We start from the raw sequence: 58,278 nt of genomic DNA on the forward strand, positions 1-58,278 counted from the left end.
TCTCTGGCCGAGGAATATCAGCAAATTTAGTATGCAAAAATACAATGAGCAGCTTTGGAACAAATCTCAATAGGTTGACTGTAAGGAATGCGACATCCATCAGTTTTCTAGATCTTATCTGTATTCAGCAGCCAAAACTTTGTTTTTGCTGCAATGTAACTGAAATAACTCTGGCTGTTCAAACATTGCCTTTAGAGTTTGACCTTAGCAGTCAAATGTCTGAAAAAGAAATCACTTCTGAATGATGAAAGTGAAACAGTAAATTCTGTAAACTCATGGAAAAACATGCAAAACAGATTGTGCTTTAGATTTTTAGGAGTTATTAAAGTGACATTACTGCCTTTTATAACCTTCAGACCCAGGCCATCATTACCCTTTGCTGTAGAACCTTAAGCAGTAAATCTTATAGAAGCACCGGGTTCCAAGATCTTTCTAAGTAAAATTTATAAACCATGAGGTAAACTACAACATGTTTCAGTCAGGTTTCATATGCTTTTTAATTTTTCAGTAAAATCTACTTTAATACACTTTGAAACAAGAGTAGGACAAAATAGAATATACTTCAAATGTTGAATATACAAACAGTTCAGTCTGAACACATATCTTTATCTTCCCTATTTTTAGATGGAAAAAAAATTTTTTTTAAATGTAAGGGCACGACAATGACCCATTGTTTTATGCATCAAGTAAAGTGACCTAGGGATCCACAGTGGTTTAATATTTTTTGCAGCCGTTGTGCATAAACGTGTGATTTTTTTAATTTCTTAATTGCTATAATGCATTATGACATGCATCATCTTGATCAGATTTTGCATACATCTCTAGCAGCATGTATCGGATCAGAGTCATATTTCTTTGCATTTCCGTGCAGCCTGATTATGTAGGGTTGTGAAGAAAAAAAACTGTTTGGTGGGGGCTTAACAGTCACAACCCTTTAATCGCATAAACGTGAAGTCCAGAGATTTGTCTGGTCAGCGATGTTTCTCTATAAGCATTAAACTGTCTGATGGAGGACCTCACATAATACACATTAGTCCTCCTAGTTTCCGTAATACTGTGCTTGGTACAAGGAATCAAAACAAAATTCAGCTTACTGTTCAGACCATACATGAAAAAGAAAATTAAAATCTAAGGCTGTTTTGTTAACAGTTTACCTCCGTAACTTAGTTTGTTTTTTTTTTTATTATATATATATATATATATATATATATATATATATATATATATATATATATATATATATATATATATATATATATATATATATATATATTTATGTTTATGTTTATGTTTATGTACATACATGACCATTTTCTATCATCATATCATTCCTTACAGCTTCTTTCAGCTCCTCTCTCTATCTCTCATGTAGCACCACTCACACTTGATCTGCACAGTGATATATGGATTTTAAAAAAAAAAAATTACAATAAGTTGGTTTTTACATCTGTAGAGGCAAATGTTGAAACATATGCTTTCCATATAAGCTTCATTACACCCTCACCGTGTCTCTTTATTATAGTTCACATTGGTTGGCTGTAATTATTTGCCTTGTTTTGTAGTGTTTCAGCATTTTCTGCTTTTCAAGGTTTTTCCCAAATTGCGTCAGTGATAGCGATCCATTCAGAAGGCATTAATTGTAGTGATCAAGGTTGGTCCCTTTACCAAACAAGTCCATTCAAAGTCTATGTGTATTCACACGTTGTAGAGCTCTATACACGACACTCAGGTTTGAATGTGAGTTAAGGGAGACTGGCTTAGTAATTGGGAGGATGTGAAGACAGGCTGAGGACTAAAAACAGACCTTTGGGAGTCTAAAGTCTCAGACTGCTGCTGGTTATTACAAGAGTAAAAATAACTTCAAACATGTCCAAAGTAACACTCTCTGGTAGAGAATGAGTAGATGGGTATATATAGATGCACTCAGCACTCGGGCTCTTCTCTCTTTATTGTCACATCAGGTGTGTCTACTTGGGCAGCTACCTCGACGTCCACTGTCTCAGGCTTGATGCTCTGGACAGTTTTGGCGTTCACCTGGTTCTGCTGGACTGCCACTGGTACCTGCATAGCCTGGACCTGGACTCCTGTAGCCTTCAGCTTCTCCACCGTGACTCCTCCAGGTGCGGGCACTCCTAGCACCAACTCGGAGCCGTTAATGACGCCGCTAATGATACGAGGCTGTGCAGTCACTGCCTGATTTGCTGCTGATACCGTTACCACCCCTGTCCCGCTGCCAGCACTTCCTGGCTTGGACACCACCAGAGTCTGTTGCTGTGTCTGCGTTGGCACGGTGAGTCTCATCACTTGCGATCCCGGGGCGACATTGACAGGTGCCAATGCCCGGACTGTTAAGGGGCTCCCGAGGAGGCTGATGCCTGCTGAGTTGGCTCCAACACCAGGCTTGTTTGTGCCTGTTGAGGGCTGGAGCTGACACTGAGTTAACTGATGGGCTGGGATGGTTATGAACTTGGCTAGCTGAACAGTGATCTTGTCTACGTTCTCTGCTTTGGCTGGAACCATGGTGGGGATGGCTTGGATCATAACCTATCCACATTAAAAAAAAAAAAAAAAAAAACAACATTTCAAAATGTATTCAATTTCCTTCTTTGATCTAAAAGCATAACATAAACCAGAACATTAAAAAAAGTGGAATGGGTCTCCACACCTTTTGTTGCGAACCGGTGTTTCCTGGAGCAGCACCGATAGAAGTAGTATTGGTGAGAAGGGTGTGGTTTCCTGCACCTGCCGTTCCTGCCGGCTGCTGCACAGCAACAGTGGAGATCTTCTGCCCCAGAGCTGTTGTCATGACGACAGGCACCTGCATAGCCACCCGCACTGTCCTGTAGAAAAGAGAAGCAACAAAATGCTTACAATAGGGAGGGTACATATTCATATTATCACAAGTATAACTCTGTAAAGGGCCTCATCTCTCAGGAGGAGTCTAACCTTGGCCCAGTAGTGTTAGAAACGATGGCTGTATGAGACTGCTGGGACTGACTCCCATCTGGGGCTGCTGACACCGCCACTATCCGTGGAACCCCTGCAGCCACTGCTGCAGCTCCTCCTGCTACTGTCTTGCCTCCAGGATTGACAGACGCTTGGACCACGTTGACTCTGTTAGCGCCCCGCAGAATGTTGGGCTTCTTGGTGGTTGACACCTCAGTCGAATGGAGCAGCACGTCTGAAGGCATCGGCACACGCTCATAGGACAGGATAGGAGTTTCTGAGCAAATTATATCATCAGGGCAGGGCATGTCTGCCTTGTCATCGTCAATGACAACAATATTTTTGGGCATTTCTTTGAACTGGTAAACCAGCCGCTGTCCCTCTACTTTAGCAAGGATGCCACGCTGGTAGTAATATCTGAGGAGAGACGATAATTGACATGAATGTTGTGTATATACGAATGTAACACAAAAGAATGTATAAATGAACAATGTAACACAGAACCACACACAATCCTCACCTCAGCGCTCGTCCCATGGTCTCATAGTTCATGTCTGGCTTGTTTTTGTGTTTGCCCCACAGCTTGGACACGGCCTTTGAGTCAACCAATTTGAAGATGCCCTTCTCCCTCTGTGTCCACTTTATGTACCTGGGACAGGTGTTCTTGTCCTGCAGGAGATCCAACAGAAACTCCCATAGGTAGGTGGTGCTCCCTGCTGGAAATCAAGATTATTGTGGAACATTGCTAAATGCTAACCACTCTATCTCAGAGCTTGACATGTAAATGGCTACTGATTTATGTATGCATGTGTCTGAATGCTGACCTTTCCCTTCTCTTGCTTTCTTCTTGATGCCAAGATCCAGTGATCCATTAGCAATAGCGGACTGATGCGTTTTTGGCTTCCGTCCAGCTGCAGAAAACATTTTAGGAAAACATTTTTTCAGTCTTGTACACCCTGATAATATGATGCTCAGTTCTCTGACCCAACAGTAAAAATACCACTAGGTGGTGCCCTTGGATCACGTCATTCAGTGTAATTAACAGTGTAACTCAAGGTTTTGGTTTGAGGTTTGTGGTCTGGCTGGTGAGGTAAAGTTAATCACAGAGCTGCCGTGTGTTTCCATTTAAAACTTAGTTTTGAACCGTCCAAAACTCCCTTTCTCCCCACAGTACGGTGCTAAGAGTGGTCTACAAGTGCCTGGAATCAAGGTTTAAACATTTTTGTAGGCTTTTCCACAACATTGTTTTACTTTGTGTTCATTATATTCTGTGTCAGGAAAAGCACAATCGACCAGCTGTTTTTGTGTTTACCTCTCCTCTTCCGAGCAGGCTCATGATCGGGTTCTGACTCTCGCTCCTCCTGCAGGGTGACCATTTCCTCATCTTCCTCCTCGCAGCAGTCCTCTGTCGATATCTCCACCTCTGTCCCTGTGATCATGTCAGGACGCATCGCAGCATGGAGAAAGTCTGGTGTTGCAACACATGGTGGAATAAAAACTTCTGGATGGAGGAAACAAATGTTTTTTTAAGCTTCTCTAAAAAAGTTTTGACGAGACAATGGTTGCATTTCATTCAATATTTCTAAAGATAAATCCTGCATGTGGCAAAGCAAAAATGTTGCAATGCAATAATTTCATTGTGTCGGCCCTTTACACCTAGCTTACAATGTCAAAAGGAATCAGAAAGTAGAGGAAGTAATGCTTTTGAATAAATAAAGAAAAGTAACAAAAAAAAAAAAAAAAAAAAAAAACCCGGCCTATAAATATCCATAAGAATTTACTTCAGGAGTAGTATGTTCTTTAGCTGTATAAAATGTTTAAGCTAAAATTCTTTTTCTGCTTGTTCAAATTAAAGCAAATGTCAGAAGCTTGAAATGTATTTCAATCTATGACCATACTCCCAAATAAAAATAAAAACATTGCAATTATGAAGCATTAATAATATACATTTCAAATGGAAATTTTTTTTAAAAAATTGGTTTTAACATTGATACGTGCGAGTTACCTGGGCTACGATCCTCTCTGAGGCTGGAAGGTGAATCCATGTGTAGCAGAGCCTCTGCAGCTTCAATGGTCTTGTCAGAGCAGTGGATGCTTGTGCCATGAACGGAAGCCTCCACTAAAAGAAACACACAAACATCAATTAGTTTATAGTTTGGAAAAACATAAGTTACTGGTTAAACCAAGTGAAACACCCTCATTCCCCACTTTTAACTGTGTAAAATGGCAAAGTTGCTGGCAAAGTTCATAAATGGCAAAGTTGCTTACATTTCAAAACAAATTCACTAGTTCCCCCACATCATAAACAAAGTGTTGCATATGCTGCACTTTGTTATACGGCACCCCCTAGTGAAATATTGCTTTTGGTTTATCGTCCCAGATTTATCAGTAGTCAACACATCTTATAGTGCAACCACTGCAGTGTCTTTTTTGATTTATTACATTTTTGTTATGATTGTTTTTAAACCGCACATTTGGCTTTTGCTTAAAGAAACGAGGGAAATACTGAAAAATGAGGAGAAACTAGTCAAACATGTTAAGTAAAGTGCTGCCACGACACCTACAGCTACCCTCAAATAGCAGCATGCAAAAGTGTCACCTTTGCAAAGACATGGCATAAAAAAAGAGACTAATGTTTATTTAAAAAATGCAATTCAGCCTGCAGTAAAAGACATATGACATGGTCAACGTGGGACCCGGACAAGGAAGCCAGGCATCCGGCTGTTGTTGTCAATCAAAGGATGGAAACACGAGACTCTGTTTAACCGTGCCCTGGCCATGTTTGGCTATCACACTGATGCAATGGGTACTGCAGGGGTGACAAATGGGCTATATTTAGAGACTGTCCCACTGCTTTAGTCCCTCTCACAAACAAACAGGACATGGTGGTAGCAATCACAGCAGAGACCCTCCTGAGCTGCCCTTGAAACTAAGCAGCCATGCTATAACAAGACCACACAGAGGTGCAGGGTCAGAGAACTGTAGCTGGGCTTTAGCCATTTCAAGTCTGCAAAAATGTTTAAAATTTATTGTTAATTATTCACGGCTACAACTACATAAGCATTAAAATCTGTAACAAAAGTAAATTTTGTTAGAGTAAAAAGTATTAGAATCTGGGCATGATAACTCATTAAAAAAATATCTATTTAATACCTATACCACTATGTGGCGGCGCCAAGAATAGCAGCAAGTCCGACAAAAAGTAGTGCTGCCTCTGATGACTTCCGTGTTTACACTCCTCATCATTTCCCTCCAGTTCTCTTCGAAGAAGCTCACAAATCCTCTTGTCACTCAACACCCGCCTCATCTCCTATTGGGTAATTCTCCCATTGAGAGCCCGCCCATGGTAAAATCTAATTGAACTCATGCGGACGATTTAAACCAGTGGAATCGCTATTGGACTAACGGGACAGTCAATCACGGACACGCTCCTCCCCTTTGCATAAAGAACGCTTCCGGCACCGAAATGGGACAAATATCGCTTAAAAAAATGCACTAACATATCTGTAAACCAGCAGGCGCTTTCAATAGACAACGCTCATAAACAGAAAAATTTAACGCATAAAATAAATCAAGCAAAATTCGTATTTGCATGCCGATATGGTCGAAGGCTGAAGCCGCACTTGTAACAACTACTGGCAAGAAAGCGATTAAGCCAGGCCATCGCACGCTTCAAGTCTAACACGTTAACACAAACCATTTAAATTTAAATGTAACCTTTTTACACCAGAAACATATAAAATGTGTATACCCCACCTAAAAATAACAAAATACCATACAACAGTAATTGATTTTAGAGTTCACGAGCTGTTATATTCAGGGGCTATGTGTGAAGACCGTTACTGCACATAATTCCAAAATTTGTCAAACTAAAGCCTAACATCAGTAAATACGTATACAAACATCAAATCACAATAGTAAGGGGGCGATAAACCACAGTGTGTTATAGATTAGTGCAAGTAAAAATAAATCCACATGTCCTTCCGACTCAGACAGCGTGGCAAAGACGTAGGAAACACAACAGCTTTGCACTTCCTGGTTGTGCAGAGCCGATCTGCACACCGTAATAGTTAATCACACAGCAGTGGGAAAATCAGCTGCAACATGCAAAATACACTTCGTGCAAATAACTGTTAATGCAGACTGGGAAACCACGGGAAAGTTTTTTTTCCTGCTCTTATAACGGGTCTGATTAACCGTGTGGCAACGCCATGCAGGTTGCTACCAAGGTGATCACTTCCTGATTGCCCTCCATTACTTCACCACACTACTCAGCGTACTGAGGCGCAGCGGTCGAGGTTAAAAACGCAAGCTGCGAATTCACCTCAGCTGCCGGATCAAAGTTTTAGGTGGAAAAATATACGTTACCGGCTCTGATGAGTAGATCGAGCTGGTTTTCGTGACCCTCATGCTGTGAAGTCGCCATGTTTCCCCTTGCTGCAGATCCACATTAACGTCTCACTGAATTGTATGGGAAGCTACTAGCTGAAATCAATCCGCCACTAATGGGAAATCTCCTCGAATTCAACGTGACACATTACTGCGTCAGAACAATATCCCTCCGCCGCCGACACAGGAAATCCTTTCTTTGCCCTCCTACTCTTGCGTCGCCAAAACGTCATAAAGTTATGAAGCTGCACTGCTAACTACAACATTACACAACAAAACTACACTTTAGCTTACAAATTGATTAAGAATTATATACAAGACACCTAAACCACTTCAGTTAAATAACAATAAAGGGATGTGCTGTAATCATAACTATTAGATTAGTTCATATCACAGATTCTTAAGTAGTAATTTTATACAAGCAGATGCGCTTGATAAATTAAGTTATAAACTACATAAGTATGTTATCTGCATCTATAGATTTTTTTCATTTAAACATGAGAATCTGTTAGATGTTTGTGTGTTTTCTCTTTGGGATTGGTCAGACACAACAAAGATTTACATGAAAAGACAGTAATCACTATGATGTGTGTATTTAAACAGTGACATTGTTTTCATTATATTAAAATTACATGTCAATTAAATATATACTTGTAACTTTAAAGGTTTGGCTAGACATATTGTATGAACTGTGTAGTAATTACAACTATTTTCACCCAGTTTTAGGGGCTCAAACTATTTAGGCAAATTAACAATATATTGTATGCATTTTTCTTCTAGAAGAGATGCTTTGCTTTGCTGGGCAAACCAGAGGGGACTGAAGTTTTATGCTATCATTAGATTAAGATACACATTGTAGCTTTAAATTGCAATTTTTACTACCAGGCAGCAAATCTTTTACAGGGGATGACTGCCTGAAGCCTCAGAACTCAAAGCCTTCACCAGATGCTGGGTCGTCTTTCTTGGTGATGCTTTGCCAAGTCTTTGTTCCTGCTGTTTTCAGTGCTTATTTTTGCTTCAGCAAGTGAAATATGGCTCAAAAGTAAGGTGACTGACTGTTTTCACCTCTTCTTTCCCATAAAATCATCTGGGGCTACTATTATATCACTATTCAACTCATCATCCATCTGCACTGTGGAACACCAAGGAGAAAAACACACCTGTCCAGCAAATCATGGATATTGGCTGGTTATTTATTTCATACCCACAGTTCTGTAGCCAAATAATAAAAATTGATTCACTGCTCAAATATGTGTAAATTTGACTGTATGCATTTCTCGTCTTCCATTTTGAACACTTTAGTCCTTAGTAGCTAACCAGTACCAATGCACTTTTATCTTTATCCTATCATATAAAAATATAAACTTAACATATTTCCACTTTCGTGTTTCTTTAAGCAGACATAATGTGCAAAATGAGCAAAACTATGCAGTTTAAACATTTATTGATAATAATGACAAACTCCTGATACTGCTTACACATACTTCTAATTCACAAAAAATAAGTGAAAATAGTGCTTGGAGTTGTAAACTGGGTTTACTTTCATAATTTCAAAATGTTAATGCCTCCATCAGTGTGTTTGAGTGGACACTACTGACCAATTATAAAGAATTAATGGATGATTACTCATACATTTACACTAGGTGGCAGTGTGTGGACACAGTAAGAATATACTGTAACTGTGTGATTATGTCTAAACAGTAAGTAAACTTTCTTTTTCCACATAAGAAAGACCTTAGTGACCTGGTGCAAATGGCAATATAGAAAAGAAATGCAAGAATCAATTTCTTTGCACCTCCAGAAAAGGTAAAAAAAAAATTCTTAATGGCCAAACTAAAAGACTAAAAGGCATTCTGGGTAGTGGAGGGACCGTGGCCATTTTGCCTTTCTAAAGTTACAAGATTATGACTAGACATTAAGTCCTATTTCAAATATATGCTGTACATCAGTGTTTGTGTCTTACCTGCCTTCCCTTCCGTCTCCATCTCCTGCTCATCACAGACTTCCTGCATGAGGTACGCCTCATCATCGTACACCAACACCTGGGCCGAGTACCCTTGCCCGTCAACTAAGCTGGCACCAGGTACCTCCTCTACTATGACTGCTGGGTAGTCCTCAGTCTCTTCTCTGTCCTGCACTTCTTCATAGGCCTCTTCTGCTTCACACTCGCCCTCTACTTCTCCCTCTAGCTCCAGCTCCGCCTCACACTCTCCATCCTGCTGGGGAAAGGGAAGTCAGTGCAGTCAGAAATAAGAATGTTTGAAGTCAAATACAATATTGTGCTGTGCAATGGTATTTCTGCTTGTGTTCAACTCACCTGCTGAGGGTCCTCTTCAGCTGTGATATACTCCACCACTCTCCCACCAGTGTCAACCAGCACAACTGAGGTCATGACTCATGCTACTCGAGAATTAGTACTCACAGCCACAGATTTCCCCACAGTGCCTCTGCCTGGTTGCCACCGGTGTGATAAATAATGGCAACTAGAGAAAATAAATTACAATAAGGTCTAGGATACATCAATAGCAGCAAGATTTACTTTATAGTGACTTAAACTGATATCTTGACAAAGTTGACAGAAGTTGGCAATTTCTTGGTGTTCTTAACAAAAACAACTCCTTCAACCTCCTGAGGTTTGCTAGCTGACCATGTGCTTTAAACTACTTCTGTAGAGAATCACTTCGTAGTGATCCTCAAGGAAATAGAACTGAACTAGACAATTATATGGTTGCTTGACAGTGACTAGTTAATTCTAGAGATGATTTCGATTTTCCTTCCTAATACTAAGCTAACTGGATGCTTAAAGAGCTTCACATTCACCATGCAAAGTGTAATATCAGTCTCCTCTTTCAACTTACAGGAAGGAAGTAAATAAACATATTACCATTGTGTATTTCTTCAAAGGATTACAAAGACCAGTTGTTTTTAAAAAGCAAAAAAGATTTAATGAAGAATTGGTCATCCTGACTGCTTATGCTTGACAACCTGACATTTACAAAATCAAAGTAATCTGACTGAAACATATCTACACCTTTCCCAGTCTGTCCCAGCTGTAATCCATAGCCACTTTAAAGGCTGAGATCTCTCAAGTCTCTTTCATCTCCTCATTTCTGGTTTTTGCCTGGAGGAAGGGCCTGTCTGCTATTACAGGAAGAAATGTACTGACAGGAAGCCAAGTTATTCCCTCAAAAACACGCAGTGTCCAGTGGAAGATCGAGGCAGGGTGGACTGGAGCCATGGTAACAGTTGCTAAGAACCACAGGGCCCACAGTTCCTGTTCTGTGCTGCTCGGTGGGGTGACAATAGGATGTAGGACAAAGAAAGGACTATGGAGAGGCATACACACCCACAAAAATAATAAGGCGCCGTTTAAAATAATGCTCCAGCTGCTCAGGGCTGATGTGGCAACTTACTGTAAAGTGTCACTAAAAATATAGGGGGTTCTATGGGATTCAGACTCATTTGACTGGCCATTGCACTCACTGCTGGCCATTGCAGAACTCTCCAGTGCTTTGTTGGGAACCAGTTCTGAGTGCTTTCTGAAGTGTGTCTGGGTCATTGACCTGCTGGAAGACCCATGACCTCTTGGGGAGACGCAGCTTTCTGACACTGGCCACTACTTTGTTCCCCAAAATTCTTTGGGGCATCAGATTTCATGATACCGTTCACACAGTCAGAAGCAGCAAAGCAGCATTTTTTTAAATTTTGACAAGGTGCCAACTATTTTGTCCAGTCAATTTTTGAGTTCTGTGTGAATGTTAATCAAGTTTGACTTTTTGTCTGCTTTTTTGTGTTGTTCCAGTGCAAACAAAACAAAAATAAGCATGTGAATACCAAAATATTTGCAATTGCAACAATTTTCTGAGAGAATTGCAAGGGTGCCGATTTTTTTTTGGCCATGACGAATGTTGGGTTCTAAACCTGCTACTGTAAAATACATACAAGATATGGACTAGGGAAGGGGTTGGTATTGACCACTCAGAATAGTCCTTAAGCATATAGACTTTTAATCAACACGCTATACAAATTATTTTTGTTAACACTGAGCCCAGCATAACAGAGTGAACAACCTCAATTCTCACGACACACAGCAGCACATCACTGCACTTGAACAGCCAAGGGCATCTACACTAAATTATTTTACAATTCTTTGGTGTGCACCAAAACAAGGATTTAGGAGTAACGCTTTGATTCCATTAACTTCTTTCAATGCAATGTGCACAATGTAAAATTCATGCTCGATCCAGAGCACTTTTAATGAAAGAGCATGACCACACAACATCCTCTAACATAGTGTGTATAAGGCTGTACTCAGTTACACTGACAGAGAAAACATGGATCACTCCAACAGTGAGACAACATGCTATCAGCTCAGATGGAAATCCTCTGTTCAATAATTCATCACCAGACACTAATCTACGGAGTTGCACAAACTGTATTTAGAGGGACATCTAAAGCCCACGGATATTAAGACACAATGGGTGGCCACTTTGCCCTACCAAGTTTCTTGTCTGATGGGAAATTATAAAGGCCTCAGAGGAATAAATCCTCCAAACTCTTACTTATTCTCAGTCTTTTACTCCATCTGTTTAAATATTTTACACGTTACCTACTGTTTCATACCTTTTGTTCTCTGGCAAAGCAACGGGCCACCCACAAAAATGTGTGTAAGTGCGGGGCACTCTGAGTGTCATTACTGTTAAACTGTCATTATTATGAAACTTCATGCAAGAAATAATTGTGACACACTGGGTTTTGCTCATGCATATAGTGCCTTACATTAGGAAGTCAATCAGGAGTGTCAAGGTGCAGCAACTGATGCCCATGCTGTATGTGTGGTAACACAATGATTTGACTACATAGAAGTAAAAACATTTTGAGTAAAAACATTCCCATAGTGAGAACACTGATCTAAATGGATAAATATGCAAACCCTCCCACAACTGCGTCAAACGATTTACTGTGTCACATGTGCTGCAGGGAGAGTTCAAAAATGGCTAATAGCATTCACATTAACACACAAAGAATATGCAAACAAGATATGTTTTGTGGGAGTGGAGCTTCTCAAACAGGAATTTAGGCTACATTGACTCAAACGAGTATTACAGGACCTACTGGTCGACTGGCAACACGTGGCTGCCTTCTTAGCTCAAAGATTACTAAGTCAAGTTGCTGCATTACAACCTTTTCAAACAACAAATTTAGTCAGAAACTACTAGCAGACACGTGGGAAAACAAGCAAAGGGAATAACAATTTTAAAGTTATTCCAGAAATCGGAAATATTTCTGCAAGTCATGGATATGAGCTGCAGGGACACAGCTTAGCTATAAGTATATATCAAGAGGAGTTCACAGAAAACACTTTTTTATAACAAGTAGTCTATTACAAATGTTGCTCTAGTTCATGGTGAGGCAGTAGGAGTCTCAAGCCATCACAAGATACAGCACAGTCATCCTGACAGGCTAACGCTTCCACCACAAAATCACAGCTAATATATATCAAAACTAAGAAGCAAAAACAACAAACTTGCCGTGTCAATGAAAAGTCGATGTGACTTATAAAGCAAACTAGCATTTTGTCCGCTGTTTAAAAATCCACAAAGAGATGAGGAGGTGGATGATAGTGATGCCTTCTTTCTGTGGCAAGAAAGCAGAAATGTTTCCGTTTCTCTCTGCCTGACATCCATCCATGTGTCCATCGGTCCGTCCATCTCTTCTCTTCGCCTGTATGCCCACTGTCTGCCTGTTCCCTGGGTGGAAGGAGATTCTCACAGCTACTCAGCACTTCTCAGACCCTGCCCTGAGCTCAGATCACATGACAAGGGTGGAACACATAAGCTGACACACACACGGTCACATGATCCTTCAACAACTGAGCTTTTGTTCCAAGTAACTGGGGCTGGTGGAAAAGATACAACGCCTTGCCTTGTACCCTGCCCTGCCCTGCACCAACACACACACTGATGACACAACAAGCATATACAGCACATGGCAAGTGTGACTGCAGGTTTTTCTTGACATCCATCCAGACCATACACACACACATTTCACGGTAACTCTGTTGCTACAATGTTGTCCTCAAGTTGTGTTATTCCTCTCGTGACAACATTTCCACTGTGTAAAGGAGCTAGAAGCTATTTGGAAAGAAAAACTTATGGATCAAAATCTGGCATCATGGAAACAGTCTATAAAAGCATCAAACTGCAATCATGTAATAGATAAAAAAAATGACATATTAATAATAAAATAAATTCAATACCATTACATTATTTAGTTGGAAATTATTAAACTTGTGATACATACATACTTCTGACAACAATATAAACAATATCCTTACTAAGCATCAGTCATGGTCTCAAATGGCCTCATGCAAAGGTGATGCTTAACAAATATCGAAGTTGTTTAAACTGTAAACATCTTATACTTACTTACTTATACTAACACTACTACCAGTAGGTTTGGTTCAAAACCATGAAATAATATGAATCCTTCGAAGAATGGTTACTTTTGATTATTGGTAATCCTACTTATTTTTATTCAATTATCCAAAGTATGTCATTAAATAGCAATAAAAGGCTCTCACAGCTTCCAAGGACATATCCTGATGCCTTAGCCTTGACTGTTTTGTTTAGTTTGAACAAATATAAAATCCTGAGTCTCTGTGTGTGTCCCTATCAGGCTTCTTATGATTAAGCAGGCTTGTCAATCATTTACCAGCTCAAAGCACAGTAACATCAGCCACTTCAATACAACTTCAGATAACAGTTCCAGACACTTCTGCTCAACATCAGACCGAACCAAAACTACACATTCCTGCAGCTTCTAAAACGTATACTGCAGACCAGGAACTTAAAAAATATTGAACCAAAACTGAAAATCTGGTCAAGTCCTTAATTGTTACAGAATACAACTAGAAAACATAGAAAATATGAACAGAGGTTTAAAAACTACAACAACAATACCACAATAATAATATTAATATTAATAATAATGGAAACACAGCTTCTATAGGCTAAAGGTTACCAGGTATTTAGAGTGACTTCCCCTTACACAAAGTATATCTTGGCAAAAAATGTGTGAAAGACCAAGGAAATTTTCAAAATCTGATAAGACAATTTTTCTGATTTTTTTTATTTGAGAGACCATAAGAAATCCAGCAAGGCCCAGCTTAGCATCTGGCAGCTTCATCTGAATGCCTTCTACAGTCTGAAGAAGCTTGATCAGAATTGGCCTCTGTGAAACGATAGCAAACAAGAATCTACTTTGCTGGAAGGGGAACAGGTTTGGAGTGAAGATCAGCGATAAAGTATAATATAAAGTTATGACTTGAAGTATAAAACTTTTGGGTCCAATTGCCAACAATATGTCAGACGAAATGTTGAAAAGAGGTGTAAGAATAAGTGCGTGCAGCCTACGGTTAAACATGGTGAAGAGTCTGTTTGGGGCAAATAAAGAATTAAAAGACAACCTAGTTCCAAAGAAGACGTTTTAGAAGTTCTGAAGTAGGCCTGGAATTGTATGCAATAAATAATCTTGCCAAAATCATTTAGGATGTGCATAGCATAAAGCGATGTAAAACTAAATGCAGACTTTTGCATGTAGAAGCCATTTTATTCAATTAGATTTTTTTTACACTGTCACAATATATTAATAAAGACACCTAGATTCAAAAAGGTGCTGTAAACATTCCTTTAAGATTGTACCATATTGACAAGATAGCATCACACAGCTGCAGCAGATTTGTTGGCTGCACATCCATGATGCAACTCTCCCATTCCGCCTGACCACAAAGGTGCTGTATTGGATTGAGACCTGGTGACTGGAGGACATTTGAGAACAGCATATTCATTGTCATGTTCAAAGAAACCAACTTGAAATCATTTTAGCTTTGTAACTTGCCACATAATCCTGCTGGAAGAAGCCATAGGAACATGGCTATACTGTGGTCAGAAAGGGGTAGACATGGTCAGCAGCAATGCTCAGGTAGGCGATAGTAGAGACTCATCAAAGCAGGCAAAGTTTTTCCAAACTCCCATTGTCTCATTTTGGTAAAATGTAGTCCCAGTTTCTTGTTTTTAACTGACAGCAGTGTCACTCGGTTACTCGGCTCAGAGATGCTCCTCTGCATACCTCATCTTATTTGAGGTATTGTTGCTTTTTATCAGTTTGAACCAGTCTGGCCATTTCACTTTGACCTCTGACATCAACAAGACATTTTCACCCAGACAGTCACTCACTGGATGTTCTCTGTAAACCCTAGAGATGGTTGTGTGTTAAGTTAAGTCACCTTCTTCACCCTCCTGACGCTTGGTTAGAACTGACGACACGCCACCAGCATCAACGGCCTACTTATCACCACCTGTTACTGCATCATTTTTGCAGACTTACAATGCTATGCACTCTCTTGCTATCCAAACAAAGCCAGCAGTCTTACTGTGTTGACTCTAGACAGGGCTGCATCTGGAAATACGTAGGACAAATCAAAATGATAACAAGGTCAGATCCAAGATCAAAGCCGATTATAAAATTTGAATCCCCTGCCTACAGTCACACAGTTGGCTGCCCGCCTGCTTGCTTCCCAATGAAACGGCAAGAAAGACAACAGAGAGGTTATGTCAGGCAGCAGCTCTGACTACTTACAGTCTCTCATGGTAATTCAATGTTGCAATGATACCTTTGCTCCTCTGTGCAGCTAGTTAACCTTATCAATGAATTATTAGCCAGCGTTTTCCCTATTTACATCCAGCTATTATACATGTGTATGCTCAGCAGGTCGTGTGTTTATTATGTGCTAAAAGACCCATTTCAAGAAACCTCCCACACAAGCAGCAGCCGAGCACAATGATACACTGAATATGAACCTAGCCTTCGTTAGCTAGCCGATTTAGCGCTGTGACAAAAACAAGCTGTCAGAGAAGAAACAACAAACCATGTGGCTAATGCTGGCTAGTGTCAGCTCAGCTCACTCACCGTGAAATTCTTAAGTTTAGCTTCTCACTGGTGACAAACTTAGTTAACAGGAAGCAGCTGGACGTTAGCTGGCTGAGGGGTTTGCTCCGTGTGTGTGTGTGTGTGTGTGTGTCAGAGAGAGAGAGAGAAAGATAAAGAGAGTATGTGTTTGTGTATATGAGTGACTTCCAGTAACCTTTCTCCTTCTTCTGCCCGGACGGCTCCGCTCTGATCCCGCTGCCGCTGTCGACCGTCAGCCTGAGGAGTCTCGCTACTGACGGTAACGTAACGTTAGCTGCTCGGTGTGGAGTGTGGAGCTCTCGGTGCTGCTGGTGTTTCAGAGGGAATGTAGTAATTGACTTAAAACACAGAGCCGTGTGCTGGGGGCAGACCGCCCGCGGAGACTCGGCTGTCAGTTCACTCTCCGCTTGTTCAGGCAAATTACACTCGTGACGTCATGACGCACATTAACCAGACTTCACCAGAACTCCATACACTGTTTTTTTATTTTACTTTATTAAGGATTTATTTTGTACGACTACATTCACTGTCATGTTACATAATGCGTATTGACTAATGTGTTTTTATTCATTTTTTATTTAGTTGCCATAAGGCAACGATAACCATGATTTTACCAGTTATTTCAAAAGATCCTATCCAAACTACTACAAAGTGGTCAGTAAACTAGCATTTACTACAGCCCAAATCTTCTCAATATAGTAATCACAAGAATCATTTTATTTGCAGCAAATTAGACAATTTTCTTATATCCGTATGGACACATAATTATAACAACACGTTATAATGCTACCCTTTGTGCTAATACAATGTTCAAATTAACATCGATGTAAATTATAATACTATTAGATTCGTTTGTGCTATGGCAAATATAACTATAATGTATGATGACATGTGTGGGGAAATATATTATAACTTTGTCAGTTTGAAAGACACATACGTTACAGGTGCAGTCTCACTTAAAAATAATGTTATAAATTGTAGATATTGGTACCTTAACATCCTATAACAATAACAGGACACCACTTCAAATGCCTAACTTAACACATAAAGTATATAGAAATATATCTTTCATTCAACTGGTCATGAAGAGCTTTGCAACAGTATTTCCTATAGAACTATAGACATAATAGCAATTTTGTTAGAAACACTAAAAATTCAGGAAAATGTGCTAATGTTTCAAAAAAGGACATGTTGCAGAGTTCTATCTCTTGCCAGTTCCACTAATATTGATTTCACTGGTTATCTTGATGTGATTGACAGATAGTCGGGTGTTTTGGAAGGCACACTGTCTGTCATGTCAGGACCAGGGTGTCACTCTACATGGCTGCAACAAAAAGCACAGCATCAGTTTTGTACAGTAGAAAGAACCTATACTGTATAGAAAATATATTTATCCTAGATTTGAAATCAGTAGAATGGACATTTGTGACATCTTGGTAGAACTTCTACAACTAGTAAACTCTCCTATAATATGATTAAATACATATCAGGGGCAACCAATATTACAACACCCTGAAGATGTCCATTCTACTATGTCTAGTTCTACTTCAACAGCTGTGTTTGTAGCAGTGTTGCTTTTAACGGTTTACCTTCTCAACTGTACTATTACATGAGTGAGCAGCTTTTTACAGTCCAGACAGACATCTTTGGCCCTGTGGATATAGGCAGAAATACGTCTGATCAGAGCCAAATTTAGATTATGTTGTTTTATCAAGAGCAAAACTGGACAGCTATAAAGTGGTCTTCATTTTATTTACCCTGTGTTGTATTGTGTGTTCATGTGTTGTTTCAAAAGGTTTGAGTCTAGAATTTGTAGCAGTTACTGAAAGTTGCCCTCCATGGTACCATTTCTCCCCAAATTCAAAATATCGGACACCTTATTTGGTTTATTGAGCTGCTAAAAGCTTCCTGTCGTAAACAACTAATGAATAGTCCTTAAAATCTAACAGTGTTCCCGTTGAAAAACAGGTTACAACTACATGATGGTGTATACATTATAAACATTTGATCATTTATAAACTATTCAACGTTTATATACTGCTTATCAGGGGTAACTTGGAGAGTTACAGTGATACAGATATAAGTATCTTATTTCAGCATTAGTATCAAGATATTTGTGCAGTTCTCCACATCAGTATCAAAGCCAGTATTTCAGTAATATTACAATATTATACTGAATCCATTACTTTAGATTTAAGTATTAGTATGCAACAATATTATGTAACATTACAGTTACTGATGAAATGGTTACTGCGTGTTTAAAAAACCTGGCATCCTAAACACTCTTACTTTGTCCTTCCACCAGTAATGCCACCTCCTTGGGTCCAAGTATTATATCCACAGCTCCCTCACTGACCATCTCTCCTTCAGCAGCAGCAGCATGTGGCACCACCTCCTTTGCTGCTGCTGCTGGAGCAGAGTGGCAGGAATGGCAGTGCTTGGGCTCATGTACTGCAGCCTCTGATTCTGGGTCGGCAGCTGAAAGAACCTCCAGGTTGAAAACTGTGGAGGCTGCTGCAAGTTGAGTCGTGTTCACAACCGCCACAGCTTCCCTCTGTGTAGATGCAGCTTCAACAGTGTCCTCTGCTGAAGCTTCGGCTGCCACCTCCTCCGCTGATGTTTGAGTTCCAGGTGTCATCAACATGCCATCCACTGGTGGAGCTTCAGCAGAGGTGGTGGCCTCTTCAGTGGGTGTAGCTTCTTCAGCAGGAGGAGCATCTTCAGGTGAAGCCTTTGTAGAAGAAAGAGCTTCTTTATGAGCAGCTTCAGGCTCCAGAGCTTCTTCCTCAGCCTCAACCTCTCCCACTGTCTGGGTTGCACCTGTAGCTTCCTCAGGAGGAGGCTCAGTTGCCCCTCCTTCCTCCACTGCATCAGCAGGGGCAGAAGTCTTCTCTGCAAAAACCTCCTCTGTATCTTCTGCATCCGCTGCTTCCTCTACAGCACCAGCCTCTGAAGACTTCAGCTCCTCCTCATTTACACCAGCAGCTGCTTCCTTGGTTGTCAGCTCTATTGTTGCTTCCAAGATCTCTGGTTGCGATACATCCACTGTGGAGTCGAGTCCTCTCTCACCTCCCTCTATTTGTTGGATAGCATTCACAAACCTTTTCTCACCAACAGAAGCTGCTGCGATTTCAACTGTGGAACCAGTCAAGATCTTCACAGCTGTGAGCAGATCTGGAATTGACTCTGAAGAGGGAGAGGAAATAATAACTGAGAAGGACATTACATTCAGAGTTCACACATTCCAAATGTCCTTATGTTTAATATCTACAAAGGCACAATTAGGCTTCCTTCCTTCCTTCATCCCAAACTCTGATTTAACCTGGAGCTGTACTGCGACATATATATCCAATGTACACCTGCTGTGCAGTAGAATGATTTTACTTTAATTTACCTCATCTAAACCTTATATTCCTTATTTTCCTTGGTGTGAAGAGGAGGATGGATTTTGGTATTTAGAGGACATTATTTCCTCATTGATATCGCCGTACAGTTTTGTATAAATTCTACTTACCTTAATCATGTATGTACCACTGGATCTGGTCTACAGTCACCACAGGTTGAGGAGACACTCTACAGGAAACTACCTCACCAGTTCATGCTCCTTCCACTGATGAAACCTTTTAGAAAACGTGTAAATCACACCTTTATAGACAAAAGGGATTAAAAAGCTCTGAGTGTCTTAGATAGAGTACATGTGGTGAGAACTTTTCACACAGTTATGGGAGAGAATTAGTTAGACAGCCTTAAATATGGCATTATAGAATTTACATGTACATTATGAAAGAGCAAAAACTACTGATTCACTGATTTTAGTTGCAGTGCATACAGTATGTGTTGCCTGATAGTAAACAATGTAATTGGATAATAATTAGCTTGCCACCCATTGTCTGTCCCCCCATACTGGCGAAGTACCAGGACCTCCTAAAATGAGGATTGTAATCTAGGATTAGTCTCAGCCTGTCTGTGAGGCAGCTTTGAATTGAACTTGTCAGAACTTCAACTGCCCATTAAAGTAAATCAGTGGCTTGTCAAAGCTAAGATAAAATTTTTAGGGTAAAGAAAAAAAATCTGCCAGAATTTGCAGAAGTGAGAGAATCTGCAAGATTGTGTTCAAATGTTCTCAATTTATTGACCAGGACGTGTCCCACCTTTGTCGGCTGCAGCTTTTGCCAGCCTAAAGGATTTATACAGATCAATACTCCGTTTTAAGGACCAGATGAGAGCAGGTAATTTAGTTTTTCTGTCTTTTACCTATGTTGCTTTAAGAAATGGTGGATGAAACTACCATACTGTACTGATTTGCAGTGCAGGTTTAAGTGCAGAGACATTATATTTGTTGTCCATCGAGCTTAAGTGCAGAGGAGCATGGACATGGCACACGAATTCCTGAGGACAGGGAATTTGTACGGGAAGTGGGTGTTACTAATTCTAGTAAAGTAACAAGCACAAGCATCTAAAAGGCATTTAAAAGAGGTAAAAGTAGTCCAGGTTACAAATTAGTCTTTGAGAGATTAGATCCTGACTCTGGACCAGTGATTTTCACAACCCATAATAGAAAATGTATAAAACAAAATGAGAATACAGTTATACATGTCACATAACCATTGAATAATGATCCAATATTGAACCAAAAAAATAAGAACTTTTTATTTATTGAAACACTTCAAACTTCTTTATCATCCAGTGATTTTGGAATCTATTAATCACCGTGGCAACATTAATGCTCAGGTAGAGGTGAATGAATTCACTTCTCTAGAGTTCCCAGACAGTGTCACAGTTAAAGAAAAAGGCTGGAGCTGAGCGGTTTACACACTAAAAACCACAGAAAATGGCTTTCTGAGAAAAGGCTGGAAACGTGAGTGGTTTCAGGCTGGTTTAAATGTTAAGATAAGCAGTAGGAGACAGAGGAAACGAAAAGTACCTCCGCCAAAAATACTAAGCAAAATACAAAAAAATGCCCATTTTAACACCGTCTCACACCAGCAGAAGGTGGACAGAAAGGACTTTAGAGGACTCAGGAAAACTAGAACAGAGTTGCAGGAAAAGAAAAGCGCACAGACTTTTGGTCACGTGGAGGCAGATACAAGACAGATCATGTGCCATCTCACTACTGACTGCATAGTAAATCCTAACCAAAGCCAATATTCACATCTGCTACGCGAAAAACCAAGTGCAGAGAACAACATATAAACCGGGCTGCCTACATTCACCATGCCGAAACTTTTAGATAAGCAAAGGAATAAGCAGGACCGCCCTGTTTTGAAGGACACTTAAAAGATTATTTTACAGAGATTATTATCAGGTCATCATCATTGGGTTTACACATATTAATTTACATATAGGTCAACAGTCCTCTATTAACGGTACACCAAACCAAGCTAACTTAACCTAATTTAGATTTGGTTAGAAACTAACCACACACTCTATGTCAAATGTTTTGGGTCTGAAGGTTGGTGTGAGGTAAGGGAAGAAAGGCACCTAAAAACTGGACTGCTGGACTGAACACCCTGCTTTTAAGTAAATATACTGTTGCCTTCACTTCAATAAAACAGATGTTATGAGTCCTTTTTCCTGGGCCCAGAGAGGTGGGATACAGCACAACATACTCTTAGCCATCCTTCCTGATCAACTGCATTGAGCTACAGCAGCTTTATGCAGCCAACTCTGTAGCAGAGACCACCTCAGCCTCAGGGGCTACAGGCTCAGTCTCTGCCTCAGCAGGGGAAGCAGGAAGGACTTCATCTACGGCTGCCATACCAACACTCTCTCCTGCAGGGGCCTCCACTACAGTCTCCACTGTGGCATCGACTCGCTCGGTGACAGGAGCATCATTAGGAACTTCTTCAACAACCGCAGGTGGAGCAGCTTCTTCTGTGTCTGCTGGTTCCTCCGCAGCCTCAGTAACGACTACCTCAGAGGTCACAGCAGCTGCTTCTTCAGCAACAACTTCAATGATGAGTTCTGCTGCAGTCTCTGCTACAGGTTCTGCAGCAACGGCGACAGGCTCAGTGATGAATTCAGTGGCCGGTTCGGCCTCTTTCACTGGAGTGGTTTCAGCTGCTGGAGCTGCAGCTGAAGAAAACAGGGAGAGAAATGCATTAATAAAACCTCTTTTGACAGACTTCTGTTATTTTACTGTTACATGCAAAAAGCTTGGGTCTTAAGGTCTAAAAGGTAAAACATCTGCTGTTAAAACTGTCAACATATTGTGTAAAGAGGCGAGTAATCCTTAATGCAAACATCTTTTTATCCTAGCTGAGAGAAATATAGATGCTGATCTTTCTGAAGCTGTTAATTACTAACTGGTTGGAGTCAATAACTAATGGAAACTAAACTTTGGTTTATGCAGATTCCTGAAGATTAAAAGAACAAGAATTTAATGAAACATTCAAAGTTTATTTTGGGTTTTTGCTGCATTTATTTAATTCAGAGGGAGTATTAAAATCTACACTACAGTCACTACACCACAGGAAACAACCACTGCATTAAGTTTTTTAAGCCGCAGTGCAATGGCTTAAGCACTGAATGTGATCTAAAACTAGACCTACAGTGCAGCTTTTCCCAAACTTCTAATTCTGTCTTTATCCCAAATACTCCTAACATTGATTTACTGACTCGTGGATTCAGTGTTTACTGTAGGCTTTTGAGATGTCTATTCCCACATAAGGCCATCATTGTGACAGCTCAACACACCCAAACAACCCACCTGATTCTGCAGCTCAAAAACACTAAATTGCACTGATTACTACTCCAATTATCTTGGTCTTAATCTCATTAATCACTGTCACAGTGTGCAATGAGATGTTTCTGTGACTTTCCAGAAAACTTTTGCTTAAATACATAATGCAAACACTGGCTAGTTTAAAATGCATTAGAGGCGATGGCTTTAAATTACATTTCTGATAAAAAACAGCACACACAGCACGAAGCTTCATGTACACAGCAGCTGCTCATCCCCATTACAATTAGCTGCTCTGGGTGCAGAGCCACAATCATTCAAGACTGAACAGAAAAATATTTTGCTGACAAAAATCAAAGTAGACAGGCAAGATAAAGCTATTGAGAGTGTTCATTCTACCATGTTTGATTTTGAGTAGTGTAGTCAAAACCGACTCGGAAATACAGCAAGGTCTTCTGCTCTGCTCTTTGTTTGCTTTCCAGGGCCGAGGAACAATGTCAGAGGCTGGAGCAACAACTCTCAACTATTTGGTCCAGTTATTTAATTCATCTTTACTTTAAATGTATGATTACTGTAAAATGTTTATGCCCTAAATTGAATCGTATACTTATCTAGAAGCTGAGGATAGTTTTCCAATTAAAACACAGTAATCTAAACTTTAATATGGACAGATTTTAAAAAATGGCAACGGCAAAAAAGAGGATCAGTGAGCTTGTGTGTAAATGTTCAAACTGTTTTTTTATGTTTAATTTTATGTCAGATAGTTTAATCTAAATAAGCTGATTTTAGCCGTGCGTGTGTGTGTGTGTGTCAGCATCTTACCTTTTGCTGTGGATCCCATGTTGGCCAGTCTGTCCTCATAGCGCTCGCTATCACCCCTGACTGTCTTGTAAGCCTGAGGAGGGCAGATATACACTTATTACATCCCATCACACATCAAATGATAACATAAAGTGGTTACAGCATTACAAAACGCAACCTAACACTGACATTTTGTCCATCATGAACGAAAAGAGCTGATACAAACTTGTACGTTGCCAAGAGCTGCATGGTAAACAGAAATCTGTCCAGACACTGTGTGTGTAGAAACAAGTGGCAAGTGTTTTTCAGAAAGCACAGAGTCCACTGTGTGACTGCACAGTCTAGTTTCGGCCATGTCTGCTAAGTCCAATAAAGGCACCACACTGTAACTGTTGTACAGAAGAATGTTAACTGTTAAATGCTAACTATTTATTCATAGATATCATACGAAAAGAGTTTTCTCTTGGTTTAAATTTCAATTTCAGACTAATTCAGAAAAATGAAATAATTATATTTATTTATGATATTATTATGGAATGTGAATTGCAAAAGATGTGTTTTACTGTGTAAATTATTCAATATTATCATTTTAGTTTGGTTATTTATTTTAATAATGAAAGTCTTATTCATATGGAATTACGGACCGTTTTATAATATTTACTTGTTTTAATTTACTTGCCTGGAGAAACGGACATATAAGTACCTACACTTGGGTGCTAAAGTTTGTATCCCCTTATTTTGAAATAGCAAAAAGAGTAAAATGCTCATTCAGCTAGTCCCTCATCAGAAATTACTGGTAATTTTTTATTAATTTATCTGGGGGGTTGCAAACTTTACACAATTTCTATTATTATTATTATTATTATTATTATTATTATTACTACTATTATTTTCATCATTTTAAAATAACCTTTTTTATTTCTGTACTAGCTAATTGTGCATTACATTTTATGAATTTCCTTGGTTTGTGTTACTCCTTTTGCCATTTCAAAATACTTTTGCACGCCACTGTTCATTCTGAATATTAAACAACAATCGAATAATAGATTTTAAGTCATAAGTACAACTCTGAATGGAGAATGGAGATATTTTTGATGCTCACATAGACGATTGCAGCAGTGAGGCCTCCTCCACACAGAATAAAGTATGTCATGTTAGTGGAACCTCCAGGAACACCAAAGGACATGTGTCGCACTGGAACTGCTGAGAGACAGTGACACAGAGTTAGTATATGAATTAAAAGCTAAACTGTTATTGTATATTTGCCAGTTACTGAGAGCAGCCCATTTCCATTAGGAAACTTTAAATGGATCAGCTGTGTGAAAGAGACAAGCGATAGCGTCAACATGTCTCCGTCCCTTAATCCAGTTACACAATGCAGTTCGGGTCATTTGTGACAGAGGAGATTTAGCAGCAGCCAATCTAAACACAACATTGTCCCTTAAATTAAATCTTCGGCAGCACACACAAACTAACACAAACTAAAACACTTCCTGCTTGGTGAAATTTTGGAGTTGCATCAAAACAAACAACTCTTAACATTATCTAGTGGACTTGAATTTCTATGTCCCTCATCCCATACTGTGGTGTGTCAGGACTCCAGTCTTCTTTGATAGGGTGTTGTTTGGGTAGAAATGTGAGTGTGTTTGGATGCAGCTTGTGGGTCCTGTGAAACATTTGCTGATGTTTGGAGGACTGCCAGTGGTACATGGAGAGGAGGCCATTGATACAGTAAATCCACCCTAGATCCCAAACACAGCCTCAGTCAAATCTCTTCCTACCTAAACCTCCCAAACGTGCATCTGCCCAAATACACAAATGCATTCACACTCACAAACAGTACATATGACGTAAATTACATGGGTGTACACTCTGTGTCTGCACAATCACACAATTAATTCAGCAGGTTGAATAGCGTGGGAGAACACAACCAATACTGCACAAAACAACGTTTTGTTTTTTTTTTTGTTTTTTTGTTTCCCATGTGTGTTCAGGCAAATAAGAAGTCATTCTGTAACACGGACTTTGTGTCTACTTGAAGATACATGTTGAACTAGTCTGGGACTTTGCTGCCATTTAAATCCAAAGAGTTTCTATTTTTTCTTACCTACAAGAAATAAAGATAAAAATGTCAAAATGCAACATTTCTTTTTTGATAAAAAAAAAAAAAAAAAACTAACTTGCTGCAGCCACATTATAGTAGAAAGCGGCTTTTACCAACTCTGAAAAGTTACAGACTGACAGTGTTACTGTCTGATATGGCTCTAAGTCTGCTGGTTAGTCATATCAGCTTCAAAGGGGCTGAAATGTTACTTGTCTTCCCAACTTGTATTGAACCTGAACACATAGTGGAGTCTTGATTCAAGCCATTAAAATAACCTGTATGATTCTCACTTTCCAAATGGTGTTGGATCACATTTATTCACTATTTTATAGTCGCTCCTTCTCCACTATTTTCTATGGGAAAAATCCTACTTCAGCCAGTGTTTGTGATGATACATGATGGAAACTGCAACGCCACCATTGGTCACTATGCAAAAATTGCTTCACTGCCCAACGCTAACTCTGGAGTAGGACTAAACAATGTGGGAAAATAATTGAATCGGGATTTTTCTTAGAGCTATATTGCAAACACTCTACTTTTCTTCTGTATGTCAAACATTCGTCATGGTTCCAGCTGAATAGCCTTTTTTCTCAGACAGACAGCAAATTTCTCCATAATACATTCAGCAAGTTTGAAAATGAACTCGAAACTTTTCTTCTTATTTAGAATCTGTAACATTATAATAAACCAACATGTTTTAACTACAGCTTAAATTGGAGCTTTTGCGATTTGAAAATTGTGTTTCGATAAATTGTGATATCAATTTGATAATTTGATTGATTAATTGTTGTGTTTGGACTATACACCGTTTGCCTGCCACTGATTTCCTTTGCTTATGAACCCAAAACATTTAGGTTTTTTAATTAGGCTGTATGGTATATTTTATGAGCTTTAGTATTGTACAGATCTAAAATTTGGACTGAGCTGTAGGTGTCAGCTCACTGCATATTTAATGTAGTAGCCTACCATTACATTACAAGAGATACTTTAACAAAACTATGTAACTAAACCAAAACAGAGCGGCAGGTTCTTCTGTCATGGACACTGAGGTAACAGAGCAGTAAGCCCTCCCTCCTAACACCTATGACACAGCAGCCCTGTGCAGGGACAAAGCCAAGTACAGGTTATTTATACAGGTAATCAGTTAATCCTCACAGCGAGGTGCAGGCCTGTAATAATCAACACGCATGCCAAGCAACAACAGACAAGATGGCAGAGATAGGAGCAGTGACACATGGGTGGGAACACGTATGTTGGCTTTCCACAGTCTCCTGCTACTGTGTGTCAACTGCCATGTGTTCAGCGACATGGAATAAGAAAGAAAAACATGCAGATGTACGAGTCAGCCCAGGCAGGGCCGGTGTTTGTGACCCTGCTGTAGTGCTCTTTGTTTGTGCGTTATGTAATGACAGCAGATTTCAATGCTGCTTTCTTTCCTGCACTAGCTGCAATCAGCTGCGCCTACATATGTGTGCTTTGGTTTTTTTTGGGTTTTTTTTAAGAAAAACACAAGTTCTGGCACTCATGTCCCTTGCAGGCTAATGTCAAGTTTTTCACCATCAGGACTGATGCTGCAAAAAGGGCAACAGGAAATTAAAACAGCAGTTTGCCCTCAGGCCAAATTCCACATGCTCACATTCAAAAGTGAAGGATGAGCTGGGCACTGATGCGTGAATAGAGAAACCCTCCTAAAAATACAATACATGCAAACTCTGCAAACTGGGGCTTAACTTGTAAATCAACTAAATAGGCTTGGTTCTGATGGAATGGATGTAAACATTTGATATATTATGTAAATGCAGCTTGTGTCCTAATAATCAGGAAGACTGTATGTGAAGCTGAATCTCCATGTTGTCCTGCTCATACAACAGCATCCTGGGACATTGTGTTACCATAAGAAAAAATAAATGGGAAATAGTTTCTTTTTGCTTCATAACTACTTTAGAACAAGCTTGAGGCTCAATAATGGCATGAAAATAATGGCGTTTAGAAATCATAAATCACTCCTGTAAATTAAGTTTTTGGTTTATATGCCCCAATAAACGTTACAGCCAAAAGTTGTAGTAACTTATCAAAAGCTACAGATGATAATAACCTGACTCACCATCTCTACACGGGGGTTTGAAGGACCTCCGTGCCAGGGGTCCGATTCTCTGCCACGCCCGTCTGCAGAACATCTTTGCTCTTTTGGTCAGAGGAAGGTGAACGAGTGTGTGTCCGTGTGTTTCCAGCTGGTCTGAAGATGAACAAGGTGAAGAGCTCAGCTGCTGAGCATGGCTGCTGTGAAAGAGGACGCCCCCTCTCCAGACACATTGCGCCCCTAGAGGCCGTGGCGCTAAATAACACCCACTACATATTATTTCAGAAGAACTAGTAGCTTTTGATATTATGTATTAATAGTGACATTTCTGGTGTAATGTTTGTGTTTGGAGACGCTGTGGCAGATGTTGAATTGGGCACTTTTTTTATTTTCTGGAGAGCACTTTTCAAAATGAGATAAAGTGCTGTTGGCTCTCCTGTTACTTTGTGGAGGATCAGACATCCCTCATGCTGCGTGCAAGTGGATTACAGTCCCAGGAAAGAAACAGTGAACTGTGGTGACATAATACATGCTGTCTGTCCTGAGTGCATGGCTGTGGACATGGACGGATTATGAAAAAATGGGCCCCTGGGCACAGACAGGGGAATGGCCCCCTGATCCTTTACTTTTGATACTGTTCCGCCTTTTACGGCCAGTTTAAGTTCTCTTAGTATGTTTGTGTGCTTTAGTCATTTAATGAGTGTTTTGATTCTGTTTTTGGTCCCTTTGTTCCTCTTTTGGAAAGCTTCAGGTTAGCTGTGCATCTTTTGTGGTTGTGGTGCATCTCTTTTTGGTATTTAATTTGAGTTCTTTCAAAAAGAGAAATTTTAACAACAGGCCTGTTCAGTAAGCCATCAATGGCTGTGAATGCCAGAGTCAAAGCCAGATACAAGATGAGAGAGAAGGGTTGCAGAGTGTTGCTGTCCTCTGTATGTTTAATCAAGTGATGTTTAGAGATGTTTAGGAGGCAAAAGCTGAATCAGGATACATGAATGATTACAGTCTTGCACTGAATGCAAATACAATGTACGGCATTACCCCACACTGTCTCCATCGCCCTCAGTGGTTCAGTCCACACAAGCGTTACATAAAACACCACTGTTTAGCCAGGGGGTGTGTTTTGTCTTAACTTGACTATATATATAGAGAGAGAGAGATTTTTTTTTTTTACATATTCAAACTTTCAAAAAAATAAAAAATAAAATTGGAAGATGCTTTTTCTTTGCTAAACTGTTGGCATAGGTGACATTTACACCACAGGGAACAATTTTACTGCTTCAACACTGCTCAGAGACAATGTAATGTTTGTTTTTTTGTGTGTGCTATGATGAAAGCTAATATGAAACAACATGTGAGGCTATATACACAGAATTGTACTTCCCAGTTTATGTGTGTCTATGTAAACCTAGACTAATGTAAAGTTGTCTAAATTAATTAAAAGTTGCCAATATCTTGTCAATATTTGTCTTTTTTGACTTTTTGTCACGTGAATTCTGGGGAAGATGTTGCATTTTAGTACATGAACTTCTAGAAGACACGTTAAGGAAATATCTATAGCATTTGGTTTGTATTTAAATGTCATCCGTGTAGTTGAAAACACATGATGCTCATTTGAAATGTGAATCATACAGATCATGAGGGATTGGATGGAAATAATGTTATGTATAAATACTCAACACACTGGAGCTTAAATCATTAAAGCATTAAATTTGTATCAATTGTCATGTTATTAAAACATGTTATGAAGTTTATACCAAAACAAAAAAATCCTTGAAAATTATGACGTGATAACTAGCACAAAATGTTATTAATGTATAATTTATACATTATGTGCAAACGTTTAAAAAAAAAAAGTTATTACGTTTGCACTCACCATTATTTTATATTACGCACAAGTTATGATTGTTATTACTTTTTTTAAAGTATTCACAGTTATTGAGAGTTTCTAGAAATAAATGTCCAAATCAAAGCACCTTCCTTGAAACCTTGATTTTAACTTCCTAATATGGGTAAAGCTCCAGAATCATTTACATTTCGACCTTCCTGCCTTCTAACTCTCTCATCTTTCAAAGTTTGTCACTTTATAAAGGCTCTTTATTCACAGTTTCCTTTGCAGTCAAAGAACACGGGTGACAGCACTGTGATACCACGAGGAATTATTTTCTAAAACATGAAGCTCCGGCAGAGCAACAGCTCACAGGCTTATGTGTTAAAACTGGCGCAATGACCCTTTAAGTGGGTATGTTTTTCTTGAAACCCATTTTTTTTTCTAGACATAAAGATAATTATATATTTAAAGAGAGAAAAATAAAAGAACTAATGGAAAATGTCCTCTCCTTCTCCACTTATCATCGCCTACCGTTTAACTGGTGAATGTCGCACCAGTGTGACACTTGCCTGAGCGTACGCAGGCACTTTGCCGTTACATTTGACGTGTTGCAGGACCTATAACTGTCTAGACTGCTGAGCAGAACGAGTATGGCGTCATGTGATTACCTCTGAATCATGGATTACACACAAAATTATGACACATGTGATACACTTTCCAACGCCCCCACACAGTTCATGTGCGCACAAGACTGCTGCATGACTGCTGCGATGTTTTGTGCAGCTGGACACACTGCTTAACAACCAGAGGTAGTTTGTACTAATTCTTAAAACCACTGCATTTAGGTTACACTCAATTCAAAATCAGTATTCGTGGTAGCAAGTTTCTAAAGTTTAAATACAAATATAAATGTGTGTTTACTAGGTGCCTGTTACTCATTGGATTCTTTTACAGCAGTGTGAGCAAATGAACCACAGGGTCACAGAATAAGCAGCAGGTTAATTGTTACACTGAGTTTAATGCCTCTGAGTCCACTTGCAGTCCACACGTAGCCTTTGGATCCAGCTTTACAATGATCAGCATTGTCCACTGATTGGGCAAAACAATGAATCCCCTGCATTTAACAAACCAAATAGGTAGGAGCCTTGTATCACTGCAGTGAATAATGTCTCTGCCTGCAACAAGTTAGTCACCCCTAACTCATGCCACGAGCATGACTACCTGAAAATACTGAATGACCAGGTTTTTCCATCAATGGAGTTTTTCTTCCCTGATGGCTCGGGCATATTCCAACATGACAATGCCAGGATTCATGGCGCTGAAGTTGTCAAAGAATGGTTCAGCGAGCGTGAGACATCACGTTCACAGAGGAATTGGTCATCTTAACCCGACTGAGAATCTTTGGGATGTGCTGGTGAAGCCTTTACACAGTGGACTGACTGTATCAATACAAAATGTTTTGTGAAAAATGCATGCAACTAATAAAAGTTACGTCATTACATGAGCTCATGCAAACGATGCCACAGTGAATGAGTACAGTAATCATAACATTCAAGTGCTTGACTTTGTTTCAGGCTGGGTAGTGTATTTGCCTGTTAAGCTGAAACTGCTGGCCCAACTGGTTTGTTAGACTGTTTATTCAGAGGGTCCAGCCTGCGTAGTTGTCCAACCAACTGTATTATTCATTGATCTCATTAATAGTCTCTACTTGTCTAACCAAGTGAAGTAACTGGTCAGTCTGCAGGGTCGTCTGATACCCGCTCAATAACTAGTGTTTGAGAAAATCAGGGAAATGAAATATTCCCCTCCACTACTGATACACAAATAGAAGCAAGTTGGTATTGAGACCTGTTAACCAGCTATTGCAAAGGAAACAGATGTGGTGAGATGGTTAATTAAAACTCAAACCTAAAATTATTCAATACAGTGTAGCAAAAGAAAATTGCAGTAACATAAAAGATAATGACACAGATGTGATGCTCTCGTCTGCCATCATTTTTCTTCATGTTAGTCTCAAAAATTCAGGGGACATTTAGGTCACATACTAAAGACAGTTTTCATTACACTTGGTCACTTTTCAGTTTTTATAATATTTATTTTGTAGATTATTTTGAAAGTGCTTGTATTATGGTATGTTTTGATCAATACTTATGACCATTTTAAGTATGAAATTATGAGATTTTATTCACAATTCAAAGCCCAGACTGATTTCTATCAGTTATTTGGATGCTGTTAATATAACATTCGCATTATTAATGAGCCCCTATTCTTATTGGCCTATAGTTCACCCCAGGAAAACAGTCTATTGAATAAGATTATGTCTGCATGTCCCTAGTGTGATGTCACAGTGGGAGCAAAACCCCTCTCTTTTGTTTTCTATCATACCAGCTCTCTAGCTGTCTGCCATTCCATGTGTGGAACCTGCTTAACAGGTGAATGAAAACTCACGCAAGGGGTTTTGAACCACTACCACTAGGGAAGTAAATAAGTAAATAAAGCATATGGTCTCATTAAACTGAAACATTTCTTCACATGCTTTACTGTCTTCTCCATGATGCTGGCTTTGTACCTCAACTGTAAGTTGTTTTGTCTAGAAGCATCTGGCAGCCGAATAAAAGTTGCAAATAGGAGGTGCAGAATACACCTTTTTCATTTTCATGGGCTACCACTGGGAATGCTAAACTCAGGTTTTCTGCATTTCTGCATGTTTGCTTTAATGCCCTGACAATATGATTTTATTCATTTGATTTAGGATAAGACCTGATACTACAGTGCACATTATGTTTAAAACTCACAATTGTTATCACACAACCACTGAGATGCCTGTGTGCTATCAGTCAGATGAGTCATCACCGAAAAACCTGAGTGAGATCAATAGCTGAATATTATAGAGACTCCGTTCTGGGTGAGACCACACATGCGGTGAGATAAGGCTGTGATAGAAATGTAAGCAAAATGTAATTTGGATCCGAATGTCTACTAAGCGTGATGACATTCACAGTCTTTTATTTTGAAAGTCTTGTAAACTATTAGATCAAATATCCACGTTTCCAAGTAGGACATCTCACAATTTTGCAACTGCATTTTATATGTTGAAGTTGTGTTTGGTCCAAAATGAACATGAGGGTCACTTACACAAAAGGCACATGTGCACACAAACACACACACACACACACACACACACACACACACACACACACACACACACACACATATATATATATATATATATATATATATATATATATATGTAAAGAGCTAAAAGTCACATTTGAACAGTTCTCTCTCTTAACAGCAGGTCCAGAGCTCCTTCTCTGTTTTTTTCTTGTTCTGGACTTTAAAGGAGCCATTGTACATTGAACCATTTGCTGCTAAAGGTTTCTTCTGTCTCTTTAGTTTGGCACCCACAGCAAAAACGATGTCCTCCACTTTATCCTGCTGATACAGCAGCCCCCTGTTCCCTTGCTGTGCATTCACACGTTTGGCCGGCGGGTTCTTGGCGGACGTTTCGAAAAACGTCATGCCGTGGGCCTTAGCAAAGCTCAGTGCCTGCTCCTGGTTCACCTGTTGTTCCTTCCTGCTGGGGTCTCGGAGGTCACTTTTGTTACCCACCAGGAACCTGGGAGGAGAACAGATGGGGGAAGGGGGGGGGGGGGGTGACACAAGGAGTGATACATATTTGTTTAACATTTGATATGATCAAATCAGAAACCTCTTTGGCTAAGTAGAAGCACAGACAGGAAGCTGGTGCAATTACCTGGGGATTTCCTGTCCAAGGGAGTTCTGCCGCCACTCTTCAACCCAGGAAACCAGGCCACTGAAGCTTGCAGGGCAGGTGACGTCATATATGAAGAGCACAGCGTGGACGTTTCGGTAGTAGTGCTGCACCATGGACTTCCGAAAGCGCTCCTGTCCTGCTGTGTCCCATAGCTGGAGCTGACGATGGGGAGAAGAAATTGAAAGAAATCGAGACATTAACATTTAGGCTCATCGATGGTGAACCACTGAGGAGGAGGTGGTTTAGGTGCAAACAAGAAAAAGAGGAAGCGAATAAAATGGAAGGCACGGAAAGGAAAAGAAAATCATGTGTTGAAATACCCCAAAGCTGACAGAAACACAAAAACATTAACAGAAATGTTGTGTCATCACTGAGAGGAACCATGAAAAGAAAAAAAAAACAAGTTTTAGTGATAAAAATAAATAAATTTTAAAAAAAGAAATCCAAAAAAAAAAAAAAAAAAAAGAGAATCTGATTCCTGAGTGAGGCTTCACCATCTCGAAGATAAGCTTAATACCTGAAATACCTAAGACCTCAGCCTTTTAATATTTATAAAAAGGTTTAATAAGGTTATGACATCTTATATTGAAGGAACTTGGTCTCCTGTGAAAAAGCCTAACTTGACTTGGAAACTATCCAAATTGATCAATGTTCATGAACATTTGAAGATTTCTTGCAAGATCCATCATCAAGCATAACATACATTGTATTATTATTTTATACTCTGGAAATTGAAGTCACATCTAGTCTAAAATGATAAACAAATTCTCAGTCGCCACTGACTGAGTCATGTGGCCGTTTCAAAATAATGGAACAGGAAATGACACAACCCATCTAACACCCACAAATTTAATGTGGAACAGCTACTTAAAAAACATCCTCACTGGGTCTGTATGATGATATTTTAATGACATTTGTCTGAATAAATGACTCAGGGTTTTATTAAATCATATTTATGGACCATCGGTTATTTATGCACCAATCAGAAAATTGGGTTTGGCTATCAGGAAGGGTTCTGGTCACAATTGGTGAATAGGAATCTTCCCGAGCAAAACTCTTCAGCTCACTGGTCCTACGATAGTGAAACGAGCTGCAAAACTGCACGCTCAGCACCCTGACGCCCAATATTCAAAAACCAAACTCTTCTGCAACTTGCCATGCACCGATATCTTAAAAAACCTTTTCCTATCTATCCCATATTGCAGTTTTATCTAATGAAAGAGTAACATTTCTTCTCATAGCACTTTACATGTGCAACGTTTTTCTTCTTGATTTAGATTTTTTGCTTGCGTCATACCTCACTCGTATGTCACTTTGTTATTTCTGGACTGGAGTAATGTAACTTCCTATTAGTAGAATGTCCTATTAATTCCCTAAAAAGCCTCCAATTTATTCAAAATGCTGGAATAAGCAAGATGATTCATACAACCTCAGATCAATAAAAGTTGGGACGATGTGTAAGACCTAAATAAAGACAGATCTCATCAACCCATATTTTGGGTTTATGCTTTACCTAACATTTGTGGATCACACAGTGAACTGTGTTCACAGACAGTGATTTCTGGAAGTGATCCTGAGCCCATGCAGTGATGTCCAGTAGAGAATCAGGCCTGTTTTTAATGCAGTGCACAAAGATCACACGCATCCAGTTTTGACCTTCGGCCTTGTCCCTTGCACACAGAGATTCTTCCTGATTCTCTGAATCATGTGATGATATTATATACTGTAGATAGTGGGATCTTTAAACGCTTCACAATTTTACATTGAGAAACATTTTTCTGAAAATTGTAGTCACAGACTGGTGAACCTCTGCTCATCTTTACATTCCAGAGGCTCTGTCTCTCTGAAATGCTCCTTTTATACCCAGTCATGTTACTGACCTGTTGCCAATTAACCTGATTAGTTGTCAACTGCTCCTCCATTTGCGTTTGATTTGTAGCAATTACTTTTCCTGCCTTTTTTGACCCTTTTCCAACTTTTTTGAGATGTGTTGCTGCTGCCAAATTCAATATTTTCCATGAAATGGTAAAATGATATGTTGTCTTGTCCTATTGTGAATAAAATATAGGTCAAATATAGATTTGCCAATCATTGCATTTTTTTTATTTACAACTTTTTTGGAACTGGGGTTGTATTTCTCCTTCATCAAAACCCAGAATAGAATTTCAAACTCTCCTCCTTAGATACCAAGCCCCTAAGGTTCAAGCTCAATCATACTTAAAGACCTTATGGTGCCATCCTATCCCATTTTGGAATGAATGAATTGGAGACAGTCGGAACCAGCTCCTAGTTCAGATTCAGGAGACAGACACCCTCTCTACTTTTAAGACCGGGCTTAAAATGTTCCTTTTTGATAAACCTTATAGTTAGAGATGGCTCAGCTCTAGTCCCAACAATTTTTTAGTTATGCTGCTACAGAATTAGACTTCTGATGCACCAAGCTCCTCTCCATGGGTTTATAGGTCACTGTTGAAAACCATTAACCTTGTATCTTCTTTCCCCCATAGCCTGCCACCCAGGCCTGGATCTGTCAAAGATATCTTCCATTAAAAGAAGTTTTTCTCTTACCACCATCACCTTTGTGCCTTGTTCAGGGGGGATTTGTTGGATTTTCTCAATAAATCTGCATAGGCTTTATTAAGTGAAGCACATTTAGATGATTTTTGTTGTGTATTGGCACTTTATAAATAAAGTTTAATTTAATTGACGAGAAAGACCTGCCAAGCTCTTTAGAGTTCCACAAGGATCAGTTCTTGGGCCGCTCGGATTCAACCTGGTAATACTTCACCTTTTTATCAGTTCTCCAAAACTGTAGGGTTTCTAATCAGAGTTATGCAGATGATACCAATATCTACCTGAAGACTATAGACTTGTAAACAACTGGATGCAACAAATATTCTTTCAACTAAAGAAAGATATTTTGGAAATAAAGGAGGGAGGTTGTGGAGTCTGCAGCATTTGTTCCGGATATTAAATTTCAGCAGACACATCAAAGCTGTAGCAAAATCATTAATCGGCAACTTAAAGGAAAAGTTAATATAAAAATCTTTATGTCTAAACATAGCTTAGAAAAGCTCATTCGTGGTTTTATTTTATGAAGAGTAGATTACTGCAAAGCAGTCCTGACCAGTCTCTCCGAACCATTAGACATTTTTGTCTTATTTAAAATGCTGCTGCTAAAATACAGACAAACCTACTCATTGTTTAAAAGTCATTCAATGGTGTGGGCCCCAAACTATGCCAGGACATGTTTCCTGAGTACAGGCCTGGAAAGTGTGTTGGATCAGCAAGAAGTGGTCAGTTAATGATGCCCAGCGTTCAAAATAGAAATGGTGTAATTTCAGTGGGTGTGCCGACCACTGCAGAAGGCTGCCCACCAAAACTAAAGTAAGCACCCACTGTTTTCAATTATTATCCCTCTTTCATTTATACACATATGTAATCGGCTTGCCTTTCCTTAGTGAGGCTGCTGAAGGGACATTTTCACAGCTTTTCTACTGCTGAGACAAAACCATGTTTTTTTATTTCAGCCTCATATCAGTCTCTGTTTTGTCTGATATGTTTGTTTTGGATTTATATATGTATATCTGATCTTTAATGATCTCCTAAAATTCACTAGAAGAAATCGTTGAGACATGAGTCACCCTTGGAGATCTAAGGGAGAAGTCAATGAGTTATTAGATACAAATAGATAAAATGAGTCCGGCAACATATCCTACTATACATGAGGATAATGTCCAGTGTTACGTTGCATTTTTTCTTTTCTTATGGAGAAGAAATTTGCTCATTCTCCAAAGGAGAGGAAAAGGAGCCACCTCCATCATATCCGCTTTACCTCCTTACTCTCCCCCATTTCTACTAATGGATTTAGGAAAAACACGTCAGAAACCTCTCAGACAAAACAGAATCCGTTTTAGCAAAAAAGCATTTTCTTGGTTAGATTTGTAATTGGTGAGCTCAAGAATGTGTTACATGGTCTTACTTTAAAGTGAAGGATCACTTAAGGGTTAATTCAAGAGATTTTTTAAAAAATGAATTAAGTTCTTTAATAAAAGCTAAAATGAGGCTGAATTGAGAACCACAATTTTGTCTCCAAGCAACAGAAGAGCAAACATTGAGCAATAAGAATTTCCTCAGCCGCAAATATTTAACCGTTATTTTTAGGCCGCATTTGTTCTGCAAACACACCAGCCACTTGGCTGATTTTCTGCTTTTCAGGGAATTTTGATATCTGGGTGGCATGTAGGAATGTTTAGAGCCACCGGGAGATAGAGAAAAAACGAACAACAAAAAAAAAACCTGAAGTCAACATGATGCACTTGCAAACTTTTGACTTCGCGGGTTTCTGACTGGTCTGGCGGAGTTTGGCATTAAACTGAACGTGTCTGAAAACAAGTAGCAACATTAAACCTAAAAGTTCTGTGCTTTGTTCAAATGTTGCCACTGTGCGTAAAATGGTTGCGCCACAGCTTTGCGCACAGTTAAGCGGTCGTTTCTTTTTACTCGTTTTGGGTTAATGATGCACAAGTTCCACCAATTACCTTAATTTTCTCCCCATCAATGTCGAGCGCTCTCTCTCGGAAGTCCACGCCGATTGTGGCCTCCACTCTGCTGGGGAATTGTCCGGCGCTGAGTCGGTGTGTCAGACAGGTCTTCCCAACCCCGGAGTCTCCTATCACCAGCACCTTAAAGGTCCGGCAGCGACTCAGCAGAGAGGACACGCTGCCTAAAGAGCTGGAAAACTCAAGAGATGACTCCATTTAAACCAATGGGTCCACAGGACTAAGCGGTGTCCAAATCAGGGTTTCCAAAAGGCGGGATCCAAACGGTGTAAACAACGATGTTCTGGTTTTGGAAATGATTTTCTTGTGAAGCTTCCGTGCGGTTTCCCCCCTTAAGGCTTCCTGCACCGTCTGCACGGCAGTGAGGAGCGTGAAAGAGTGGAGGAGAGGGAGTTTCCCCCTTGTGCGTTTCATTTGACAACATGGTGATGACTGCAGTCTGAGGGTGGAGAGATCACCTCAACACGACCTTAGTTTCGGAATCACTTATCACTTTTCATACAGCTATTTTTGTTATGACCTCCGCTTTTTATTTTTGTCCACCAAAAAAATTGCAAGCCGCTATTTTGTGTGCAGTTTTCTACTCAACTAGTTGGCTGCTACTTCCATAGTTATTGAACGGATTTGTCTAATATCCTTCTTACTGAACGTTGCCGAGTTTATGAGATGTTTATGTATCGCCAGGTCCAAAAAATATAATATACATAAAAGCAGGCCCAGTTACCTTCTTTTGTAGATACACACGTTCACTATACACCGTCGACCACTACAGACAGAGCCGTTAACTAATGTCGGTCAGGATTATTTCCAACATACCTGCTGACACTGGTGTATTCATGGAGTCTTGGTTGTGATTTTATGTACAGCAGATAGCAGTTACATATGACTGAAAAACGCTATTCTCACAAGCCTTAAGTGTTTAAATGAAAAGAAGAAAACTGTATACAGATGCAAAGAACTCAAATGCTTTCTTTCATTTGGTTTTAATACAAAAATCCAGAGATATCATACATCACCATCTCAGATTTGATCTTTCACATTATACCCAAATTAGGGGAAAGGGGGCAGAAGAGATCGTGAAGGGGAGAGAAAATGAACAGAAGAAGTAAAACAAATTCAATATGCTTATGTTAACTCGCCGTCTTGGGCAACAGGCTTTGATGCTGAACACTGATGTTTACAGGAGCCATTTTCAATAACCAAAAGTCCTCTGAAGTGAAATGTGTTCTAGGCTCATTTTCACGCTGACTGCCAGACTTCCTGTGTACATGCAGATAAAACCATTTCGAACAGTGGCCACAGCTATAACACAACTGAAGTTTAAGAACTTCAACCAGATTTACAAATGATTATCATCAAGAGGCGTTTCACTGTTCAATGGTGGACAGGTATGGGGTCCGTCGTATTGCTTAAATTTAACCAACTCTCTCAAAATTATGTATAAACGTTAAGAGTAGCAGTGTATCTGAAATGGAGCAGGATTCACAACCTTTACAGTTTTTAATTCTGTGCTACAAGGTGCCCCATAATAAACAGACACTTACAAATTCCAAGTTGAACCGGAAAGAGTGAAGGAAGCACAGTCCCAACAAATAAACTCTTTATACCTTGAGGCTGTGGCCCCTATAGAAGTCAGGTCCTCCAGGCAAACGCCACCTCCCCGTGTAGATGTATGGTTTACTGGACCTTTACTACAGATACAGACCCACCTGTGCTCACTGGGTGTCCTCTGTGTCTACTTTGGGTCTTCGGGAACTCTTTCTGCTCAGGTTCTTTTAGATCTGTCCGAGGTCAGATCCACTCCAGCCCAGTTTCCCCATTACCACAGTGACAGCTGTGTGTTATTTTTATTTAAATGAGCGTTTCGTTTAAAACAAGGGGAGCACAGTATGAGATAAGGGTGCTGAAGCAGCACCAGGTCAAACGCGAGTGGTTGCTGTTACCGTTATTGATCAGCTCTGGACAAACCGACAGTCCGTGTCCATCCATCACAGTTTGTCCCAACAGTTTGCCAAAAACTATTGTTTATATTCAGCATGTTTTGTCAGCTCTATTAAAAAAAGTAAAATGGCCACTCTGTTATTATCCTCTTCCCCCCCCTTTTCCCCGCAAATATACACACAACCTCATTCATGCATTCACACACACACACGCGCACACACACACACACACACACACACACACACAGTCTCAACACACATGCACACACCCAGTCCTGATATTCACCATGTGGGAGAGAGCCAAGCCAAGCCACGTCAGACCCGATTATGCTGAGCCAAAGAACAAAACACTCATTTTTGCTTCCGGTGTATGGACCTACAAAATGGTTGCCAGGCGTACCACAAGACTCTGTGCTCGGCCCAATTCCTTTTTCTCATCTGCTGTTGTTGCTGTGTTCACATCTCATTGGCTAGTTCCTCAGTTTCTGTGGAAATGTCTCCGTTGGCGATCTTGGTGTTCTCCTCATAACCAGGGGGCATGAAAGCTAATGTATATGGGTAAAGCTTGTGACATTCGGCACGGTACGACTCTGCCCGCTCCTTACAGTTGCCCAGGACTCCGCTCCGAAGACACTCCAGGATCTCCGTGCAGATCTGGAGGGGGGGGTGAAATAAAAATAAAAAACACATATCAAACTATTACTCGAAATGAGAAGTGAACGATGGGCCGCAATCGCAGTCAATATCAACTGTGGGATCAATTTAAGTTAGTACCACTGATTTTCTCATCACAAATTTCCAAGAAAACACACCTGTATGGTTCTGTTACTGAGTGACTCGTCTAGTGCAGTGGCCAGCTCTGCTGCCTTTGTTTCCGTCGAGGAGTCCAGATACACCATCATCTTTGCAGCTGCAGAAGAGAGAGAAGTATGTCTGTAAGTATGTCTGTGTGTTTGAGGCAGGAGTAAAACATTTCATAAAATTTCGGAGGAATTAGTTTGAGAACTTTTAAAACATCTGGAAGTGAGAGATTTTTTTTTTGACTGACATAAAAGCCAGATTTTTCCTTGTGAATACACATGAGTGTCACAATCATTTTATTCACATGTACTTGGCTTTAATTATTTAGCAAATGTCTTCAAGAGACACTACACCCCTAGTTAAATTCAGCTATTTTGTCAGTTTGGATTTCAACATAGACCCTCACAGATTGTGTGAACTATTAAGTACAAGTCTTATGTCAATCAATCATTTAAAAAAAAAAAAATATTATTATTATTTTTTTTTAAAGAAAGCAGGGTATAGATGTGACGAATATTCAGCAACAGCCGGAATGAGAGCCAATCAGGAGGTTGTCAACTCCTCCGGAAACCGAAGCAGTTTAGTGCATGGCTATGGGAGTGTGGCATTGGCAAAATAGATATCTGAATATTTTCTGGGATTTTATCAGTAATCAGTTTATATTAATATTTTCTGCCAGGTAGAGTGTGTCTTGGTGCTAAAGTATTCAAATTAGTTTGAAACCATTTCTCACAAGTGCTTGAATTGGCATCACATCTCTCCATTATTGTGGCTAACAGATAACACCAGAAGGTTTATAGATTTCTCATTCCTTCTTCATTTCCACTCACAGATGGCAAAACAAGTTAGTTATAGAGGGGTCTTTATCAGTAGTCAGCTTGTCTAAGCCAAACCAGCTCCACAGGAGTGAAAATGATAAACATCTAGCAATGAAATATAATAGTGTACATTTGGGAAGCTGTGTTCACTCATTTCTAGCTTGCACCTTTAGGCAGCTATTCTAAAGTAGCTTAGCATGTGGCATGGTGACCTCATAGGCCTACACACACACACACACACACACACACTAGTCTATTCTACTCAGCTACATGATGCAGTGAATGTGTAGACTCTGTCAAAGTTTGATACTGATTGTTCTTTGCAAAATGAGAAACACAATTGAGGTCATCTTGCACAAACAACATGCGAAATGCTGATAACCATGGTTTTGTTTTCCTAAATATTACCTACGTGTGTTTAACACGTTATATGGTGTAGGTCACTGGGACCAAAATAAAATCGCAGACATCCAGTTAAGTCATACTATAGCACATCAATAAAGATGTTCAAGACATCACAACTCCAGAACTACCAGTTTGCCAGAGCCAAGAGATTTATCACTTTAAGTGTGAACATCCCGTAAGGAAACCTAAATAGGTAAATTTCCACGACTGATTAGCAGCAAAATTAAGAAAAACAAGCTTTTCTTTTTTTGGCCTACCAGCTAGTCGGTGGGGTATAGAGTTGGAGTGCTTGGTGAGGTAGGCCTGGTTGAAGCTCTTTGCGTTACTGTCTCCAAAAAGCCGGGTGATCTCCTGCTTCAGCACTGTCCTGACCACCTCCGGCAGCTCCTTACTCTCTGAGACTGGAGGGAGGAGGAGAAAGTGATGAGGGAGGGACAGTGAGGTAGAACAATCAAAACAAAAGAAGTGATGAAGAATGAGAGAAAAGGAAGAAAGGATGTACACAAGAAATGCAATTAAAAACCAGTGTTGTGTATTAACACTGAAGCCAACTACCTCCTTTAAAGAAGCGTACTAGACACTGGTGCAGCCATGGGTTGTCTGGGTCAATGGCCAGTGCTCTCTTCACTGACTGGAGCATCAGGAGGTATTTTTCTGAAAAGACAAGACACATTGAAAACAGGTCAAGGAAAATGAAAGGTAAGGATGAGATGGAGATGGTGAAGCTAAAGTAACACTAAAGAGGGGCTGATTGACAACCTTTCCTGAAGTAGATCTCAAAGGCCAGTAGGTGTGTGTCTATTTTGTCTTTGACCAGGTGTTTGAGAGGCATCAGGAACTTGATGGCTTCTTCCAGTGGATTTTCTACCTACAAATAGGAAATGAAGAGAGATGGGAAACTGTTAGTGTCATTTAAACGACTGGTTTTCTAAATTGCTTGCTCCATGTTTATCTCACCAACCTTGACCAGTTTGTCAGGAATGAGCTCCTCTTTGGGCCCTCCGATCTCCTCGTCATCCTCTTCTTTCTTCTTCTTCTGGTTCTTAAGCTGCTTCTCCTTCTCTGCATTCTTCTTCTCCTCCTCCAACTGGGCTTTCTTCTGAGCTCGCCTCTGCTTGTTCCTGAGCTTCTTAAGCTCTTTGTCCGAGAGGTTTGCTAAAAAGAGGGAACAAGGACAGGGTTTGTGTTGCACAAAGTCAACTAATTTCTTTGTTTTTTTGGTTTGAAAAGTCTCGTGGCTCCGTCTCCTCTCACCTGTGTCGGCCTGCAGCTCCTTGCTGTCGTCAGTCAGGGGGTTGTCATGGAGGCTCAGGTAGATCTGAATGGCAGTTATGGCAGCCTTGTAGTAGAAGGGGTGCATCCGGAGCACGTCCTCCAGCTTCAGTAGGTCAACGTAAGAGCGGAGCGTCATCTTCCTCATACAGTAGGTGTGGAAATCAAACTGGTCATCTGTGATCTCCACAAAATGCTGATGAGGGTGTGGAAAGACAAAAAAAAAAAAGATATGTAAACAAATCATTAGATTTATTCATAAACAGACACCATCTAGGTAGAAAAGGAGTCAAGTGCAAGCAAATATGAAAATATAGTGCAGTCCCTGCGAGGGCAGGCTCACCCTTTCGATCTCATGGCACTTCTTTAGAGCCTCCCCAAACTTGTTCATGCCCTTGTAGGCCAGTGCACATTCAGTCTGAAACCACATACACTGCATCTCGTTTAGGTTCTCCACTGCTGATGCTCCCTCCTTGGAGAACGCAGGACACAAAGAGGTATGTGTGAGCAAAGAAAGTAAGACAGGAACATGCTCAATTATCAAGTCAACTAGTTTAGCATTCCTGCCAAGCTATTATTCATATGGACACTCATGAACAGGCTTGTTTAGGTTGACTCATTTGTATATATTGCTGCCAATTTTATAAAAAGGCACAGTACAATCACTGTTCAATCTTTAAGTTTTTGTTGAACAACCCACTGAGAGCTATATTCAAAGCTGTGTTACAGTTTTTTTTTTTTAAATTGACATTTTCTCACCCGTGTGAACTTAGAGCACATTTCCTCTGACTCTTTGATCATACCAGCCTTCAGCATGTACTTGGCACACTTGGAGTTAATGAATCGGTCTGCGGTGTCCAGAGCCTGGGCTTCATCCATCCACTGAGCAGCCTCTCTGATGTTCCCAGCATGCTGTGGGAGGATAAAGGTCAACACAGCTGTCATGACAACAGCCAAGCAACAGTACACTCCTTAAGTATGTAAGACAGTACAGGATACCTTATAAATCTTGGCTTTAATAAGGAAGAGTTCAATGAGTGTAGGTGTGCTCTCGATGGCTGTGTTGATGTATTCTAGAGCCAGTGTCTGCTGGCCAATCATGTCATAGTGCTGTGCCAGGAAGTATTGCACCCAGAGCAACGTGGTCGGAGGCTCCTCCTTACCATCATCTGTGACAGTGCAAGCAAATTCTCTATTACAGCTTTATCGTTATATACAAAACAGTGCAACAGTCAATTTCCTTGCCCTTAGGTAACAAGGTTACTGTTGGCTGATTTCTATTGAAAAAAAATCATTTTAGTTTAATCATCATTTTAACAAGAAACTTATTTTCTTTAAACTACCACAGTGCAGTTTAAATCTGTGCATCATGCTTTGAAAATAGGTCTGAGGTACAAGGAAACTTAAATGCACATAAACGAGTCAGCATCATCAAACTCTTCTCACCATTTGGGCTGAACATTCGGCAGCTCTTTAATGAGGTCTCATAGCCAACCACCAACTCCTCTATTATTGCCACCTGCAAAGAGAACAAGGACAAAGTTCTTGAGCGTTACTGCAGTCTGTCATATGCATCTGTTAGGGAAGAGTTAAGAAATAATTCTAACTATTATACTAGAATATTTCCATAGTTGGACAATGCATTACGTAAGAGGAGAAAATGTATAGACAAGTCAGACATGTCTAGCGGCACTGCCATCACCTTCTCTTTGTCGTTGTACAGGGATTTAAGTGTTGTGAAGACAGGTGGGCAGCCTTTACTGAAGTTCATCCTCAGATACCTGTCCAGACACTCCCTAAACTTCTCACCTGCAGACAAACAAATGATGAGGATCTTTTCCCTCAGCTTCCTTCACACCACAGAACACAATCTAAACAAATTAATATGAATGCAGCAACTACATTGTGCTTTAATTCTGGCAACAGAAGTGTTAAACTAAACTGTCAACTGTTTTTTTTATTATTAGTTGAAAAGTATTGGTGGCCACACCAGAGAGGAAGTTGAGGGGAAGTCGCCGTGGAACTAGGCCTTTGGGAAACTTCTCCCAGGTTTCTTCGTAGATTTTGAGTTTGTCCTCTACAGTGCCTGAAAATAGACATGTAAAAAATTAAACCAGCACAATGTTGACAAGAGTAGTTTGGTTAAACAAGTAACTAAAGCCCCTTTCAAACATGCACTTGAATTCAGACATTATCCAGACTTTTTCTGGACAGACTTTGGTGTCTGTTGGCCCTGACATTACTGGGATTTTACTCCACCAGCTCCTGAGTGCAGAGACCGGATTATCTCCAACCTAGGTCATTTGTGAATAGAGGAGGTAATATTCAGGATAATTCATCATGAAGGGGCGTGTTGACGTCCATTTCCTGTGACTGCTGCGAAACCGGACAAAGACAAACACCTGACACAAACACTCATTCATTCATACGAACACAACAACGTCGAACTGGAAGGACACAATTCGTGAACTTCTGTCAGTAAGAGCAGACCTGGAAATCTTGTGAGAGCGCATCTTACACGGACTATCTCTCAATGTTGGCTACATGTTTGAAAGGGAAACTCCTGACTATGTGAGGACTTGATTCTCCTGACACTGTCTAGAGTTCATGTCTGAAACAGGCTTAATTTGTGATTAGTGATTGACATTAAGATAAAGTATAAAGATGCTTGTGCATCTAATAAAAAGAATATCTCATACTTGGTTTTAGCGCCTTCTCTAGGCCGTGGTAATAAGACCAGTTCTCTGGGTTCCTCTCCTGCAAACGATGGTACACTTCTGTCGCTTCTTCCAGACGCTCCAACTTTAACAGTAGCTCTCCTATTAAAACATAAGCACATGCAGAACAACTTATTAAAAGTGCAGATTACAGAGACAGACTTAAAAGAATGATAGATACTGTAATGTTGCACTATTCCCTATTATTAATATTCCATTAATACAATGTAGCAAAGACACATCACATTAGAGAGCAAAGCACAAGAATATAGATATTTCCCATCCTGCATATAAATCTATTTTGCTTTTAATAACATTCAATCCCCATGAGCAGAACCAACTGTGGCACACACATCTCAAACACCAAGGTCATGGTGACCCTTCCACTGGGAATAATGATTTTAACAGTTTTAGCTTTACTGGGCACCGAAGAAGAGAATCTGTACAACACTGACTCACCACGAGTCTCCTCCACAGCAAGTTTGTCACAGATCTGCTTCTCATAGTTTGAGAGATGCTCGAGGGCCTCCTTGTGCAGCCCTGCTTCCCTCAACACCTGGTTCTGGTAGAGTAGCAGCTCGCTGTACTCGTAGTCCACTTTGTCTGGAGACGTCTACACAGACAACACAAAAGAGGGAGCAATGTTATAGCTTTGTCAGATGATCTAAATGTACATAACGCTGGCAGCTACATCAATCAGTTAAAGTAATGGCAGTGTCATTCTGACAGACAGCTCCATTCCATTGTTCTATGCTTACACATATGCTATAGATCCCTTTCCATCAGACAGCTCTTAATTCAAATCAATACTTAAACTGTTTCTCTGCTCTATCTAGTTAGATTCAATTGCACCTTTCCAAAAAAATGACCAGGGTGCTTATGCAAGATCAATTCTTAAACTGCCATTAGAGTGACATTATGTATAAAAAGAAACAGAATGAAATGGAATCACTGTTTGGACTTCTGTACTTTTACTATTCCAGAAACTCTCTGTGCATATGTGCTTTTGCCTATTCACATCAGCTTGCTGTAATACATAGATGGCACAAAGACAGGAAGGAGACTGGTTTTAACCAGAGTACACCAGAGACAAAGAGAGACAGAGAGAGAAAGCTCTATTAGAATTTTGACCAGTCCACATATGATATAGACAACATTCATGCAACGGACAAAATCACATAGTAACTTGAATCCAAGGGCAACTCTATCTGAGTCCAACCTGTTGTGTTTTCCTGAATTCTTCAATTATCTTTGCAGCCATCTCATAGTCCTCCAGAAGGTGATAGGCAATGGCATATCCAATCCAGGAAGCCCGCTGTGCTGGACGCAGCTGCAGTAGCTGATACCGTGTCTCCTTTAGAAATAAAAAACATTAACACGTATTGATTTAACAGTGGCTACAAACTAACTTTGGCCTAAGCACGACGAGATTCAAAAAGTGATGCACAGCTAGGAAGATAAGGTACGAAAAAGTGGGGCGGATGTTGGAAGCATAAGGTGAGCAATTTTGTTGGTTCGTGGTACTGCCATCTGGACATTGCCATCTGGCTTTATTAAAAAAAAAAAAAAAAAAAAAAAAAAAAAAAAAAAAAAAAAAACACCACACACCCAATATGCTCTGACTCAGAGCCTCTCCATTCCCAGCTTATCCATATTTATTAATCCTTTCAGCCAGACTTTCATCTTTCCACTTTATACCTTTGCTAAATAAGCATCCAAACTCCAGACTATGTCCCAGAAGAGCTGCTCCACATTGTGGAGACTAAGAGGAACCTGATATCCACTTGCTGACTTGCTCAGTCCCGTCCAAATCACTGCCACTCTGTGTCCTGGACCAGGCAGAGCGACAGATGGAAAAGATATTTTCCCCACAAAGCCTGTGCCTTGATGTACTGATAATTATTATTTCTAATATCTTCTTCTCCAAACAATGTGTGGATGTACTCTCATAAACTGACAGTGTCCCCCAATTCCTTGTTTCAGGACGAAGTTTTCAATACCCAAATAATTTATCAGAATTATTATTTAACAAGAAAGAACCCATTGATCTCAAAGTCCCTCTGTCAATTCTCACCCTGTAGCCCTCCAGGTCTCTCATTTGGATCTGAAGGAGAGACAAGTCTCGGAGGATCTGCAGGTTGTCCTTGTCCCACTTCAGAGCGTTGCGGTAACACTTGATGGCCTCATCATACTTTTTATCCGAGCGCTGCAGTAGGCCATATACGTGCCAGCCTGAGACACAAGGGGGGTTAAGGAACATGCAGAGTTGCAGAAACACAGTTTGTCACACAATCTGAAATTCAATTAATATTAGAAAGGTGACCAGAAGTAGGAAAAGCAAATGTGATTTCACTGATTCAAAAGGTAACGCTTAATGATGACTCCTTTGCACACACACCTACGACTGTGGATATACACATGAACATGTGCTAAAGACAACCATTTCTGGTGACTTGGTTTTCAATAGGACTGTAAAAAATGATTATTTCCATTTTTTCTTGACTTGCTTTATTGTTGGGGCTATAAAATACTAGATAATGCTTCTGCTTGATAATAGTCTAAAATAACTTCTTGAAAACAAGAAAACCTGCAGCCTGTGTGCTCTGACCACACCATACCAGTTACACTTACGCAGGAAACATGTTAAAACTGTACTCAGGTAATGAGATGAGAGCAACAAAGTATGCTGTACATTTTGTTACATGCTTATCTTGTCATGCTTCTAAGAAAAAAATGACAAATATAAATCAAATTGCAATAAGAAATCAGCTTTCCCAAGTGGCAATTTTATTGAGTATCTAAAAAACAAAAAGCTTGTGATATATATTTTTATAACAATATAAAGTGTTAGTCTTATCAGAGAAACCTAGGCAACTGTTGAAAATCCAATTAAGCCACATTTAGTTTGTAATAAACCAGGCGCATCAACACGTTTGTATCACACCATATACACAACTAAATGTATCATTTCTGGTGTTACAGTGCAGAAGAAAAAAAACACATCTGTCTAAAGTTTACTTTATAAAAAGGGAGAAGAAACTTGCAGATTTACAACAAAGAGAGACTGCACCTATGAACAGGAAGCTGTTGATCAATGGATCTGATATTGCTACCCACAAGCTCTGCCAGGGGTCTGACTAAAGTAAGCTTGGCATGACCTAATAATTGACCCAAACCACAAACTATGAACTAAAACAAAGCATTTTGCAAATAGAAAATTCATCCTTAAATATACACTGTATAGACACCCTTTTGCCAGATGATGAGAATAGACAAAGTGAAGCTAAAAACATAGCAGCGTGCACCATATGCACATAGATATGTTGTCTTTATAGTGGGCTGAGATACATCTGATGTATCGCCTGAAAATGTGCACAGATTTCACACTGGGAGTCACAGAGACAGAGAGAGGATTTGCTGACTTTGCTCTCACGAGAGATCCACTATCCAATGGCATCTCAAGGTCCTCTGATATTACACCACATACACACACACTCACTCACTTTACAGAACTCACTGCTGAAAGTGAAATGTGCCTAATCTGCGTAACAAACCCAGAGTGTGTTCGAGTAATAACCATGTGTAAGGATACAGACGTGGCTCCTGAGGTCATTGCGCAGACCTCTTCTTACCAGATCGTAGGCCTCCTCCTTCTTCCCCAGACAGTTCAGGGTCAAGCCTTTCATTGCCAAGGTTTCTGCAGAGAGACAAGTAGACCATGAGAAATACTTATTTCCCATTAAATGTAATCATTTTCAGCAATTCATCTTTTATTCCACCCTTTCATAACTGTGCTGCTTACCTCCATGCTCTGCAAACTTGGGGTTTGAAAGGATCTGTTTGCAGAACTTGAGCCCGTTTCTGTATTGTTTGTGTTCGTAACATCGCTGTCAAAGCAAGGGCAGAAATTCACATTAGACTTACTTTATAAGGACTGACTTGAAATGTATAAAATGGCATTTTTATTTCACTGCCTTGTTTCTCTTTCAGCTCCAAGTATTACACATAAAAGTATTAAACCTCCTTAAAGAAATTACAAGCCTTTTGCCCTCAAGTTATATTTAGGTATGCAGTTGCACAATCGACAGGACAAAAGCTCTCTTTTTAAGCAGATCACTGACTACCAGGGGAGATACTGAGAGAGAGAGAGAGAGAGAGAGAGAGAGAGAGAGAGAGAGAGAGAGAGAGACAGAGACAGAGAGAGAGACAGAGTCAGAGGTAGATAGAGAGAGGAGAGAGAGACAGAGAGAGAGAGAGAGACAGAGAGAGAGGGAGAGAGAGAGACAGAGAGCGAAAAAAGAGAGACAGAGGAGAGAGAGAGAGCGAGAGAAAGAGAGACAGAGAGAGAGACAGAGAGAGAGCGAGAGAGAGAGAGGAGAGAGAGGAGAGAGCGAAAGAGAGAGACAGGAGAGAGAGGAGAGAGAGAAAGAGAGACAGACAGACAGAGACAGAGAGAGAGAGAGAGAGAGAGAGAGAAAGAGAGACAAGGAGAGAGAGGAGAGAGAGAAAGAGAGACAGACAGACAGAGACGGAGAGCGAGAGAGAGAGACAGAGAGAGGAGAGAGAGGAGAGAGAGAGACAGAGAGAGGAGAGAGAAAGACAGATAGAGACAGAGACAGAGAGAGAGGAGAGAGAGAGAAAGAGAGACAGACAGATAGAGACAGAGAGAGAGAGAGAGAGAGAGAGAGAAAGGAACAGTAAAGGTGGCAGATGGTATTTTGTTGTCCCACCAACAACTTCAATAATAGTACAAAAATGAGGACGTCAAATTCACATGCAGGTGCAAAGGTTGGTTATGAAATTACAAGAAGTTAAATACTGAAATAGGTGGACTATACCAATAACTAAGGCTTACAAACGTGTCACACCTTGTGTCTACACACTGCACATCTGTACCTATCAAAGACAATGTTACAAAAGTGTAAAAATAAAGGGTCAAAAGGCTAATGGGGAGTCAGAGACACAATTTAAGAGCTCAACACATTCACAAACACACAATAGCACAACTTTGTCATAATGTATGCAAACCTACATTTCATTTGATCGTGCAGAATACATTTTTTAAACAACTTTAACAAAACCATTACAAGAAATCCATCACCATGATTCATTCTAAAAACAAGACACTAACAACTGAGACTTGAATAATGAATCCTTGGCCCACCACTGAAGAAAATACTGGGCTGCTGCTTTGTGCATGTTCACAAAGAAAACCAAGACTTGACCACAGATACCATTAGACTGCAGAGTGAGTTTCCTTCACTAGAAATCAAATGGCAACATCTTATGTAACTTTTTTTTTTTTGTCCTTTCGGCTTATCCTGTGAGTTCAGGGTCGCCATAGCGGATCATTTGTCCGCATGTTGATTTGGCACAGTTTTTTTTTTTTTACGCCGGATGATCGGCTGGAGATGAGGATGGGCTATTGGGGGATAAGTGTCTTAAACAGAAACACTTTGACATGTGGCCGGGAAGAGCAGGGGCAAACCTCCGACCCTACTGTTGGTAGAAGGCCACCCTACCAACGGAGCCACTGCCGCCCCTAACATCTTATGTAACATTACAAAACGAATTTCACAATGATTGTTTTTTACCGCAAAGAAATAATGTTACGAAATGTGTAAAGCTCCCATAACCCTATCAGCCTGAAATGGATAATTAAATGGGTAGTAAAATATGTCTAACGTAGCAGTAACAGTCAAAACACTGATATGTTGATATTTTAAAAACTCAGCTACAAAATCTCTTTTAAATTTATGCCTTTTAAAAACCGGATTTGTGGTGAAAGTACTTGGCAAAGAAGTGCATTTCAGTTGGCAGGACGTTCTCCCTCAAATGACAGTTCAATGAGTCACAGATACATTGTGACAATATGCAGATGCTGAAATGCACACAACGGTACTGCACATTTAATATAAATTTAGCACCATTAACACCATCAGCTGTGCTTATCCAGCATGCACTCCACCTCACCCAAAATAACTTGGCAGCCTGAGTTACAGAGATGATATGAGAGAGCGGTGGCTCGGTTTAGAGGCTCGCTGCAAGGAGCTGTGGGGGGCAAATGCTAGATGAAGGGAACACATTTCAAAAGCTTGTCCTGAAACACTGACACAGATTTTTGGAAGAAAGGTGGGAATGAGGAGGATTCTTGGGGCTCCTTTGGTGTAAGCATGTTAGAACAGGTACCAGTGAAATTAATTACCTGGAAGTCCAGTTTAAGAATTTTCCATTAGTCACATGACACAAAAAACAGATTTGATCTCTTCAGGGGTTATGTATTAATGTCTAGAAATACAGTAGTATTTCTGTGCAACTTGGGGACAAACCAGAAGCACTTAGTTCTACTGGACCACCTTGCAAGTTTAAACAAAGACAAAACTATTTGATGCAAGATCAAAACTCCAATGGAGTTTCAACAATAACAATCTGAGCCTATACCATAAAGTAAGGAAAAGCGTCTCCTGTTTCCGCTGAAAGAACAAAATGAAAAGTAGTCAAACTCCACTGGCATGCACATGTTGGAAAACTGCCAACTTCTAATAATGCATTTGGGCATCCAGTCTGGGAAAGCAAAAATAAAATGGGGTGTGGTCCACTCCTGACTACAGCCAGTGAGAAAACTGTTTCAGGTCTCACATATCTTCACTGCAAAAATGTTAATGAGAGTAATTTTATTCTAGATTTTCACAATCACAATTCTCAATATCCCTAATAATTTCAAAACTGCAGTACCATACCACACTAAAAGTATGGCACTGCATCCAACATTAAAATGATTTCCTGCATTGTGTTGTGCACATTGTGAAGAATGCAATTCAGTTTTCTGCATTATTATTATACCCAACAAAGTAAATGGCAATAATAATATTAATAATAATGATGATGATGATAGTGTTGCAATTATCATTATAATTATGCAACATATTTAATCATACTATCTGCACAACATCTGGACTGTACTGTAACTTTGTTCTCCACAGAAAACAAAGTTGTTGTTTCATAATATACAATATTGCTGAACAGGAGACCAGGACAAGCACAAATTCACCAGCGAAAACTGACAACAATTCAAGAAAAAGCAATACACCTTCTAAAAGTATGCAAAAAATACAGACTCTGGATCAGACGCAGGCTTTTATTGCCAGAGACCGAGTGACTGAGTGCCAGTCATCTGCCAGGGTGCAGATAAACATCCCCCAACTCCCAGCAGAGCCCCTGCCTTTTAAAACAACCATGTTTATCTGAACAGGTTATGGTAAACTGCTTTTCATGCCACAGTCTCCACACAGTTCCCGGAATGTCAGATGTGTTTAACACACACTGACAGCTAATAAGATCGGCAGGACAAGAGAAACACTTGTTTATAACGCAGCAACTACACTCCGTACAGAGACAGTTCGGTTACTGTCACATCCTGCAAAAAGTAAGAATTAACCTTAGACTTAATCTACACGCGACTAACAATTCTGCTGACCTACATTAAACTAGAAATTGTATGTAGTGAACACACAGTAAGAAACAAACGGGTCGACACAAAGACTAAAATGTAAGAGAGGGATGGATGACGATGGGTGTATACAGCTGCCAGAGCACTGCAGGCCCGAAGCAGCTAGCTAACGTTAACATTACAGGCTTGCTGGCACAGTCACACCGGTCATACACCAATGCCAACTCCTGTTCACATTTACTACCACTTTTACCGAACCAGGTTTAGTTTGCAGACAGCAAGGTGCGCTGAACTAGGTCCCACGCACACAGGTCAAATTTCACATTTATCAAAGGGTCCGCTAAAGCAACACATGCAACGTTAGGTAGGTAGCTAGAGTTAGCTGCTTAGCTAATGCCAAATGCCCAGTCAGTGGGCTGAGCTTTGAGAGCAGGTTTGCGTGGCCCATAGCAAACGCGTAAAAACCTCGTTATTTACCAGTAAAACAGATGCTTCCCTGTGAGCTAACAAGAAAATAAGTCCAACAATATTTACAGGCATGGCCTGAGAGGCCAACTTAACAGCATACACGCCTGTTAACCCAACACTGACTTAGCGAGTTAGCCATCGTGGAACTTGCCGTTAGCGTCAAGTTGCTGCTTGTTGTGTTTGACAAGCGGTGCGGCAACAGTAGCAAATAATTAGCCGGCTAGTACATTTCCACCAACATCACTGCATTTCCCAGTAGTGCTGTGTATTAACCAACATTAAAACATTTGTCAGAATCACAACGAAGTCACAAACAACCATTTTGGTTTGAGAGTGCAGTGACAGCGAACCCCAGGGCCGGGCTAGCTAACCCATTCAATGTAGCCATTTTGCTAACAAACTGAGGCTAACGTTAACAACCGAAGAGCTGCACTGACACTCAGATGGATCTTTGAAGCCGTCGGTTGCAGGTATCACCGGTAATTAACGCCACGCAGCTCGTTAACAACCAACTAACCAGAATCCTTTTGAAGAGCGCGTTCTCCTTCGGCGGTAAAGTCACTGTCGGCATTGTTGCGGTGGAAATCAATTTCCCCCTCGACCTCAGCACATGTAGCTAAAGTTAGCCCAGGTAGTCCAGACGAGTAGAGTTGAATGATGGCGCTGGTCCACCCGCTCCAGCCGCTCCGCTCGATTGCTCCGTTTTCTCTGCAAACTCACTTCCTCCTGACGACGGAAGCTCTGACGCCTTTCAAAGTGACGGCGGCTGACTTCTACCGGACACATCCTGGAAGATTGTCATAAAAAGGTTAAAGATGCACTCCGTTCATGTACTAAGACCTATAAAATACTATAAAAAAAGTTTTTCATTTAAAAAGTATATCTCTAGCAGCCCTTCCACCCCACTGGAAAAAACACAAACTTATATAGCCTAGATATACTTGAACCTCTCCGTGTATTACGCAGCCAAGTATACTTACATATACTGTAAGCACAAGAAAAATATACTTTATGTGTATTTGTCAATAGAAGCCAAGTATAGTTAAGTACAAAACAAATATACTATACAAAAAGAATAATTTTATAGTAGTATACTTATGTATAGGTACATGTAAAGGTAATATGAACTTCAACATTTTGTATATTTGGTATACATAGTATAGGTGACCAGTCAAACAAAGTAAACCAAGTATACTTAGATAGATGAGTACATAACAATTACATTAAATTTATACTCCCTTAATTTTACTTTGAAAAAAGTACACTAGTATACCTGACTATAGCTTGTTGCAATACTTCACATCAAGTTATCTAATGTTTCACTGAAAAGTCAATTCTCAGTGTATGATCACTGCAGTTTGAGTAGCCTTTATGAGACGCTGTATGCAGATATATTTTCACTAATAATGAACAAAAAACCTGCAGTTCTTAAATGTCAAACTAGGTTTTAAGTTGCCTAATTTGGAAGCTATGATTCTATAGAGCATCAGTAAGTTGATTTATCAACTATAAAATGTCCCACTTCAAAGGATTTGTATCTAATTACAACTACAGGCTTTAATGTAAATTTCCAGAATTCAGCATGATTTCTGACCCACAAAACCATTATTATTTTATCACCAAATTGTGACTGCACACATATCTTACATGTAATGTGAGAAACGTTCCTCCTTTGCAGTTGTCCAATGTGAAACTCTACACATACCACATTCTGGCTAGTAAAGATTAAACATGCAAGTGAATTAAACAGTCTTGCCCGTTTTTGAGTAGATGGACTTTAAAACAGGTATTAACAAATACGTGTTGGGTAAACGCCAGGTTTCTTGATTGTTGCTATGAAGACTGAAACTAGTTTGAATATCTTTAGCATGTTTAGATGAGTTCTACCTTTATTTATTTCAGAATAACAAGCTACAATATTGATTGTATAGTAATACTATTCTACACTATTGGTTTGTTTTAAGTATATCATGAATAGATGTCACCTTCCCAGTTACAAATAAGAAATTCACATACTTGAAAAAATTATTAATGACATGAATGTGTGTACACCGACCAGCCACAATAATAATAGCACCTAGTGGCTTTAATACAAAAATATCACATAGTTTTTATAAAAATAATATGAAGTAATAAATGGTTAGGGATTATTATGAGCACATACAGTGGTTAAAATCAACTTCTCACCAACACTGTGGCCCTTATTTTGTATTAATAGCTGTACAGGTTTTACAATAATTAACATCACCAGTATTTTTTAAAATACATTGATTTCTTAGGGGAGATACATGCATTTTTGCTTGCGCTTTAATTTTGTGTACTTCAACCACCTCGGCATACAGTGCATCACATTTTGCTGTGTATGGGCCTTTGCTGCGCTGACCCTTGTCCTCCATGACGTTAGTAAGACCACAAGTAATAATGTTGTGGCTGATCACTGAATGAAAATGCATACATTGAAAATGTGACTAATATTAATACCTACACAGTGGTGGATATAGTATTCAAAAACTATACTTCAGTAAAAGTACAACTAAAGAATAATGTACTCTAATAAAAGTATAAGTAGCCGCTGAAGTATATATTTATATTATACTTAAAGTATTAAAAGTAAAAGTACTTGACTATTTTATCTCTGTCCTTTGCTGTGGACCAGTGCTGCTTCATGTTTGGGGGAGAAATACATAACTAATTAATGTTAACTGACATGAATAAGGGGTTAAAGATCTGATGCTTTTTTCAGTTTTATTTATTTACAGATATGTGAAATCTGTACTTAGGTACAGTAACAAAGTACTTGTACTGCATCTCTTTACATCACGGTGTCTACATGAGAAAAAAATGGCCAGTTGTACGATTAAATGAGAGAACTATTCTGCTCTCTTTAGCCTGCAGGATACAACTTTTTTAAAATGTATTAAGGGAAAAGCTTCAAATAACAAATGTTTTCGACATCCTATCCCAAAAAGATGTCAAACTTCACCCAAGGGAAAAACCAAAAGATTTGTTTCAGCTGCACATTTGTGTTCATTGATTTACTGTATGTCTGTAATTTCTTTAATATCCCTGTTCACCTTGCTTACTTATCAATATGCCTTATGTTGCTTATTTTTTACTGATTTCCCTCCTTATCTGTCTGTAACAAGTGAATCAATAAACTCTTATCTTATCTTATCTTATCTTATCTTATCTCCATCCTGCCCTGTGTACTGTACATTGTTATGCTTAGCATCTTACTTTGAAGAGATAAATCTGTTTACTCCTTTTTACAAATAATCTACTAAAATCTACCTGACAAACTTAAACAAATATACTATTTTACTATAGTGCTTTTACCATAACTGTGTAGTTGTTGAAAATGAATCATTAATTTTAAAAATGAAACTTCAGCCAGACGTTTCTTAAGCTGTAATGGGTTGTGCAGAACTTGGCATCATACACACTTTCAAAGTGTGTGGTCTCATCACTTGTTTTGTTTTGCTTTGGATAGTGTTGACAGGACTGACAATTTAGTTTTACAATTTTCAGATTTTAAATGCCTTTGGTTTATCAAAGGCATCTGTAAATGTACTGCATGAAGGTCCAACAGGAGTGACAGCCTTCTTTATACTTTACACTGTAACAGTGTCCATGTTGGCTCCAGATTGACTAAAATCCATTTATCTGTGGAAACAAGACACACAAAAACAAGTAAACTGGAAACATGAATCCCATGCAAAAATATTCAATTGCTACAGTAAATGTCACACAGTCACAAACCCTTTTTGCTTTGGCTTTTTGTTATGTGGAACACCATGCTGCCCATCGACTTCCGTTTTTTTAAAAACACATTTATACACTTTTCCCCTGCTGCTTTACTACAAAATTAGTAGACAGTTTAGGTCAGCATGACAATGGTAAACAACATAAATAAGCTAAACCAATATAAACTGCATTACATAATAACCACAAGCCAAATAAATTATGCTTGTTATGTAACGTCTTGATTCACAACCTCCTGCCTCCCAACGAAGGCTGTGACTACAGTATGTTCTGTAAAATGTCGTTTCAGTCCGAGGCCACTAGAGAGCGCCATGCTGACACAAAAGAGGCTAAACCCCAATATTGCTCATAGGCAGACAATTTATTAATTATCATTTGTCATAGGCAAACTATGCACTGCGACTGAGCTGTGATGAAAAGCGGACAGTTTCTAAAGCATGTGTGTATATGTGCTGCAGTACATATACATTTGCAGATCATTTCAAACAAGCTGCTGCTATAAACT

At 39.7% G+C, this 58,278-nt stretch overlaps 5 protein-coding genes across 19 annotated transcripts; all 5 read right to left on the minus strand.

Moving 5' to 3' along the window:
• Positions 1-1,264: 1,264 nt before the first annotated feature.
• elf2b (E74-like factor 2b (ets domain transcription factor)) lies at positions 1,265-16,706 on the minus strand. 14 transcript variants are annotated; one of them, XM_067498238.1, is made up of 10 exons: positions 16,481-16,706; positions 9,653-9,818; positions 9,299-9,554; positions 4,952-5,065; positions 4,259-4,447; positions 3,771-3,857; positions 3,467-3,662; positions 2,947-3,363; positions 2,666-2,840; positions 1,265-2,544 (listed from the first exon to the last, which is right to left on the minus strand). In XM_067498238.1, the coding sequence occupies exons 2-10, from the start codon at positions 9,725-9,727 to the stop codon at positions 1,924-1,926; spliced, it is 2,130 nt and encodes a 709-aa protein (XP_067354339.1). In that variant the 5' UTR covers positions 9,728-9,818; positions 16,481-16,706; the 3' UTR covers positions 1,265-1,923. The 14 variants fall into 14 exon arrangements, with proteins under 14 accessions (XP_067354339.1, XP_067354340.1, XP_067354346.1 ...); XM_067498239.1 differs by lacking the exon at positions 16,481-16,706 and adding an exon at positions 16,306-16,445; XM_067498245.1 differs by lacking the exon at positions 16,481-16,706 and adding an exon at positions 12,867-13,406 and having other exon boundaries at positions 3,467-3,659; positions 4,259-4,414.
• Positions 16,707-17,428: 722 nt separating this feature from the next.
• On the minus strand, positions 17,429-19,528 carry LOC137123233 (testis-specific gene A8 protein-like). Its single transcript, XM_067496630.1, has 2 exons — positions 18,595-19,528; positions 17,429-17,957 (listed from the first exon to the last, which is right to left on the minus strand). Exons 1-2 carry the CDS (start codon positions 19,526-19,528, stop codon positions 17,911-17,913), a joined length of 981 nt encoding a protein of 326 aa, XP_067352731.1. The 3' UTR covers positions 17,429-17,910.
• A 1,402-nt stretch (positions 19,529-20,930) lies between these two features.
• On the minus strand, positions 20,931-28,201 carry LOC137123892 (protein MGARP-like). 2 transcript variants are annotated; one of them, XM_067498258.1, is made up of 4 exons: positions 27,997-28,201; positions 24,891-24,988; positions 23,810-23,882; positions 20,931-22,380 (listed from the first exon to the last, which is right to left on the minus strand). In XM_067498258.1, the coding sequence occupies exons 1-4, from the start codon at positions 28,067-28,069 to the stop codon at positions 21,959-21,961; spliced, it is 666 nt and encodes a 221-aa protein (XP_067354359.1). In that variant the 5' UTR covers positions 28,070-28,201; the 3' UTR covers positions 20,931-21,958. The 2 variants fall into 2 exon arrangements, with proteins under 2 accessions (XP_067354359.1, XP_067354358.1); XM_067498257.1 differs by having other exon boundaries at positions 24,891-24,991; positions 27,997-28,200.
• A 1,551-nt stretch (positions 28,202-29,752) lies between these two features.
• On the minus strand, positions 29,753-38,531 carry LOC137123890 (ras-related protein Rab-33B-like). Its single transcript, XM_067498256.1, has 3 exons — positions 38,120-38,531; positions 33,558-33,736; positions 29,753-33,419 (listed from the first exon to the last, which is right to left on the minus strand). Exons 1-3 carry the CDS (start codon positions 38,336-38,338, stop codon positions 33,089-33,091), a joined length of 729 nt encoding a protein of 242 aa, XP_067354357.1. The 5' UTR covers positions 38,339-38,531; the 3' UTR covers positions 29,753-33,088.
• A 576-nt stretch (positions 38,532-39,107) lies between these two features.
• LOC137124090 (N-alpha-acetyltransferase 15, NatA auxiliary subunit) lies at positions 39,108-54,713 on the minus strand. Its single transcript, XM_067498757.1, has 20 exons — positions 54,529-54,713; positions 49,896-49,980; positions 49,686-49,790; positions 48,168-48,325; positions 47,313-47,447; positions 46,553-46,706; positions 46,076-46,195; positions 45,367-45,462; positions 45,079-45,185; positions 44,823-44,895; positions 44,376-44,545; positions 44,136-44,288; positions 43,720-43,848; positions 43,359-43,572; positions 43,066-43,259; positions 42,864-42,972; positions 42,660-42,758; positions 42,362-42,505; positions 40,893-40,990; positions 39,108-40,734 (listed from the first exon to the last, which is right to left on the minus strand). Exons 1-20 carry the CDS (start codon positions 54,580-54,582, stop codon positions 40,537-40,539), a joined length of 2,595 nt encoding a protein of 864 aa, XP_067354858.1. The 5' UTR covers positions 54,583-54,713; the 3' UTR covers positions 39,108-40,536.
• Positions 54,714-58,278: the final 3,565 nt, after the last annotated feature.

Source organism: Channa argus, chromosome 3, assembly GCF_033026475.1.
Source record: "Channa argus isolate prfri chromosome 3, Channa argus male v1.0, whole genome shotgun sequence".
Classification (NCBI taxonomy): Eukaryota; Metazoa; Chordata; class Actinopteri; order Anabantiformes; family Channidae; genus Channa; species Channa argus.

Bases quoted from the DNA above. Each gene is read 5' to 3' on its own strand.
- elf2b (XM_067498238.1), bottom strand. From the start codon at position 9,727: ATGACCTCAGTTGTGCTGGTTGACACTGGTGGGAGAGTGGTGGAGTAT. The intron at 5,066-9,298 runs GTAAGACACAAA...TGTTTCTTTTAG, and splicing joins GGAGACGGAAGGGAAGGCAG to TGGAGGCTTCCGTTCATGGC. The intron at 3,663-3,770 runs GTCAGCATTCAG...CTTGATTTCCAG, and splicing joins GAAAGCAAGAGAAGGGAAAG to CAGGGAGCACCACCTACCTA.
- LOC137123233 (XM_067496630.1), bottom strand. From the start codon at position 19,528: ATGTCCTTCTCAGTTATTATTTCCTCTCCCTCTTCAGAGTCAATTCCA. The intron at 17,958-18,594 runs GTAAGAGTGTTT...CTATATCCACAG, and splicing joins ATTACTGGTGGAAGGACAAA to GGCCAAAGATGTCTGTCTGG.
- LOC137123892 (XM_067498257.1), bottom strand. From the start codon at position 28,069: ATGTTCTGCAGACGGGCGTGGCAGAGAATCGGACCCCTGGCACGGAGG. The intron at 24,992-27,996 runs GTGAGTCAGGTT...ACTGTCTCTCAG, and splicing joins CAAACCCCCGTGTAGAGATG to CAGTTCCAGTGCGACACATG. The intron at 22,381-23,809 runs GTAAGATGCTGA...TGTTTTCTTCAG, and splicing joins CATGGGATCCACAGCAAAAG to CTGCAGCTCCAGCAGCTGAA.
- LOC137123890 (XM_067498256.1), bottom strand. From the start codon at position 38,338: ATGGAGTCATCTCTTGAGTTTTCCAGCTCTTTAGGCAGCGTGTCCTCT. The intron at 33,737-38,119 runs GTAATTGGTGGA...CCCCATCGTCAG, and splicing joins TTGATGGGGAGAAAATTAAG to CTCCAGCTATGGGACACAGC. The intron at 33,420-33,557 runs GTAATTGCACCA...TTCTCCTCCCAG, and splicing joins CTTGGACAGGAAATCCCCAG to GTTCCTGGTGGGTAACAAAA.
- LOC137124090 (XM_067498757.1), bottom strand. From the start codon at position 54,582: ATGCCGACAGTGACTTTACCGCCGAAGGAGAACGCGCTCTTCAAAAGG. The intron at 43,260-43,358 runs GTGAGAGGAGAC...CCCTCTTTTTAG, and splicing joins GGAGCTGCAGGCCGACACAG to CAAACCTCTCGGACAAAGAG. The intron at 42,506-42,659 runs GTAGTTGGCTTC...TCCTCCCTCCAG, and splicing joins AGTACGCTTCTTTAAAGGAG to TCTCAGAGAGTAAGGAGCTG.